This window comes from Tamandua tetradactyla, chromosome 11 (genome assembly GCF_023851605.1).
Source record: "Tamandua tetradactyla isolate mTamTet1 chromosome 11, mTamTet1.pri, whole genome shotgun sequence".
NCBI lineage: Eukaryota > Metazoa > Chordata > Mammalia > Pilosa > Myrmecophagidae > Tamandua > Tamandua tetradactyla.
This window is the reverse complement of record NC_135337.1, coordinates 41,466,039-41,538,127: the sequence shown is the minus strand read 5'-3', so window position 1 is coordinate 41,538,127 and position 72,089 is coordinate 41,466,039. Positions and strand designations below refer to the sequence as shown.

Sequence of the window (72,089 nt, the reverse complement as noted above, 5' to 3'; positions counted from 1 at the left end):
CTAGTTGTAATTGGAGAAATTCATGTGTACATTTGGAGAGAGAAAGATAAGTATAGGATTCAAGGAAGAAGGGCGGGCTGGGACTGAGAAGTCTTTTGGATTTGAGAGGACAAACAAAAGCAGATTCTTTTTTAGTGTTCCCTTTGGTGCTTTTTCTTCTTCTTCTTGCTGGTCATTCAGTGTAAAAGCTGTGAGGGAAAGAGAGCCATATTCCAATTATATTTATCATCTTGCAGCCCTGCTTCAGCCTTGTCAATCTTCCCATCCCTTGCCCACTCTCTTTGCCCCCTGCCTTGTTACCCTGACATTCTACAAATGGTTTATTTTCATATTAAGAAACATTTCCAAATGTTTCTGTTGGTTTGCTTTCCATCTTAGTGTTGAATATACATTTTTGTTCAATCATTCCTATCAATTGTACTTGTGTGGGTTCAACCAGGGAACACTGAGAAAATAGATCATTATTCTTATCTAATGATGTGTTTTCTCTTTCTTGGATTTAGGAGAATTAGCTTTTCCCTACTTATCCCACCTCCCTTTCCACATGGCTGATCTCTGAATGATAATGTCTCTACCATCTACCCAAACACCCAATTGGAAACCAAAGTTATCTTCACCTTCTCCTTCTTCCTCCCTCTGCCCCAGCCACCCCAAACCCATGGCCAGCCAATTCTGCCTACCAGCGGACCCTCAAATTTTTCACCCACTATGAACTCCCTGTGTCAAGCCCTTATTATTTTCCCTCCTAACCAATCTGTCTGCCTTTAGTCTCTCTCTTTACAATTTACCTTACCATGCCACCAAAATATTCTTTCTAAAGTTCAAAGAAATCACACCCAGGCCTGCTCAATATCATTGAGTAGACTTCCATTTTCTAAAGGATTAGATACGCACTTGTAAAACAGCTGACCAAGGTGGTTAAAGCGAGGGCCCAGGATCAAAGTGTATTGGTTCAAATCCCAGCTGTTCCACTTAGTATCTGGGTGTCTGAAGGTGTTATCACCTAAGCCCTTTGCTTCTATGGAGAAGCTCTGTGGCTTCTCCACCTGTAACATGGGGTAATAACAATACCTTCCTCATAGGGTTATTGTGAGCTTCTGGAAAATGGCATAAAATGGTGCATTACATGTAATGAGAATTATAAAACCATTAGTTACATAAATAAATATAATCCCCAAGTATGGCACGGAGGCCCTTCACATTCTTCATATCCTCCACTGCTTCAGGCCACTCTGTTCCTGCACATGCTATTCCTTCTACCCCAAATACTCTTCTCATTGATACCTCCACATAGAGCAATTCTACTCAACCACTCATTTTTGGCCCATTACTTTACAATAGTCTGAGCCCATTGTGATATAATAGGGTTCAACTGCAGGCAGGGAAGTGATGTGGAAAGGAAGCCCAGGCCTGCAGTGCATCCTCACACTCCAGATTCCCTTGCTGCTACAGGTCTGGGTATGTGTGCATGCCCTGCAATTGGTAGCCTTTCTCTACCTGCCCCCACCTCCCTTTCCTAGGCTTTCTCTTTAGCCATGTTCACCTAGTCAGTGTGGTTGCCAAGGAAGTGTGGATCCTATAACCTTGAATTTCAAGGTCTGTCTTGGATTCACATCTATTAACCCCAGTTCTTAATGGCATTCATTAAGTATTAAAGGTACAACTGACATTGGAAAGAGAGAAGGAAGGAAGCAAGCAGAGAAGGAAGAAAAGAGGAAAATAAGTCACTAAAAATTGTGGCTTTCTCTATGCCAGGTGCTAAGTAGTTTACATGGATTAATTCAGTCCTAATAGCCCTAGGAGATGGGTACTGTTATTATCCCCATTTTACAGATAAGGAAAAAATAACTGAGGAACAGGGGTTAAGTGACTTTTCCACCATCAACCTGACCCTAGAGTCTGTACATTTCACTAGTCCCTTCCACTGGTCCCAAGCACAGTTCTCCCTCTCCCAATGGCCAGAAAATGCAGACTCAGGAAAGATTTATTACAGAGGCTTAGGTAGCAGGGAAGTAGGACAGGAAGTGTACAGGCTGCGTTTGAATGCTATCTCTAAGTCCTACTAGTGAAATTCCATTGCACAAATTACTTAACATATCAGATGCTCATTTTCCTTAACTGTAAAATAAGCATAAGAATGCCCACCTCCCACCTTCTAGAGTTATTGAATGGGAAAGGAGAAGTCCATAGCTACAGTTGCCGTGCTTTGCACACAGTAGGACCTCAATATAAAGTTATGATTATGACTAGCCTCTTGGCTTGGAAAAGAAGGTTAATTATTCAAATTTCCATTCTTGGCCATTTTAAGGCACAGTCTTAACACTCTTGTAATACATCAGTTTGGTTTGGCTAAGAACCTTATTTAAAAGAAAATGTTTTATGTGTGTTTGAACCAAAAGTGCTCAAGAATATTAGGGGAGGGGAGACAGGAATCTCTTGCAAGTGTGAGGAGCAAAGAAAATATAATCCAACATTCAGGGAAAAGCAAAATACTTTCATTCATATTGCAAAAACTAACAAAACTTCCACAGTCAAAGCACTAACAATTTTGTGTTATGGGTTTCAGTTTAGAATTTGAGAGAAGGCAACTTGAATCAAGTCCAACAATTCTCTCATATGCATAGGTGTGGAAAACCAAAAGGAACTGCTGAAACACAGCTGGAGTATTGGAAGAGTTTCATATTAATCTTAATTTGATTTTAAATACCTGATCATATTTGCAACTAAAGAAGCCACAAACAAATGAAAAATTAAATATTCTAAAATTAAACCTTTGTTGATAGGATTTAACCTTGTCTGTTTTTCTTGTGGTATTTAAACATTTTTGAATGATCAAAGACCAGTCCAAGTTTCCACACACACACACAAATTTAGAAGCAGTTACAAGAAGTAACTTAATTTATGGCAGTAAAGACCAAGTACATTTTTCACATGGCATAAATAAAAGTAGGTCAATGAGGGAAAGGAACTAGAGACAGTAAGGCTGTCTAAACATTACAGCGATAAATGACAAATCCTCCTTCAAACAATTTTTCCACCATTTCTCTTTTTATTTAGCAATATCCTCCATTTTTGCATTTAAAGACTATTCAGTTTCCAAGATACCAGGTTTTTCAGCCATGTTCATCTGCCCATTTTTATAGATAGAGCTAAAATAATCCCTGGTGATAAACTGTTTTCCACAGTCAAAGGACAAACTTCTTTCTCTTCTTTACTGTAGTCCTCTAGAGCATACTCTGCATTTATTCTCTGGGCAGAGTTCCAACTGATAACCAAGGGAGGCCTGCTGGCGGAATTCATGTACAGAAAACTTCATGCCACTAATCAGAGAGGAAAATTCAGTCCAGGCTCAGCTGGACATTCCAGAAAGAGGAAAAGAAATAAAAAGAATATCAACAATTGGAGGAAATGCTATGACTCTGCAAGCTTAGGCTTTTCAGGAATTGTATAAGATATTCTGCGATGGGCTGCATGGTGGATGAAGCAACACAAAGTAATAATAAAGGGGATGAGGTCTAAGGAAAAAAGAAAAATAAGTCAAGGGACTCATATCAACATCCAATTTTGTTCCAGAAAGCCATTCTGATGAATCTTATGGGGCATTCAGATGAATGTGTTGTGTACTTAGCTGAGGCTGGCCTCCCTACATGGGGAGAAGGACTAACTAACTGTGTAAACTCTAGCAAGTGTCTGGCAGCCTGGTAGGTTTTCCTCCTTGACCTTCCCACACCCACCCCTTCCTTTACTGCAATTCCAAACTTCTGGCTTTTCCTAATCTCCTCTTAGCTCCTCTCTGGAGTGTTGTATGACATTCATGTTGAGTGTGTGACTGCTTGGCAATAACATTCAGGCCTCACCATAATTGACCATCTTCCCGTCAACACTTCTGCTCATTGGCAAAGCTTGTCCTGAGGTGTGGACCTAAGCCCTGTCAAAAGGAGTGTAATTGCTAACTCCTATCAGATAGATGTACTCTCAACAAACCAAATCCTCTAGCAGACCATTTATCAATTCTGACCATTTCTAGAGCCAACAAGTAAAGGAAGACATTTGTAAGTGAATGGTGCAGTCGTCCATGTCTTTCAACACATTATGATTTTGAATAGTCTGCTTTGATGTGGCATTTGATAGCCTTAAAACCACAGACACCTAAAGTACCTTTCTTGGAAATAATTTAGGTATTTCTCCCTTGCAGGCTGCAGAAAATGTAATTATAAAACATGCCTAAGGGATAGATCCTTCTAAGCATATAAAAATAACTATTTCTCCACAAAATTATCTTTTCAACATATCCCATCCAACCTTGGGAAACAATGCTTCTGGCTGTCATCTTAGGGTCTGAGGGCTCTAATGTTCCTTACTTGTTTCCTCACTCCTAGAATTCCCCCTAATACTCTAATTGAATTCCTTTGCCTTGCTTAAAACATTTGCTTGAGCTCTTAGGGTCAAGCCCACATCCCTGAACGTGACCTGAGGAGTCTGTGTGATCTGGCCTTTGTTTAGATCTCCCTTTGCCAGCTAGGTTCTACCACTCTGGCCTCAATCCAGGACCTCAAACTAGTCATTGCCTCTCCTCCTCTCCTGACAGGCTGTCACCATGCCTGGATGACCTTCCCTAATCCCAACCACCACCATCACTGAATCTACACTTGAAGCTTTAAAAAATCACTTCTGCAGCCTTTCCTGGTTCCTAAAATGTCAAACTCTTCCCCTGAAGAGTTTCCGCAGGCCACTGCATTTCTGCTCGTAACATTTATAACACTTTGCCTTCTTCCACTGGAAGGAAATCTCATGAGGACTGGAACTGTGCATGTTGTGCCCAACGCTGTATCTTTGGCACTTAGCTAGAATCCTAGCACCTGTGTCCTTAGCACCTAGCCTAGTCATGAAATGTAATAGGCCCTCAATATGTATTTGTTGAATGAAGGGGAAAATGAATGAATGATTTATTGTTCCATGTTTTTTTTTTTCTTATTGTAGAGATTGACAACTCATAAAGCCATGATTCATGTATTTCTTTTTCCACAGCACCTACCACAGTATCTGGCATGGAGCATATAGTCAATACATCATGGCTGGATTGAGTTTGGGTTCAACCTTCAAGGCCAAGTTGGCCTGTGAGAATAGAGGTGTGTGTGTGTGCGTGTGTGAGTGTGTGTGTGTGTACATGTATGTTTTCATTACAAATAAAACTGTAACTTAACAACTTTCTTATGAATACTTCTAAGCAGAAAGCTAGCAAGTAAGCTCCAACTTAAAAATGAATTAAAGAACAGAAGCAAATGAACTGCTTACAAATCCTGTGTTGCCTAATTCCTTCCCTACTTATAATGGCAGTGCTTTCTCTGTGAAGTAATTTTCTTTTGGTAAAAGAAGACCAGCTTCCCTGACCCTAGAAAGAAAAGAATTAGTGATTTCTCTGCCTGTGAGTTGACAAACAGCACTTACGTCTCGCTCCTCTGATCTCCAGCAGTGAAACAAATAGACTCTGAAAATAATCTTTTTTTTTTTTTAAAGAGGTCAGGGAACCAGAGAATTCCTGTACAGTCAGACTTCTGGATAATTCTTCATTTTGTTTTTCTTCCAGGGGACACATCGGTACCCTGCTGTCCATACAAACCTCCCACCCATAAGCTTAAACAAAGTCTTTGCTCAGCCGGCAACACCAGACTCAGCAGCAGAGTGAGCATCTCCTCTCCAGAGGCTGACTCACTGTGCTTCTCTTCTCTGTCGCTTGCCATTGTCATGAACAATCACAGTAATCTCCAGTAAGAGTATCATTCAAATCTGCCACCTCTATTACCTGGTAGTTAGGTGTCGTGGCAAGATGTTTCTCTTTACTTGATCTGAATGCACCCTTGATATACAAGAGGGAAGTGAAGTGAGGAACACACTCATGTGATTCTATCACATCAACTGAATCCAAAAGGTCCGTTAGATTCTGTCCTCCCTCCTGCCCAACTTCATTCAACAGGTTCTTTATTATTTCTTATGGATGGCATCAAGCAAAACTTTTAGTGTGGATGGTGTCAGTCTCAGAACTTTTGGATTTTCAAGGTGGATGCTTATGTAGATTTGTCCTTGCTTAGCTTATCATTTATTTTTATCAAAAAGACATGGGTTAAAGAATACCGACTGGCATGTATTTGCAGAATGTCTCACAAATTGAATTTTAAAAATTAATTATGATAGAGAGTGTAGTAATAACAATAGTAATAACTAACATTTATTAACTCATAAAAAGTTTAAGAATCCATTTTTATCCACTTCCTACGACCACGACCGTGTAGAAGATATGCAGCGGTCTGCGATACACATAATGTACATTACTTGTTGACAAGAATAGCAAAATATAGGTTAGCTTTTGGGATTTTCAAAAATTTATGGAAGACGTTTCAACCTGCATATACAAAATGCCTGAAATAATAACCTTATTGGAAAACCTAGTGCATGATACCAGTAGACTATTATGTTGTACTTCCCACCCTCTCAGTCTCAGCTCTGAGTCCCACTGTGGCTATGGCAGAGTTCCATGAGGACGTCTATGGCAAACATGCTGTTTCAAGTGCATTCTGGGTGACTTTAGCTTTCTATCTCTGGACTTTTCCAACTGTAAAGATTTTCCGGCATTACTCTGTAAGACACTGGTACAGCCCAAATGTCTTCTTGCCATGCACCCATGTGTAGGGTCCCATCAGATAATCCTCAGTCATTGGGTACCAAAAGCGAGTGAAGAAATGACTTTCCCTATCACTCCTCAGGTGGGTAATTCTGAGAGACATTCTCTATACTCCTTAGAAGATCCTAGCAGCATCAAACTCCAGGGCCCCACAGACATGATCAGTTGACGATATATCCTTATTTTGGTTTTCTTCCTTTCCTGTTGCAGACTCAGCCTCACTCCTGTTCCAAGGTGTGTATTCTGACTCTACTACCTATAAGACAAGTGACCTTGGTCAAGTTACTTCAATTCTCTATACTTCATCTGTAAAATAAAGATAATTCTTGTGTCTTAGTTTGCCAGGGCTGCTATAACAAATACCACAGATAGGTTGGCTTAAACAACAAGAATTTATTTCTCAGAGTTTTGGAAGCTAGAAGTCTAAAATTACATTGTTGGCAGGATCATGCTTTCTCTGAGGTCTGTAATGCTTTGGCGGTGGCTTGACCACAATCTATATCTCAGTCTCTACGCCATCGCACTGCCACCTGTCTCCTTTTGACTCCTACCCATTGTGTCCAAATTTCTTCTGCTTATAAGAATTCCAGTCATGTTGTATTAAGGCCACTCTGATTCAGTTTGGCCTCACCTTAACTAATAATATCTTCAAAGGTCATATTTAAAGTGAGTACACATCCCCAAGTCTGGGGTTAGGACTTGAACATGTCCTTGTGGGGAAAATGATTCTATCCATGATACATACAGAGCATTTATAATTGCCAGGTACATAAGTGCTCAACAAATAGTAACTAAAGTAAATTATATTTAAGAGAAAGCAATAAACTCTGAGAGACCACAGCATGTGGGAGCTTGTGAGTAACATTCTATGACTAAGTGGGGACTAAGTGGGGGATTACACTTAATCTAAATGGGGGATCTAGAGGAAGTGAGGTTGGCAATATAGTCAGAGGCTCAATCAGGGAGGACATGCTTAAGAATTCTTGCTTTCACCTGAAGGTGATATGAAGCTATTGAAAGTTTTAAGCAGAAAAGTAACCTGATCAGATTTCTGTTTTCAGAAGATCATTCTGGAAGCCATGAAGAGATGACTAGGAGCTAGGTAGATCATATTATGGTGAATATAATAAAGCTGAATTGTACTCATGCAATTGGTGAATCAGCAGGGCTATTTAAAGTGCAGTCCTTTCTCATCAGCTCTATTCACCCCACAGTAAGGAAATGATCTCAAAAGGAGAAGGCTCATAAGTTTCTTTTTCATTCAAGCATCTGTGAACAAAGGATGCAATGATAGTCTTGAGATGTATGTTAGTTTCCTATTTCTGTTGTAACAAATTGCCGTGAATGGTACTTAAAACACCACACATTTATCATCTTATAGTTCTGGAGGTCAGAAGTCCAAAGTGGATATCACAAGAACAAAGTCAAATTATTTTGCAGATGGAAAAAATAATTCTGTGAGAACTCAAGGAACTCACCCGAGGTCATAGCACTTCCATTGCTGTGCAGGAAAATTAATCATGCCCATCAGTGGCCCCATTTGTAACATCCCCATAAGCATATTTGTTTCTAACAATGGCTTAGCTCTTAAATGTTTGAATTTATCTAGACCCTGTAGTGATGGACTCATAATACAATCATACATCAGGAAAAAACATACAAGTTTTACTTTAATTAAAATAAGCTTATAGTAAAGACTATAATGTTCTCCCTGGAATTTATGAGTGATTTAATAAAATTTTGATAGACTCTGAAAAGTCTTACACCTTGCTTCAGGCCTCTCTCTCCCCCAGTTCATCATTTCATGGCTGGGAAAGATCTTGAAACAGATCATTATAGTTGAATATCTGGGGGGTTAAAAAACACTTCTGCATATTGGTATTGTTGCCAGAATATATATAAAATATGAGTTTTCTGAAACATCAGATGGAAACAGCATGTCCCTTCACTTTTTTTTTATTTCCTTAAGCTATTTTTTTTTTCCATTGCTCTTATTCTAGCAAGAAGCAACATGAAGTTTTCCTAATAAACTAGGGAAGCTTCTGGATCAATGTTCCCCATGTTGTGGCATCCCCAGATACATGTTAATAAACCCAGGCATACCCCATTTCTTCTGCCTCTTCTTTGCTATCTGAGTAGAGGTTTTGCTGTGTAGCAAAATGTCTCAGTGTGAATTCCCCCCTAAGATGAAGCCAGTATTTTGAAGAATAAAAGGGACTATAGATGGTGCCATTCTGTACATTTTGAGAGAAATAATATCAATGCTACATCAATTAGGCACTTGTTTCTGTAATGTAGAGAATGAAGAGGAAGAGCATGTCTCCAGCTTTCTAGAGTGTGTTATTCTCTTCTCAGACTGAGACGAATGTTCAAAGGTTTACTCTTTTGCTTTTCAGTTTGTTATAATGTATGTACAACTGGAAGTTGAGATATAAGGACTCAGCTGAGTATAAACAAATAAAATGTCCTTTGTGGTCCTCTCCACGTTCTCAGTGGGGAGGTGGGACAGCGTCAAGGTGATCAAATGTACATGGTGCTGGAGGAAATCACACTCAAGGCTAAAAGGATCCTGTTGACAAAAGAGAAAAACACATCAACCATTTTTTCTTTATAAAAATGAAGAGATAATTGATGTCTTTCCCATGTCCCTCAGGAACCCCAGAGAAACAGGACAAAAAATATCATGTTAGGGGAAAGAAAAAAAATTAGTTGAGTTGCTGGAGGTCACAGTCTGAGCATTATTCTTCCTGGAACCCTAAGTGCTTAGAATGTGACCAATGACCAGTAAATTGTTAACTTAATGGAAGTGAAATCAATAGTACTGAATTATAGAGCTTGGAACAAGAGACCTTTTCACATGGAAACGGTATTATTGAGATAGAACTTGTCTGGGGATAGTCTTCTATGTCAGGCCCATGTTGAACTCCAATGTTAAACTCCACGAGAGCCACGGATCCTAAGGACCATGGACATCACCCAGAGCATCCAGAGAGCCATCACTGGGTCCTAGAGACAAGATGGACTACAGCAGCACTACCATAGGACTCCTCATGCTTCTCCTGCCTGCACCATGACACTTCACCTCCACAAGCCTTCATGGTTCTTTCAAATGCATATTTTTTAAATGCTTGTTTTAGTTTGCTAGGCTGCTAAAAACGAATAACATGAAATGGATTGGCTTTTAACAATGGGAATTTATTAGCTTATAAACTTACAGAGTTGAGGCTGTGCAAATATCCAAATTAAGATACCATCAAGATGATACTTTCTTCTGGTTGCCAGTGATCCTGGACTCCTCTGTCACACAGCAAGGTACATGGCAGCATCTGCTGGTCTTTCCCTACTCCTCTGGCTTTTATTGCTTTCAGCGTCTTGATTCCATGGCTTTCTCTTGCTCCCTCTATATTCATTCCATTTATAAAGGATGCCAGTAGGAGAATTAAGATCCACTTTGAGCCATACCTTACCTAAAGTAACCTAATCAAAAGGTAACACTTACAATAACTTTATACTCACAGGAATGGATTAACTTTAAGAACAAGATTTTGCGGGTATATACAGTTTCAAACCACCACAATGATTCAGAGCTTTTAAAAAGATCTTAGAGACAGAGAGCAACACACACACACACACACACACACACCACCACCACCACTACCACCACAACCACCACCACCACACCATGCAAAAGTTAGAAGATCTCCAAATTATTTTGTTTTTTTCCCAAAATGAAATTTTATCTGGCCACATGGCATCCCTCAGGCAAAACTTTTCCTTGAGCCAAATGCACTTGGGCAAGTAGAATCAGATAATATCAATCATTGCTTTTAGTCAGAACATCAGACAATGGCAAGCTCACTAGGAAGATGACCAAGATTTTCTGAGTGCTTATTATATGGGAGTGCCATGCTCTGCACTGTTGGTATTTTATAAAAGAGTTGGAAGAGAACTTCTTTACATGGAGCATTGCACGGTAGACTGAGCATTGGATATGGAGCTAGAACACCTGGGTTAGCCTTTGTGCTTTTCAGACAGATCATTTGAAATTCATAGATTTTGTTTAAACTTTCTTCTTCTCAACTAAAATAATATTTTGAATGTGTGAAAATATCAGATTACACATGAAATGAAATGTGAAAGTGTGTTGCAAGCTGTAAAGTAAATATGAATGTTGGTGCTTAACATTTTTAAAACCCAAGTGGGGAGAAACAGCCTAAATGTATCAGACTGAACACTTGGAGAGCAGGGATTGTGTCATATTCCCTTATTGAGCCTCTAGTGCACAACCCAGTTTCTCGTACTTATAGACATCTACAGCTATCTGATGAATAAACAGAAGAATAAATGATTTTGTGAATGAATGATGTAAGAATGGTTACAAATAAAAATATTGACAAGTGAAAAATAATAGTATAAATGGTGAATTTGTATCAGTAGTCAGGAAGACAAATGTTTGAAGAATGTTCCTCAATGAGAAAAAAAAATAAGAAATAAAAAAAAGAAACTGATGGGCTAAGAAAGAAGGAGGGAGCAAGAAGACAAGTGCTGACGGGAAAATAAAGCCAAATTAGTTTGGAAGTCATAAAATGTATGCTGGAAATGGAAAGTGCACAGTTGACTGGAGCAAAGGGCAGATGGAAAAGTACTAAGCAATAAAGTTTTCAAGATCCTGTGAATGAGAAAAAGGACAGTGGGAGGACAGTGGATGGAGAGCCATAAATGCCTGTGTGAAATGTTCTCCATTGTTTTGGGGACTGGGTGTGTGTGGAGACCAGTAGTGAGTAATGAGAACTTCACAGGCCTCATAGCAGAAGCAATTGCACAACTGACTTCAGAAGGAAGTCCATACAAGCTCTAGAATAAGAAATAAAAGCTATGGGCCACAGAGGATTCAATTGATGTAAATTTAATAGCAAACTGGTAGACTTTCAGGAGGTAACTCCTGAGCAGGAGTTTGAAGCATGATTAGGATTTCACAGGTGGAGGTTGGCACACAGTATAAATAATATGGAGTTAGGGAAGACATGCTGAATTTGATTTTAAAAAGAAATAGGATTGTAAGCAGGACAATTGTCTAACAACTTCTACTTGATCATCCAAGCTCCTACAAATTTGGCCCACATCGAACGCTTCTTTTGGGCTTTCACACTGCATGATAATACATTTAACTGGACCTTGTCTGCCTTCTTTCACTGCTTGTTTGAATTTGTTTTAGTCTTATCTTATGCAAGCAGAAGGTAATACTTAAACAATCCTTCCCTTGCACTTCTCGGGTCCTGTCAGCCACAAACCTGTGCTTTTAAGTCAGCATGAAACACCCATACAGAATTCCCCCAGTAACCCATTCATGGAGCCACTTACTCCCATCTGTGTTTGCAGCCACTCCCCCTGGTCCCTTCACTCTCATTCTTAACCTGCTGCCACTTTGAGCCATCCCTGTTTGGTCCCAACTCTTAGCTCTGTCTTGCCTCTCCATCGCTTTTTATCCCTGCGTAGTTCAAAGTTGCATGTGGACCCACTGACCTTTAGCTTCTGCTCCAGGGCTCTGATTTAGATCCCCCCACCTGCTACCCTGATGATGGCTATCCTGGGTAATGTAGCCATTGTATCTTCCAATCCATATGCACCATCTCCTAGCCCTGATCTGTTCATTTTCTAAGCCCAGAGGAAAAGAAAATCAGCCACTACCTCTAATATAGCACTAGAAACAGAGTAGGCTCTTAGTACACATTTTACATACTTAAAATGAATTAATCGGGCGGGCCGCGGTGGCTCAGCGGGCAAAGTGCTTGCCTGCTATGCCGGAGGACCTCGGTTCGATTCCCGGCCCCAGCCCATGTAACAAATACGGAGAAACAGAATACAAGAAAATGTTTAAAGATGTTTCCCTTTCTTCCTTCCTTCCTTCCTTCTATCCTTCCTTCCTTCTCTCTGTCTTTCCTTTAAAAAAAAAAAAAAAAAAAAAAAAATGAATTAATCACAAAGATCTTTGGCAACTTTTTTCTTCTGGCAGCTATGTAAAGTTCCTGGGGGATACAACGTATATCTACCAGCAGTCTTGGGCATGCATCACACCCCCCTTACTGAAACCCACCCCCCAAATTCAAAGAATAAATCCTGTGACCTCTGTGGAGGCAGCCTACTTTGAGGGGCCTGCGCCCCAAGGACAGCACTAGCGGCACGCGAACTGCATCTTAAGCATAGCACATGGTGAGAACTCTGTATAACTTCCCTGTAAGTTAGACAAGTACTTATAATGAAAGGTTTGTGAGTTCAGAAAGCCCCGGGGTATTTGAAAAGACAGTTCAGCTTCCTGTCTGGGAAGAAAGTGACAGTTCTCCTCTCTGGGATTAAGCTTCAGATATTCAAGAGGAAGAAAAGAAAACTTCTGAGAAACGCGTCGGACCCACTGCAGAAAATGTGGTGCCTCGTGAGCATTACTCCTGTGGAATCACACGCCTAATACATTGACAGGGCTCAGGGGGGTTGGACATCATTTCAAGAAAGGACGATGCCTTTTTCGTTCCAAATACCACCGCACAAGCAGCACCTACACCCACTCATGGATGGATAACAGCATGGCCAATATGCTCACCTTCCACAACAAACACATTTCCTAAAGATTTTTCAAACTTTCACCTCCATCCAAGTCTCAGTCATCCTCACACCTCACTTGAACAGCTGCAGCCACTTACAGACGGCTTTCCCTGCCCGGGAACTCGCTCCCCTCCAGTGTGTTCTCACACTCTGGAAAGTGATCTAAACCTCAAATCTGACTATCCCGTTCTCTGCTAAAAATCTTTAAATGGTTCCCTGTCACCTGTAGGATAATGACCAAGCTAATTATCACAGCATAGGAAGTTTTCTACGAGCTGGTTTCTGCCCCCCACCCCATACCCCAGACCCTCACCTTCCCACCTGTCCCCACCCCTGTTTTGCCTTTTCCTCTTCACTCCTTGAAACACGTTTCCACTCTTTCTTCACTTGGATAATTCCATTTTCTTCCTTCAAGATTTAGTTCAGCTATTAGATACTCCAGAAAAAAAAGTCCACTACTCATGGGCTTAAATGCCAGCTGTCTGTGCCACCCTACCACCTTCAACTGCCCCTATTTGAGCACTTCCTGGTCTCCCTGCTTGTTTTCACAAGTTTACAGGTAATATCTATCCCATATTCTGACCCATGGCAGAGGACTTAAGGCAGAGCAGATCCTCATAAATGTAGGTAGCTCTAAATAAGATCTTCTAAAAGTCGAATCATTTCCAATGTCTTTAGCACAATGGTGACCCCTAAATAAACATCTCGTGAATAAATAAATGTGAGTATATTAACCAAGCATTTGCAGACAATGAATAAAAATGATGTCGAGGCTCAGGTAAGGTGGGGTTAATGGATGACATAATCAGGAAAACAAAGGCAGCTTGGATTCTAAAGTAAAATGAACTAAGAGCAAAACTGAGTCAAAACTTTGAAAGTGAGGATTTGATGCTTTCAAATGCTAATGAGCTACAAATCAAAAATTTTGAAAAAGTAGTATGAGCTTTACATTTCTGAAAGATATAAGCATCTTCTCCAATCCTCCGGAATATTGATTTATTGTATTGGTGACTGATAAAAGAAAGACTGACCCTGGGAATGATTTAATTAGAGAGAGTCTTTAAGAAGTAACAAAAGTATCACTTACCTGTCCATGAAAATAGTGGTTTGAAAGAGAAAGAGATGGAACATATAAATTTATGTAGTCTTTTGGTGCTTTTGATGGTATGCCTTACAAAAGTCTAATGTAAGGTAAGAAGAGAACAGAGAAGCGTTTTTTTTGTTTGTTTTTTTTTTCACATCAGCAGACTCCAGGAATCGAACCCAGGTCTTCAGCTTTGCAGGCGAGAATTCCTGCCACTGAGCCACTGTTGCACTGCCCCCAGAGAAGGTTTTTGATTAAATAACAAAGTTGGATTAATATTTAAGGGGCAGTACATTTATGCGTGTGAGCACTAGAGAGGAGAGACATGACTATGAGAAAAAATGAAAGGTTCAGCATTAACAGTGATTTAGTTCCATTTGTTCTGTAAGGTCAGTGGTAAGAAATGTATGATAAGGCATAGAAGGTCAGCCTCTCCCTCTCAGTACTTAAGACATTCCTAAGTTGTAAATTATCACTTCTGAGATCCTCATTAATTATTCCCATAGACCCACTTACTTCCACTGACCCTTTTACTCTAGTGAATAGTACCATAATGAATTGAATGGCAGATGCATAGATAATTAATTTACAGTTTAGAAAGAGCTTTGTCATCAAAAGAAATCAGTTTAGTGAACCAGATAGACGAGGCAGATAGAAGAATGTGCTGGAAGCATTCAGGACTAGTGTTAGGTCAAGTATGAGAGGAGATGAAGCTGGCCTCACTCTCTCTTTGCACTTGATCTACAGTGCACCCTTCCAGACCACCCCAGCAAAACACAAAGTGGAGGCCAACTTGAGCAGAAAGCCACTTTCCAGTATATGTTGTTATTTCAAATCCATGCTTAAAGCGATCCAATGGAAGAAATTTTCCAGACAATGACCAGCTTGTCTGCCCAGAAGCATTTATGAAAGGTGAAAAGATTATTCCATGATAAAAGAGCTGGCTTTGTTCATGATTAAATGGCCAATGTAAAGAGTTAAAGCTATATAATAGAGCTTTATAATTTTAATATATAATTATATATTGTAATTAAATATAATATTTAATAAATGAGAGTAGATTTTTATCAGTCTTGTTCAAAGTTGCTACAGAGTACTTAGAAGTTTGTGTCTACATGTGCTTTTCATTCAGAAAAATCCATTTCCAACTCAGTAACTTGGGAACAGGGCTACTTGGTCTGGGCTCATCATGGAGCTTTAGCATCTGGGTTAGTTCCTTCTGGGAGTGAACACAAAAGAAGATATGGAAAGGATTCTAGGGCATGGGTCACACCAGCACAGCTGTAGACACTTAATGTAAGTTTATAGGTCCCTAAGGTCATTTAACAGTGTGCATCTTTACTTTCAACCTCAGATTTTTCATCAGTAAAACTAGTGCTGAGAATTGCTGTCACATTGTTCCTCCCTATATATCCCCATAGGATAGTCCCAGATATCCTATCAGTGTGTTAGAAGCTCCACAAGAAGGAAAGTGAAAAGTAGACAACTGAATCCAAATATCCTTTATACTTTTTGGATGCAAACAGACTGAGCATATATCCTAAGTGTGGAATCAAATACTAGTCAGTGAACAAAATTTGGGTGTCACCATATGAGTTTCACATCCTTGGGCCCTATGAGATTTCTCACTGGGCCACTTTTTATCCTTTTGCAAATAGAGGTGGTTAGACCAGAACCAAGAATCTCAAATGCAAATGTCTTTAGGAGACAAGCATGTAGCATAAATGAATGAAGCACTATAGATGTAAGACAATACTGAGCAGTGGGAACTTTGCAGAACTGGTAAGCAAATAGTCTTCCAAATAGGTTCAATCTTGATTTTTCTTAAAAAGTGCTTTAAGTGCCAAATCAAATAAATTTAGTTCCTGAGTCAGCTCATGGGCCTGTGTTAGGAGATGGTTTGACCTCTTTTAGGAGATGGTGTCCCTCTTCATGGATTTACACCAATGTTGCAGAGCAGTAGGATCTAAAATGTTCCAAGGCTCTGGACAACACACATCTTTTTTTATCAATGTCATCAAAGGGGTAAAAGGGTACTTGATCTTGAACAATAAATGCAAAACAAATTCAACAACAAATGTGGAAAATCTGAAGTAGAAAATCTATCAGCATGCAACCCTTGCTGTGATGATACTCAACTTGATCAGCCAAGAGATATGCTTCTGTGTGTATATGCCAAACAACGTAGCTTCAGAGGGAACTACAGAGAAACAAGAGAAGTTCCAGAGATTGAGCCACTTTTTGGAAGAAATGCGTCAGGCAAATTTCAACACAAAGCAACATGATTGAAAATGTGAACTCATGCCTTCATTTAAGGAAGACATTATAATTATCTACTGGGTAGTGTGTACAAGATGTTCTGAGATCTTAAATGAAGAAAGAGCAACTATTTGTGAGGAAATCTAGGAAAGCTTCCCAAAGGAATTGATACTTTTTTTTTAATTCCCAAAAGAATGAATCTTGAAGCATGAATAGATGTTTGATGGGCAGACAAGCAGGGCAGTACATCCCAGGGAGAGTGAACAACATCATACAAAGGCAAAGAAGCTGGGAAAAGCTAAATATATTTGGGAAGCAAAGTTCAATCTGGCTGGGCAGGACCAACAGTGTAACTTGGAGAAAATAAACAGATGTTGTGGAACCAAGGACCAGCTAAGTGACTCCAGGCAATTTATTTTATCTCTCTGAGAAATACTTTTCAATAAAAATGATAACATAATACCTACCTCACGGGGTTACTGTGTGAGTTAAAAGAACTATGGTATCTGGAAGAGTACAGCTCAGAATCAGTCCTCAATAAGTTTATTGTTTTAAAATGTTTAATGCAAAATAAGCTGACAATTCCAAAGCAAAATGAAACTGCACTGCTGTTACTGATTCAGCTAGATTTTAATCTTGCCCTGCATTATTGTCTTAGTAAGGGTGCTGTAGTACACAGCCCCTCTCTCCATTCCCCCAGCTGCCAGAGGTGCTGGCTATGGATGGTTAGCTGCTGCACCCAATCTAAAATTTGCTCCCATATCCAAGGTTACACTTTCTCCCTAGGAGCAACCCACAGTGAGTGACCAATCAAAGAAACATTCCCAACCATCTTGCCTCTGTTTAGCACAACTCTATAAGGACATACCAGTTCTAGAACTCCCCATGGGATTGACTAAAGCCTCTGTTACAACTGTACAGTAGCTCAACTTTTCCTTCTGTCTCATCCTGCTTTCCTCAGTCCCTAATGGGTGACATTCCTGAGAGTATTCACCACTAAACTTTCTGTACGTGAATCTCCATCTCAGTGTCTGTTTCCAAGGAATCCAATCCAAAGCTGTCACTCTGTTAATTTGCTGCAGCACTGAACCTGAGTTCAGATTCATGACACTGATACATCCATAATATCACTTTGAAAGTTAACTAGGTCTTAAAGCACATCAGCCTTGCCCTGGGCTGAATTTCACCATAAAGTTGAATTCAGTGACTTCAGAGTACTCTTAGTGGTATTTATTCTATAGAACCACTAGGTTATAAGCTTTAGAGACTCAAGTAAGAAACAATATGAGACCATTCTGTGCCCTCCAGATCCATTAGAAGCGACCAAACAAAGAAAAAAGATTTCAAAACACACAAGACTATGCATTCTCTAACCCTTCAGCTTTGTAGGAAAGATTTCTTGTCCTAAACCATTTCTGGGTTAATGTAAATGCACACCTGAGCTTAACAGCAGAAAATCTAACTAAATGCTCTTATGTCAATTATAGGGAAATGTTCTTTCACAGGGAATTAGGAGGCCGCATTTGAAACATTTGATCCTCTAAAGAAAATGTATTTGAGGAATGGGAAGTGAAAAAGCCTAGAGATGCATTTGTTTCCTTTCAGGTGAGAGACAGGACAAAGTCTTGCATAAGACAGCTACTAGAAATACAGGCTGGCCTCTTCAGAGCTCTTGTGATAGAATCTGCTCAGGTCTTTCCTTCCAGGAGTGGCGGAAGGCACTTCTGAAAGCAGCCTGAATTTGCCCCAACCCAACCACTAAACAAAATGAAGAAAGGCTGTTTGCTCACAATACCAAAGAGGATTTGTGTTTATAAAGTACCCAAAGTTGTATTTAGAAATACAACTTGTTTCTTGATTCAGTAAACAGATAGAAATTCACAGGGGTGAGACTAGCTCTCTCACATACTTTACCATACTTTACACTTTGTGGGGAAGTCAGCAAAGAACTTCACACTTCATTGAAAATCCATTAAAACAATTACCAGGTCATTAGCACGAACTTTTAAGCACTAGCTTTCAAACTGGCTTACTAAAGTAAGTGCTTTGATAGAGACCCTCAGCTCCCTAAGAAAGCACAGTCCTGTGGAGCTTTGGTAGACATCCAAAGCAGACAAAAACACAATTTTAAAAAAAGGAGACCCAAAAAAGTGACTTCTCATGGGGAAGATAAAGGAAGCATCATACACAAATCATTTACAGAACAGTGTAAGTTACATATTATAGTAAGAATATAGTATTTGCATCATTGTTCCCCCAATTTTATCTAGCAAAGTGTAGTAGATGGTCAGTAAATGTTGGCTGATTCAGAATGTGGCTCCCAAAGCAATCATAAATATCCACTGAGTGACTACTGAGGCTTTCAATACTATTTAAATGCCAATGATTCCCATGTTTATCTCTAGCATAAACCTCTCCCTTTAACTCCACTCTTGTATTTTCAGCTGCGCATTTTATATCTCACTTGGATGTATAATAAACCTCTTAAATATAACATGTCCAAGACTGAAATTTGTTCTTCCCTCAAACTTACCCTAACCTCAGGCATCCCCATATCAGTTAATGGCAACTCCATTGCTCTAAGAGCTTAAACCAGAGTTCCTTCTCTTTTTTTGTTTTTTTTTTAATTATAGTATAAGTGATGTATGATAAACTGCACAAATTTAAAGTGTACCATTTGACAAATTTTCACATATGCATACACACCTGAAACCATTATCCACATTTCTTCAAGTCCCTTTGTAATACCTCCCTCCTGTCCCTCACACTTTCCCTCCATCCCTTGCCAAGTAACTACTGATCTGCTTTCTGTCCCAATAGATTTGTTTGCATTTTCTAGGTCATTATATAAATGCAATTATATACTAGATACTCTTTAGTCTCTGGCTTCCTTACATCAGCACAATTAATTTGACATTTATCCATGTCTTTGCACTTATCAATACTTCCTTACATCTTATTGCTGAGTACTCTTCCAATGAATGGGTATATGCAAATGTGTTTATCCATTCATTATTAATGTGAACATTTTAATTGTTTCCTATCTTTTGCTGTTACAAGCAAAGTTGTTATGAAAATTCATGTACAAGTGTTTCTATGGACATATTCTTTTGTTTCCCTTGGCTAAATATTTAGGTGTGGAATTGGCTGGGTCATGCAATAAGTGTGCGTTTAAATTTCTAAGGGTGCCAAATAGTTTTCCAAAGTGGTTGTACCTTTTGACATTCCCAACAGCAGTATATGAGAGTTTCCAGTTCCTACACATCCTTGCCAAGACTTGATGTGATCAGTCATTTTAATTTTAATAGGTGTGCAGTGGTATCTCATTGTGTATTTAATTTGCATTTTCCTAATGAATAATGATGTGGAGTATCTTTTCACATGTTTATTTGCCAACCATACATCTTTTTTGGTAGGTATTTGTTCAAATCTTTTGCCTATTTTTAATTGAATTTTTTTATATTGAGTTATGAGATTTCCTCATATATCTTGGATACAAGTCTTCTATCAAACATATGACTTACAAGTATTTTCTCCCAGTATGTGGCTTCCCTTTTCATTTTCTTAACAAGCGTTTTGAAGAGCAGTTTTTAATTTTGATGAAGTTCAGTTTGTTCTTTTATGGATCATGCTCTCAGTGCTTTATATAAGAAACCTTTGCCTAACTCAAGATGAGAAAGATTTCCTCTGAAGTTTTGTGTTTTACACTTAGATCCATGACTCAAGTCAAATTAATATCTGTATATGGTACAAGGCTTGGATCCAAGTTCTTTTTTTTTTATATGGATATCCAATTGTTCCTTCACCATTTGTTGAAAAGACTTTTGTCTTTTTGCCTTTGCACCTTCGTCAAAAATCAATTACCCATATATGAATCTATTTCTGGGCTCTCTATTCTGATTTGTATCTTGCCATTTATACTGATACTACATTGTTTTGATTACTATAGCTTTATCATTAGTCTTTAAATCATGTAGTATTGGTACTCCAACTTTGTTCTTGTTTACAACTTTATTCTTGTTTTGGCTATTCTAGGTTCTCTGCATTTCCATGCGAATTTTTAAATCATTTTGTCAATTTCTATAAAATAGCTTGCTGGGGTTTTATTGGAATTGCATTGAGTTTAGAGATAAATTTTGGGAGAATTGACATTTTCACAATATTATGTTTTTCTGACACGTTATCAAGGCAAATATTTCCAATTATTTAGGTCTTCTTTTATTCTCTCAGCAATGGTTTATAATTTACAGTGCACAGATTTTGTATATTTTTGTTAGATTTATCCCTAAGGATTTCATTTTTTGATACTATCATAAATGGTATTTTTAAAAAATTTTCATTTCTGATTATTTGTTGCTAGCACATAGAAGAATTAATTTTGTATACAGATCATGTATCTTGCAAACTTGTTAAACTTAGTTTTAAATTCTAGTAGTTTTTTTTCTAGATTCTATCTGGTTTTCTACCTAAATGATCAGGTTATCAGTAAATAAATTAATTTTTCTTCTCTTTCAAGGTGGTGATGCTTTCTCTTTCTTAAAGGACTGGCTAGAATGTCTGCCATGATGTTGAATAGAAGGATCAATTCAGCCATTCTTATCCTTACTCCTTGTCTAAAGCAAACACATGCAGTATTTCAAAATTAAGTATGATGTAACCCATAGGATTTTGGTAAATGCCCTTTATTAGGTTGTAGAAGTTCCTTTCTATTCCTAGTTTGCAATTTTTATCAGAAATTGATGTCAAATGTTCATTCTGTATCTATTGAGATGATTATACAGTATTTCCTTTTCTAGTTTACTTTTTTTCTAAATGTTAATTCAATGTTACATCTCAGAAAAATCATACATAGTCATGATGTATTATCCTTTTTGTATAATGTTGGACCTGATTTGCTAAAATTTTGTTCAGAATTTCAGCATGTATGTTCATGAGGAATATTGGTCTGTAGTTTTTCTTTTTATAAGGTATTTGGTTTTGGCACAAGGAAAATGCTGGCCTCATAGAATTAATTGAGAAGTGGTATCAATTTAAATTTCTCTGAAAGGATTTAAATAGTTTGCATTATTTCCTCCTTAATTCAGATAGTTATTTGATAATTATTTTTTTCTTCAGCTAACTTTGAGTTTAACTTTTTTTTTCTTTTTCTCATTTTTAAGATAGGAGTTGAAATAATTGATTTGAGACTAATCTTATTTTCTAATATAGGTATTTAGTGCTACATATTTCCTTCCAAGTACTCATTTAGTATCATCTCATAAATGCTGATATGTTGTGCTTTCATTTTCATTTACTTCAAATATTTTCTAATTTCCCTTTTGATTTCTTCTTTAATCATGAATTATTTAGAAGTGTTAGTTTCCAAATATTTGTGGATTTTTCAGAGGTGTTTTTGTTATTAGTTTCTAATTTTATTCCATTATGATCAAACAAAATATTTTGCTTGATATGAAACTTTTTAAATTTACGGAACCTTATTTTATGGCCTAAAATCTAATCTGTCTTGCTAAAGTTTCTGTGTGCACTTGAAAAGAATGTGTATCCTGCTATTGTTGGGTGAAGGGGGGTAGGAGCATTCTATCAATGCCAATTGGGTCAAATTGGTTGATTGGATTGTTCAAATCTTCCACATTATTATAGATTTTATGTATATTTATCCTATTATTTCTTAAGAGAACAGTGTTGAAATTTCTTGATATAATTGTGAACTTGTCTATTTCTTCTTGAAGTTCTATCAGGTTTTGCTTCATGTGTTTTGAAGCTTTGTTATTAAGAGCACAAATGTTTAGGATTGTTATGTCTTCTTGATGGATTTACATCTTTATCATTAAGAAATGTACTTTTTTAATCTCTGGTAATATTTTTTGGTCTGATATCTTTGTTGTTGGATATTGAAATAGCCCTGGCTTTTTTTTTTTTTCATGGGCTGGCACCAGGAATCGAACCTGGGTTTCCAGCATGATAGGCAAGAATTCTGCCACTGAGCCACTGTTGCACCACCCCCTGCAGCCTTCTTTTGATTAATGCCATTATGGTACATTATTTTCCATCCTTTTACATTAAATTAATTTGTTCCTTTCTCCTTAAAGTGCCTACTTATAGATGGTACATGGTTAGGTCTTTCTTTTTCATCCAATCTGAAATTCTCTGCCATTTAATTAAGGGGTTTAGACCATTTACATATAATGTGATGATCAATATGGTTAGATTCAAGTCTATCATTTTGCTATTGGCTTTCTAGCTTGCTTCTGTTCCTTAATTCTGTAGGGTAGACTAAAGACTGGCAACTCTGATAAAGGCTGTGTTCATTTGAAACTGTTATGTACCCCAGAAAAGCCATGTTATTTTAATCCTAATCCAATCTTTAGTGGGCAGATTTATTATGAGTATGATCTTTTGATTAAGTTGTTTCCATAGATACATGGACCTGCCCGTTCAATGTGGGTCTTAATTAGCTTACTGGATTCCTTTAAGAGGAAACTTTTTGGGGAAAGCTCAGACATAGACATTTGCAGATGCTTGGAGAGCCAACACAGAGAGCAGAAAGATGAAACCAAGTGTCAGACATTTGGATATGCTTACAGAGCAACTGAAGCTCAGAGAGGAGGCCACTGGAACCGCGAGTTGAAAGCAACAAAACTAGGGAGCAAAGGGCCAGTATATGTCTCCATGTGCCTTCCCATGTGACAAAGAAATCCAGGAAACAATTGACCTTTCTTTAGTAAAGGTATCCTCTTGTTGATGCCTTTATTCCCCAGAAGCTAGATGACTGAATTCAAAGCAGATATTATTCTTTCTGTTTTCTGAAAATTTCAGTTATGGCTTTTAAGGATGAATTAGGTGAGGAGACTCCCCTCATTGCTGAGGTCTATCTTCTTTGTTTATTGTAGATTCAGTTAGCTACAGATGCAATCAACTGGTTATAGGTGTAAACCCCCCTATTAAATATGCTCACAGTAACAAATCAGGCCAGTACCTGATTGACAAAAAAATGGAACACCATGACTTAGTCAAGTTGACACATGAAATTAGTCTACCTTTATGTGACATTATACCACTGTACACACAGTTTGAAACTTACAGTAGTATGCTTTCATTTCCATCCTCATTGCCTTTATACTAAAGTGGTCATACACTTTACTTACTCATATAAATAAATGTTGACTGTTTAAACAACAATAATAGCATTCAATTGCATTTAAAGCTATTTATATAATGATAAAATACATTCGGAATTTACCCATGTAGTTACCATCTCTGGTGCTGTTTGTTTCTTTGTGTTAACCATATTTCCATCTGGTTACATTTTCCTTTTGCTTGAAGGAGTTTCTTTAACATTTCTTATAGTCCATGTCTATGGCAAATAATTCCTTCAGCTTTTGTATATCAGAGAAAAATCTTTATTTTTGCCTTCATTTTTTAAAAGATATTTCTGTTGGGTATATTAACTTAAGTTCAGAAGTTGTTTTCTTTCAATGCTATTAAAATGGTGCACCACTGTCTTATTTGTATTGTTTCCAGTGAAATCAATGTTGCATATTTATCTTTTTTCTTCTGTACTTAATGTGTGGTTTATTTGGTTTTCACTCTGGCTACTTTAAAGATCTGTTTATTTCTTTGTGTAGTAAAGAACTTAACTTACCCAAAAAGAGTTTTGGCCTTTGCCTTCATGTATAGGAAGTAATCTCTGAGCCTTTGGAACATTATGCTTGATAGGAGTGTCTTTGTTTGCCTGAGGGCCTTAAGTCACCCTGGATAGGCTAACAGTATGATTTATAGTGGAAGCAGATCACTAGAAAGACCAATAATGTGCTCTAGAGTCAGACCTTTGGATCACATGGCATTAGTTGGTCTGGAGAATGGGATAAACTGTGTGAGTAATAAATTAATCAACTACGCCTACATAATGGGGCCCCAGTAAAAATTCTAAACATCAAAACTTAGATGAGTTTCCCTGGATTGCAACATTGTGCAAATTGTCACACATTGATACTGGGAAAGTGATGCATACTGACTCTACAAGTGAGGACAGCAGAGATACCACATTTGGTACTTCTTTGGACTCTGTTCTATGAGCTACGTTTCTTAACTCATTTAAATCTGTATCTTTTCTTTGTGATAAACCAGGAGTATAATAACTTCCAATGAGTTCTGTGAGTCCTTCTATTACATTTTCAAACCTGAGGGTGGTTTAGATAACCTACTGATCTACCAATTGATGTCAGAAGTAAAGGTAGTCTTATGGAGGGCTGTTCTCCCTCAAAATCTTTCCAGTTTCTAATTTTCACACTTTTGTTTTGAGTAATTTGATTATGATAGCCCTTGGTATAGTTTTCTTCATGTTGCTGGTACTTGGGGTTTAATAAGCTTTGGAATCTATGGTTTTACAATTTTCATTAAATTTGGAAAATTTTCACTCATTACTTCTTTGGCTATTTTTGTCTCTCCCTTTATCCCTCAAGACCTTTGGGAACTCCAATTATATGTCTATTATGCCACTTGAATGTGTCCCACAACTCATTGATGCACATTTCATTTTTAAAAAATTCTTTCTTCTCTGTATGTTCCATTTGGATCATTTCTATTACTAGATCTTTAGCTTTTTAACTGTGATGTCTAATACATGCATTGTCAATGGAGGAAATATTATGCCCAAGGGAGCAAAAATTGGTTCTTAGGAAGCAAAAAGTTATATACAGTATATGTGTGACATTAAATTTCTTGAGTGGAGTGGTAGAGGAAAATATCCAGAAAGGGTCCTTAAGGATCATAACTTTCAACTGTTGAAAAACTGTTATAATCTTCTGCTTATCGTATGCAGGGTATTTTTAATCTCTTGGTCAGACATTCTTATCTTGGAAGTTAGATTTGGGACAATTTCCTCATATTCTCCATGTTTCTATTTAACTTTTGGAACAAGTGCAATGCAACTATGATAGCTTTTAGTATCTTTATCTACAATTCTAACATCTGTATCAGTTCTAGGGTGGTTTTGTCTGATTGAGTTTTCTCCTTACTAAGCATCATAATTTACTGCTTTTTTTCATGACTGATAATCTTTGATTAGATGCTAGACACTGTGATTTTTATCTTGTTTGCTATTGGATTCTTTTGTATTCCTATAAATATCCTTAAGCTTTTTTCTCCAATGCAGCTAATTTACTTAAAACAGTTTAATCCTTACAGATTTTGCTTTAAAGATTTCTTAGATGGGAACAGAGGAACATGTAGCCATGGGATAAGTTTTGCAGTTATATTTAGAAATATGAAGTTTTTCATTCTGGGTGTTCCTAGACTTTTTTTCCCCCCCACATGGGAAGGCACCGGGAAGCAAATCCGGGTCTCCAGCAAGGCAGGCGAGAACTCTGCCACTGAGCCACCATGGCCCACCCTGTTCCTAGACTTTTGTGGGCACCAGGTACTGTTCTTGCTAAACCTTCCTGAAGATTTTTTTTATCTAGCCTCAGGTGCCTGTGACAATCAATGCTCTGCTGAATAATCAAAGGGAATCCTCTGCAGTTTTCCAGAATCCTTTCCCTGTATAATTTTCTCCACTCAGAACTCTATATTCAAAATCTTCCAGTGTTTACCTATTCCTGCTAAAGTCAAACTCCTTCAAATGGCCTACCAGACTCTAAGTAATATACCCCAATTATCTCTCAGAACTCAACTTCTACCATTTTTTCTTTTAATTCCATCCACGTTGGCCTCTTCTGTTCCTTGAATATGTTGAATGTACACATATCTATGAGTCTTTGCTATTCCCTCTTCCCAGAGCAGTCTTTCCTCAGGTAGACATATGAATGAATACCATGCAACAAACACTGTACTCAAACTCAAGGTAAAATACTTTCATTTATTCATCCACTTATTCATTAAATAAATATTATTTATTATAATAGTGAATAAAATGCATATAATACCTGCCCTCTTACATTCTATGGACTGAATAGTAAAAGAGACAGTGAAGCATTCATTCATCAATTAAATCAACAAACGTATTAAGCATCCTAATATATGCCAAGCATTATTCTAGATTGTGGGAATACAAAAGTGAAGAAAATGTAAAATATCTGTCTTCATGGAGTTTACATCTTAGTGAAGGGAGAGAGGGAATAAACAGATAAACAAGTAAATATATATCATGTGGAGATATGTGCTTTGGAGAATGATAAAGCATAGTAGGAGAATAGGTAGTATCAGAGGGGGGATGGGAGTAGACATAATTAGTTTTTTTAATTGGTCTGTATCCATCAAAGTTCTCCAGAGAAATAGAACCAACAAGATAGATGTGTGTGTTTGTGGATGCATATATGTATATGTGTGTATGTATGTATGTAAAGAGATTTATTATAACAAATTCGCTCACAAGACTGAAAGGGGTGGCAAGTTTGCAATCTGTAGGTTAAGCTGCAGGCTGGAAATTCCAGGGAAGCTGATGTTGAAGTCCTAAATCTGAATTCCTCCAGTGGAAGCTGGCATACTGGAAATTCCAGCAAGAGTCAAAATTTAAGTCTTGAAGCAGAAATTCTTCTGACCTCAGGAACTCTCAGTACTTGCTGTTAAAACCTTTAACTGATTGGATAAGTTTCACTCACATTATGAAGGTCAATCTTCTTTACTTATGGCCAAATAATTGTAGATGATACTTCCATATAAAAAATATCTCCACAGTAATAACTAGGCCAGTATTTGATGCTAGGCTAAGTTTACAGGTAAAATTAACCACCTCTAGAGTCACTGGGGAATGCCTCACAGTGCAATGGTATTTAGCAGAAATCTTAAGAATATATGAATGTAAGCCATGTGGGTAACTGAGCAAAGTCAATTTCAGGCAGAGAAATTAGAAAGTGCAAATGTTCCAAAGTGAAAGTAGGCTTTGAGTACTTGAGAAAGAGTAAGGAGTCTGGTATGATCAATTATAACTGAGAGAGTTGGAAAAAATAATTCAAAGGAGAGATGATTATTTAGTTAAGTCCATCAGAAGGATGAGGAATGAAGGCACCATCTGCACAAAGGATCAATGATATGAAAAATGTTGCCATGTTTGCAGAACTAGAAGCAATTCAGTAAGGCTAGAGCTTAAACTGTGAGGAATCCAACTAGACATAAGTATGACAAAGTTAGCAATGTCTAGATTATTAGAAGTTTGCATCATAAACTCATGGCAATATAAAAGTATTAACATGTTTTAATGAGAGACCATGATGTCTGGATCTGAATGAACAGATATTGCTGAGACATGACATGATACTCCAGGAAAGGGGCCAGGTTAGTTAGGTCTAATTATTAGTCAGGCTCTAGGTTGTCTTGGAGAAGAACCAGGAACCCTAGAAAAGAGAGCCAAGAAAGTACGTTGTGGGAAGTCCTAGAACGGAGTTATGGAGAGAGAGATTTAAACAAGACTTTTTAGGATGTTTTCTTTGTAATGTACAGTAGAATAGCCTTCAATCTTTCTAAGAAATCTTTAGCAAAAATCTAGTTTATTCTTTAATATATTTGGCATTGGATTTATGGTTTTTCCTGAAATTTCACAGTTTGCTAAGATAAGCACTTAGGCAAGAACAAGGGGCTCAAGAAGTCCAGTTACACTAAAAAAAAAACACTAGTATTGTCTGATCCTAGTGTGTGTTGGGTAGGTGGGTACTGACTATCAGCAAATTACCCTCAATCATGCTGTTATTACATATTCTTGTGTTCTGTATTGTTGTTCTCTTCTTTGGAATGAATATTGGAAACACTTCATAGTGTCTGTTTCATCCATCTAAAGATATTTCAGTGCCTATTATGAGCCCAGCAATGTAGGGCTACCTCCATAAACCTTACTTTCTATGGGGAAGAGGTAAACAATAAACAAAAGAATTAAATAAAAAATGATAATATGCTGTGGCAATAAATGTTATGAAAAAAAATAAATCAAGCAAAAGAGATAGAATTATGGGGAAGATTGCAATTTTAATTAGGGTGATCATAAAAAATTTCACTAAGTGAGGCGACGTTTGTGTAAAGAAACAATGGAGATGAGACAGATTCTTTAAAGAAAGTGCTCAGATAGAAGAAACCACCAGAACTAAGATGTTCCTAAAATGCTTACTAAGCAGCAAGGAGTCAGTTTGAATGACAAACTGATAGAAAACAGGAGAGAACAAGGTGGGAATGGGGAGCAAGCAGATCACGTAGGACTTGAAAGTCATGAGTTTTTAGCTTTTACTTTGAATGGTATGGGAAACCCTTGGAAGGTTTTGAGCAAGGAATACTGTGTCTCCTTTGTATTTTGACAAGATAAATGTGAGTTGAGAAGAGACTGAAGGGGTCAGAGCTGCAATCAGGGAGACCAACTAGGAAGTGATCAGACCAGAATGAGAGCAGGCAGGTAGAAGTGGTCTAATTCTGAATTTATTCTGAGGGTCAAGCTGGCGGTATTTGCTGATGGATTTGTTGCCCGTGATTTGCATGTTGCCTAGTATTTCACCTTGAGAGACATTAAAATCCATTCTTAATATAAACTGCATGGCTGTGCTTAACATGAAAAGTTATGTGTGAGTTCTAAGCTTAGAAATACTTTTATCCAGAAAAAAAAAATGAAAAATTTAAATCACTTTTTTAAAAAAATGGGTTAAATATTCTATTCTAGTAGCTAAAGAGATAAGAGAGCCTGAGGTTTAACATTATCAGTACTTACAGGCTTCCTTTAAAATAATTCAAATTTAATTTTAGTAATAAGGTATCACTTCACCTAAAGGATAATATGATAATTGAAATGCTGGATACAAATGTCTTTAGTTTGGGTTGGGGGAGTAATAGTGAAAAAAAAAAAAAAAGAACCCAATACTGGCTTACACAAACATACTTATTCCTTCATTCTTTTTAGCATTGTGAGCACAAATCTTCAATTTTAAGGAATCCTTGCTCCTTTTGCTGAAGGGTGTTTTGGCTTAAAATCATGTTAATCGTGTGGGGGGTCCACATTCCACAAAGCAGCCCTCCCTGGGTCTTGGAGATGAAGGGGTAGTGCAAATCTTTCACTCCAAAGCCAGCTCACTCTGAATTTCTTTCAGCTGCTCCATTTGCAAGCAGTTTGGAAGCCAAATATGCTTCTGAAAGGAGTGGGGAATCTGAGAGTCCTGCTTTTTTCCTTTCTGAAACATGTACCTTATCTTTGTCTCAGTTTTTAGAAAAATCAAATATCATTAGGTTTCCAAAAATATTTATCTTGGAGCTTTGGGAGAATTCCTAGCTGGTGAGAAAGTGCTATTTCAAAGAAGGCAGGGAATAAATCTCCTGATGATGTAGATGTCCCAAGTAATTGCATTGCTCCCATTGCCAAAGGCAGACCCAGACCTTCCGTGGCCTCCCTGTTTAGTTGGGGGCCTTTGGGAGAAGCTCTTACTTGACAGTATTCCAAGAGGAAGCTGATTAAAGCCTAGTGGGAGCTGCAATGCCCTAATTTCATTCACCAATCAAATCAGCACTCAGTGGCCATGCCAGAAGGACCAGAGAAGCAGTCAATGGATATTTAGTCCCATAAAATATATCAAGATGTCCTCACACTTAAATGGACATTTAAAAGCTGGTGATCAATAGACAAATATGAGAACCCAAATTTTTAGTTTAACTCCCTCAGCCCTCTTCCTTGCCTGTGGCCACCCACAAAAGTAATTATCAGGTAGTTGGGACTGGAAACACAAAAATTCCAGGAATCCATCTCCCAGTCTGAAAATATCAAATGGGGTGTCTCAGGCCTAGACATATATTAAGGTATTTTTCTTTTTACTTCTTCTTTGTCTGTTTATGCTGCAGTGGACTTCTTACCTTAGTCTGCTGTTATAAGAAATTTAATGGCCTTCCAACAAACGACAGATTTTGGAAGCAAAATCCACAGGCCATCTGTAATGCCAACTAAGTTGTTACAACCTGAACCTGAGTGATATGAAGAGTAAGTATTGGAGCGCCAAGTGATTAGTTATGGTTAATTTATAACTAAACACACTAGTATTTAGTGGAACAAAAAAGGTCATTAGTATCTTACTAGGAAGCAATTAAATTAACAGCTCAAAGCCATTCATCAAATCACAAAACAGATGCTAAACTTTTCTGTAGGAAATCAGATTCTGTAATGCAGGAAAATAACTAAATTCAAAACACAGCAAAAATCCACTCACCTCCCTCAGCTTCTCTCCAAACAAAATCCACCTCTTTCATCTGCAGCCAAAGTCCCAGAGCTCTTCACATTTCAGAGAGTGGCCAGAAAAGAAAAAAAAAAAAAAAAAAACTAAAGTCAACCAGAAAAACTCCCTATACTTACTCTTGAAGTTATGCTCCTCTTTGTCCTACCACACACCAACAGCATCCTTTCATCAATATATGTGATTTTTTGGCAGTCGAATGAGAGCAGTAAGATTATCATCATATAATAAAACAACATGCTCACAGTATGTGACGTAAGATGCAGTATTAACTGGTATTTACACCTCCCTAAAAGTAAAAGTAACCTTCAAAAGTGTAAGTTAATATTTGATGGAAATTTCTAAAATATTTATTAGATATCTATGTATTTGGAATATAATGGGGCTAGATAACAAAGATTAAAACATGGTCCTGCCTTGGAGAAGTATGATGGAAGGAATGTGATAGATATGAGCAGGCATACTGGAACGACCATTCTCTTTTGAGCCAGAATAACTTGATTCTAGTCTTTAGAATTGTCATTTGTGAGTCAATTGACCTCAGAAAATTAATTTAACTTGCCTAAGCCTCAGTTGCTTGTGTGCTTAATGAAAATAACACTTAAATAAATCATGGAGTCATTGTAAGGATCAGATGGCAAAATGATGTATTAGCAAGAATTAGAGAGCATGTTCAGAGTGGGATCATTTAAGTCGGGTTGTATAAAGGGACTCTTTATATATAAAAAGGTATGACAAGGCCTAAGGGAGACTGAGGTATAAGGGATAGCGCGGTGCCTCATGGCTAGTACAGATAGGCCTCAGTCTTCTACCTAAGCCTCATGTGGTAATGGGTTAGAAGAGGGGAAGGAGGTGGAGAAGGAAAGGTAGAAGGGAGCAGTTACTTAGTTACCAAATTACATAGAGGGAAGTGTGGAGAGGGCAGCCTGAAAGAAGTAGGCTGTCAGTGGACTTCATCATGAACTCAGAGTGATCGCTCCTCTCTTTCTCCATCTCGGCCAGGGCTCTTCCTTGTACTAAACTTGAAGTTGCCCATTGAGATGGCACATATGGGTCATTCTTCGAGTGTACAGAGAAGGGTGGGATGAGCTGAAGAAAGATTCTGGTAGGGTCAACAGATGATATCCAGCCCAAATGATTAATGAAATTTAGAGTTTATAGTAATATTAATAATTCTAATACCTGTGAGTACTTGCTATATATACAGTGTGTTAAGTGCTGTTTATACATTTTATCATTGAATCTCAGAATCGTATAAGGAAAATTCAATTGTTATCTTCAGACTATATATGAAGGAACTGAGTCATTGGGATGTTAACTAACTTGACAAAGCGAAGTAGCATAGCAATTCAAACCCAAACCTATCTAACTCCAGAGTTAGATGTACCGTCTTACACTAAATAGATAAGTACTGATTAATTGATGCCATTAAAATTCCTCACAGCATTTAATCTGTACTCTTATCCTAATGAAGCCAGTGGCTTTTCTTGCAGTATGCTCCAAGTACATCACCTCTGGTCTTGGTAACCCCTCACCCTTCTGGACAAGTACTTAAAGAGGCAATTAGCACAAACCACTCGTACTGTGAATACTCTTTTAAAAAAACAGTATAAGAAGTGTTTCAAGTTATTGCTACAGGTATACTATTACATGAAGACTGTCAGATTCTCCACTCTGCTGTTCGCTCAGTATGAATGAAGTTATTCAGCTCTTCCGTTTATTTCCTCACCAGTAAATTGGCATAGCTGGGGAAGGAGGGCAGATTGGGTGAGATGAACTCTAAGGTCCCAACTCTGAGATTCTATATAATTTGTTATTTCTTTCAAGGTATGAAATATGCATAATGTTTCTATGTTAATTAGATGATTTGTTATAATGACCCTTCTTTGTCAATGTGTTCCAGAGTTTGACATTGATTACGTTATAATAGATTTTTTTTCTGATGCGCCCCTTCACCAAGTCAAGCCTATTCCAATATCCATGACATACATGACCAGAAACAAAGCAGTAACCTTATATATAACCCAAAGATAATATGTGGAGTCCGAATATAGAGTTAGCTTTTTTTGAGAATTTATTATATGCCAGAAATCAAACTAAGTGCTGTATAGGTTTTATGTAATTTTGTGAAACAATAATTATATTAAGAATTATGACATGACACCTAAAATTTTTGCTAACTGGCCAATGTTTGGAGACAGCGCTCCATGAATATCTTGCATTTATTCACGTCTTATGAGCAGTGGCAGTGCTTGTCTTTATCTTTGCAAGTATGCTATACAGCAATGGAAGATAAAAACAATGACTCTTCTGGAGGAGAGGTCAGAAGTTTGCTTATTGCCCATTATAAAAGATTTGGATTCTTTAAGCTCAGCTGTAACACAAAGCCACTCTGTATGTGTGCGTGTTCATAATAGCCACCTGGGCAACCTAACATCATTTCCCTGGAGCTTTTGGGGGGAAGATGGGGTAAAGGGAAATTGATGCCAGTAGGATCCTCATGCTGTTTGCTGTGCCATGAGAATAAAGTCCTTTGTTTCTGACCCAGAAATCTCATGTCTTCAATCAGTATCCATGAAACTGAGATAAAATCTCAGACCCTGCATGATTTTCCACAGCCATGTAACCCTGAACAAATAATTTTACTCTCTTGTCTTAATTTTCATTATCTATAAAATGGCTTCTTAGATCCTATGCTTCCTTTGTTTTATGTCTTTGAATTTTTGAAGAATTTCTGATGGACTTTCCTTAATTCCAAAGAGTCTGTGTATAAGCACTTAACAAGAAGTAAACAAACTGTGTGTGAACATAACTGGAGTGTGAAATGGGGGTTCAGCAAGAACAGTGAACATTTATGGGGCACTGGCTCTGAACTGAGCCATGTTCTAGGTGGGGGAGAACATAACTGGAGCGTGAAATGGGGGTTCAGCAAGAACAGTGAACATTTTATGGGGCACCCGCTCTGAACCGAGCCGTGTTCTAGGTGGGGGAACAGATAATAAATTAACAATTAACAAATGAATATATCCTATCAAATCAGGTAGTAATAAGTGTCAAGAAGAAAAAAATAACCAGAGACAGGGGTAGAGTGGCAGGGGTAGCTACTTTTAACAGACGGCAAAAAATAACTTTTGGAGGAGATAGCATTTAGCAGCAATCTAAATGGGGCTAAGTGGTTCTCTGAGACAAGTTCATGCCAGGCCAGGGGAGGAGAGTAAGTGTTAATGTCCTGAAAGGGCAACAAACTTAGTTCCGATGTAGTGTTTTCATCTGGAGCATTCATCAATGATCATTGACAGGGCAGGCAGCTAGCTCTCCTGAAACTCCAAAATATTGTCTTCTGCTCCCCATCCATATATCTTATACCTCTTAATACTTTAGCTTTTATTTCCCTGTGCCTGCGATAATAATCAGAGTAAGAATTAGATACACAACTCCCTTGATTCAAACATCAGGTTTAAGTTTTGGCAATTCCATCTATGGCAGAAATCTAATTATAAACAATACTCTTCCTTCCATTTTTCTTTAGAAATCATCCCAAAGGCAGTTCTCTACAAAGTGATAGAAAATGAAATACTGAAGGAAAGGTTCTTGCTCTGAGTGCACTATTAGCACCTTAGAAATTGTTTTTTGTCCCAAGTTCCAGAAATCTAAGTAAGAATGTGTTTTTTACTGCTCAATCAGGTTGGCAGAGCTAACGATGTAGTTCTGATAAGTTGAGAACCTATTTAAAACTCATAGAGCTACACATATTTATTCTTGGAGAAAAAAAGTAGTAGAAGCCTTTATGTGCAATAAAAAAATTTTAGCAAACCCGAACAGCCAACATGGCCATTTGGAAATAAAATATCTATTTTATTTGGAAATAAAATATTAAAATTTGCCAATTTTAATATTAGCAAAATAAAATATGTGCCAATTGATATTCCTTCAATAAAAGCATGCGGGACATAAAATGAAGGGATGGAAGTCCTGGTAAAGCAACAAAACATATTTAGAAAAATCTCTGGAGACATTTGGCTCAAACCAAAAGTGGTTGGGTTCATCCTTGCATGTGCAATGTTAGGGTTCTTATTAATGCAATAAATAAGATTTCTTTCAGTATTTAACTCAAAATAGCAAACTTAATAATACCTGTAACTAAAGTACCACTTGTATAGGTTAGATCAGAACCTAAGCAAAGAAAGCTCAGCATTTAAGGAATGAAAAACAGCCTTGTTTAAAGAAAAACATCATTCTGTTAAATATTTGGCTCAAAATAACCCAAATGGTCATCACTTAGGTTTTATTTCCTATTAAATTGTACATATTGAGACTTCTTGACTGCCCCTTTCTGCAGGAAGGAAGAAAACAATCTTTGTCAAGTACCAGCCACAGCTTCATAGTAACTTGGAAAAGAAGAAACCTCGTAAAGCAGACACTTTCCAAACTGAGAAGTTTGCCGAAAACTTAGCCATTGGAATGTCACCTAAACATATGGCCACTGAACCCATGCAAACAGTTTTGGAAAAAGTGTTGACAACATCTAAGATTTTTGCCACTTCCTGAAACTCTCAGAGAGACATTCCATATTTTCCGGTCTGAGAAACCAATCTTATCAAAAGTATTAAAACTCAGTGTTAAAAATCCCAGCATTAAAGGTTGTGGTTTCAATCAATGTTTCTGTCCATTTGCAAATTTGAGAGGCCACATATTATGGTGACGAGGAGAGACTGTGGAGCCAGGTAGAGGGTCCAACTGGTGTTGTTTTGTTTGTTTGCTTGCTTTTGATTTGCCTTTGGGGACATGGCCAGGAATCAAACCCTTGTCTCCTGCATGGCAGGCAAGCATTCTACCACTAAATCACCAAAAGGCAGGGGGTTCAGATCCTGGCTCTACAATTTGGACAAGTTGCTGTCTTAGCTTTTATTTACTTTAGTCTTGTAATCTGAAAAGTGGGGATCAATGGTTGTTTTGAGAATGAAATGAGTGAATATATATAAAGGCTTGGATAAATGTCTTGTGTGTAAGTAAGCCCTATTGGCCTAGCTCTTCACTTCTCCCTAAATCCATGATCTTTGCCAAGCAATTTTGCATTTTTTCCCACTGGAGGCAGGCGGCTTTGCATTTTCTCCCACTAGAGGCAGAGTATACTTTCCCATTTCATTGGTTGACTAGTTTTGCCACTGAAATGTGGGCAGAAGTTACTGTGCCAGTTCCAAAGCTAAGACTTCAGAAGTATCCCATGTTTCTACCTTCCTCCTTTCCTCTTCTTCTGTAAATCTGAGAAGGACATCTCAGTTATCCCACTAGAGGCAGAAATACATAAGAACACACAACATATGTGAAGAACCAAGAGCCAAGCTTAGACAAGTCCAGACCCACATAAGCAAAAAAAAAAAAAAAAACAAAATAAGACGTTATTTTTCAAATGTTTGTTATATATAGCAATGACTGATTAGTGCAGTTATTTTTGTAATATTGATGTGTTATTTTAAAAACATCAAATTAGTGGAGTTTTGTTAACATCCACCATTTGCTTAGACAGCTTGATGGGTTACAGTAGGGTTGTATTGCTCAACTAAAAATTGTATGCATATTCTAAAACCTTCCATTTCAGAAAAGCAAAGGAGAATGAATAAAAGTAAATCTGACGCCATTACTTGAAAAGTGATGCAAATGGTTTGGCAACACTGGACAAAACTGTGTAGGAGACTTGGCGTGGGTTCTTGGTACTCTGGTTGCCTCCTTTACTAAGTGTCCTTGTGCTAGTTTCTAAGATAAAAACACAAAGAAGTTTCATGAGAAAGAGGACTGATGAGATTAGCATGCATGGCAATGAAAAAAAAATAATATAGAGTTGAAATTAGTGGTCATGGGAAGGAGTGATGCTCTGAGGAAGAAGATGATTTCAGTTTTGAGCCCAGGCAAGCAAATTATAACCCCCTCCTCTCTCACAGCTTCCTTTCTGTTCCTTTTCCTACTATCACAATTTAACTATCTTATGTCTTCCTCCTTTAGACCTTGCTTTCTGTTAAGCAGCAGCTACCACACCTGAAAGGCCACGAGCAGTAAGTGTGTATGGCTTTTAACAAAGGCCCTTTATTGCCGTGATTGTAATGTGATCATTATTGAGAATCTGATGGAAGCAAGAGGTACCATCCCAGAACAACTTCCATACAGACACACTCACAGCATCATTTTTTCTAGACAAAAATGCCTCACCCAAGTCTTTTAAAGCAATGATCCAGTTCTGCAGTCCTTCATTCAATATCTATTTGTTAGAAAGTTCTATCATCTCGTCCTTAAAAATAATGCATAGATTCTCAGAGTCAGAACGGATCTTAAAAGCTCCCCTGTCCAACTTCCTATCTCATTGTTGGATCCCTTCCACAGCAGCACCTCCTTAAATGGCTTTACCCAGCATTGCCTTAAATGACATTAGTGACAAGAAACTCACTATCTCAAATGTGGGTTAACTCTTTTCTTAGCCAATTAGGCTTTAAAATTAGGATGCCTTCCTATAACACCATCCCTTTTCTAGTTCTACCCTTGGTATTCAACAGAACGAGTTGAATCACTCTTTTTCAGTGACCATCATTGCAATATTTATCATGCCAAACCCTCCAGCTTAAATATCTTCAGTTTTAAAGTTTCCATTTATTTCACACACATATTTTCTCTTCTCAATAACAACTCCTATACTTAAAGGTACCTGATAACCAATGCCTATCCTGAATCAAGGATTAAATTTTCTGTTCATTATTTACATGCTGAATGATTAGGACACTAGAACAAGTCAGAAAATGGAGCTGAGGAGCAAATTTGGTGGGGTGGGGTAAGGGTGTAGAGGGGCTGAAGGCAAATAAATCTTAGTGTCACTTTGCAGATACAACGTGTGCAACTCCTGCAGATATTTGGTGTTTTCTCAATTACATGTAGACGAACTACAGAACGAGATGTACAACTATTCTAAGACACTAAAAATCTTCCAAAACTTCACTTACCAGTCAAATGACTAAAACTAAAATAATGCTGCTTCAGAAAATCAATTTTTGTCTTCCTTTTTTCCTCACACTTGCAGAGACATATTCTTATTTGACCTGAATTATGTAAAGGTGAAAAGGAAAATTACCCAGAAAGCCATCCCTCTAGGATGTTCATACAAGTTGAAGTAAAACAATCCCATAATAACATAATACATAAAGCCATAATCCCTTAAAGGTAGAATTCTATTTTATTCCTCTCTGATTTTTCCAGAATATGGCAGCAGATCACTTTTAAAAGAACACAGAAATACAGGTAATAAATACCTGCTGTTGTTTCTTTTTCAAATCAAACTCCAAATATATTAAGACTCATGTTCCTTAATACATAGTGAGACCTGAATTGACTGCAGTCTCCCTAATCTGGACATGCAATTGACTGGGATACTTTTAAACTCCTCTTTCTTAAGAAGGAGCAATGAGAGAATAGTTAAACATACTCTGATATTTCCATATGATGGACTTATCCAATCATTAAATGCAATGTATATGGATACTGGCTCAAAATGGTACCAACCTCTTTCATTCCTACAGTAAAATACCTAAAATATTCAGGAAAAGCAGAAGCTCTATTGCCAAAGTATGGAATAAATTTCTCTAAGTGTGGAAAAGATGGAACTTAGCTCTGATGCCAGTTAACTTTCTTACCTGAAAGTAAGTGAAAAGATCCTTTATCTCCATTTCCATAAACACACCACACACTTTTGGTTGAATAAATAATTGAATGACGCACATTTGCTGGGAATGATGCCATATATGATTTCAGATAAGTTGAGAGTGATATGCTAAGACAATGTCCAAGTTAAGATGTTCAATAGTAATTGCATATATTGAGATCCTTCCAGTCTGGAGATAGAGACCTGAAATTTTTCAGCATATGAAAGGTAATTAAAATAATTGGAAAGGATGAATTTTCCCAGGGAAATGCTAGAGAAAGGTACTCTCAAATGTGACTGAGAAAGTATGGCCAGAGAGGCAGAAAAAAGCTCAGTACTAGAAGCCAAGGAAAGAGAATGTCTTAAGAAGGAGAAAATTATTGGCAGGCCAACTTTTCTGAGAGGTCAAGTGAGATACAGTTGGGTTTTGATGAGAAGAGGGTCATCAGTAACTTTAGACAGGCATTTTTTAACTGATTTATGGGGAATGAGCCAAATAATTCTGGTTTAAGAAGTAGGTGTGAGTGGAGACATAGAGATTTGAGTAAGGACAACTCTTTCTGGAAATCATAATGAATAATGCAATGATTAATTCTTATACATCAATCTCATTCACAGTTTAAAATGTCAATAAAATACATTCTTAGAACTTCTGGGTCAAAGGACAGAAGTATTTTTAAAACTCTTGATAGAGAATGCCTAATAGTCCTCTCTGCTGTTAACTTTTAAAATAATTTCCAAGTTTACCCTGCAATCATTCATTTAACCAAATCGTTTCCATTCTTTTTATCTATATCAAAACCTCACATCTGTACAATGTTCAGTAAGGATGAGTGTCAAGAATTGCAAGAGTATAAATCATTGAAAAAAATGAATTATTTAATTCATTCCTTCAGCAAATATTTATTGAGAACCTAATAGGTACCAAAGGGAGAAGATACAGTGGTTAACACAAGTGGGTAAGAAACATATTTAATTTCTAATTACACATATAACAATAATATTACAATTGTACTAAATGTATAAAATACTATAATAATTAAAATACTAATCTTATCTGGAGGTTAGGAAACAATCATTGTAAACGAAGGATGTGTAGGAGTTGGCCAGGGTGCTATGTTGTCTTTGTCAACTCAACATAATCCCCCCCTCTTCAGTCTCTTCTGCATATCAGAGGAACTGGGAACTAGGTTTTCCAGGATTGACTTCCTCTATTGGTTCCAACTTAGAGTCTGACCATGAGCAGAAGGCAGAAGAGAAGAAGGTTGTGACTCCCCAGGGGCAGTTGCACGCAGATTTGTAGTACAACAGCAGAGAGGAGATTTGCAGCAGATTTGGGGTAAACTGCAAATCAGTTGCTTCAGTGCTGAAGGTAGCTGAGATGGTTAATGGCAACTTCCCAAAAGTTAGTGCTACAGACTGAGCAGATGAGATTTGTCCCTAACCCTCACAGCTGCTGTCTTCCCTATTTTAGAGGGAAGAAAATGTTTCAGGCAGAAAGAACATCATGTTAGAAGGCCCGAGGTGGGAAGCTGCTTGGCCATTCTTGGATGAGCCACTATAAAGGGAGGAGAATATGTGAGGAAGGAGGGTGGAAGAGGAGACAGCAGCTGAGACGATCACCCAGGGAACAATGGAAGACCTCAGCACTTTTATAGGCTTGGGAGCAAACTGAACACCTACAACTTTAAAAGATTTGTGATAAAGAGTGTAGGATGCTTTTCTTTAACCAGAAAATGTGATCAACCAGAAGAACCCATTATCCAAACACTGGGTTTGTAAATCGATGTTTTACTACCTAATTCATAGTTGTTTTTGGCATTTAATAATTTTAATACTTTGAAGATCACTTTAAAGGATTCTAAAGACAGTTAATAACTCCTTGAAGATATTTTACTACTTCCTTCAGTTCATGCTCAGCCTTCCTATTTCTAATCAATCCATTAACAAACACTTATTGAACAGTTTCTTTGCAAAAATGAAAGCTAGATACTGGGATTACACCTCATATAGAATGGAGGCAAAAGTCATTTAACAGTTGAAGACCATCATAACAAGATGTTCAGTTCACATCTCCAGTTTAAAGAATGCCTCCTTCAATAATTTATGTTCATTAAATTTGTATTAATAAGTGTGAACAAGTGTAACATGATTGCTACCTGTAAGGCCTCAGCCTGAAATGCTCCCCTCCTTCTCTTTGTTTGTAGAACTCCTAAACATTCTTCAGAATGCAAAACAATTGTTGCTGCTGAAAACCTGTGGTATCTCTGTCCTCTATATTCACCAAATTGTTTTTATGTCCTTCACTTACAGTAAAAACCTACTGCTTTTTATATCCACATATTTACTGTAAGTTTTTATCAAATAAGAGCAGAATAAAATTGTATCTTCAATGGCAATGTTGCCTAACAGATGCTTAATAAATGTTTTCATTAATTAATTAATTTGGTAAACAAATTCAAGACACTTGGCAAAAATACAGTGCCCTACAAAAATAATGTATCTTATTGGGGGACCATGGACTTTCCAGAAAGATTTATCTGATTTCTTTTCTCTTGAGGGTTTTGGCATTTCCTCTTTCAGCCAGATCTCCTGAATTATTTTCTGTCTTCATGGGAGCTCAGTCCTTTTGCTTATTGACTGCCATCTTGTATTTCTGGCCAATGATTGACAGAGCAACTGGAATCTTCGAGCAGAAAATCAATAATGCCAGACCTTGAGACAGTCCACATATGCTCTTGAAGAAACTTGATTCCCCGGTCTCGGTGGCAGTCACTGATCAGAAAATGTAAAACTAGCGAGCCATGAATAGAAACAATGTAAAGTCAGCCCCACTGTTTCTTTGCATGAGGGAGTTTTTATATTGGTTTCCTGTGTTTAAATTCTGTGATGTTTCTCCAACCCTGGAGGGGGATGAGAAACTGGTGGATGGAAAAGAAAGGGAGAGGGAAGGGGAGCAGCGAGTGAAAATTGTGAAGTATGCAGATTTGTATTCATTTGTTTTCTCATTGCCACACTAACCTTCACCAGTCCTTAAGCTTTAGGGATCCTAAATGTAAATTTGTTCTTTAACATAACATTTTCCTTGTTCAAGTATAAGTGACACTCGAGTAGACATGAAAGATTCGAGACTTATTACTTGCAAGTTAGCATTTTACTGCTAATGTAGTCTGCCACCCTTTACCTCCTAGTTTTATGGCTGTCTAATTACAGCCTGGGGGCGTGGTGGCCCTCCGCTAAGCTACTTCAACTGGAGTGTAGCTCCCAGAGAATTCTCCCCATTAGGACCTCCCACTGAGTTATTGATTATTAAGGTAATGTGCTTTTAGTGTCCTATCTTTAACATGGAACTGTAAAAATGAATGGCTTGCAATTGAGAATAAAAAAATAAATAAAAAAGAAAGGAACTTCCCTAAAGGAGACCCTTCTATGCTATTTAGGTTACTGTTAATTTAAAACATTGTAAGACAAAGCAGTTTACCTGTCAAAGAATTATATGAATGGTATTTTATTACTATATTCTTAAATCTCTAAATAAATGCAATTTGACCCAGAGACAGTGGATGATTTATATGAAAGAAAAAGAAGGAAGGAAAGAAGGTGGGGAGGGAGGGAGGGAGGGAAGAGAGAAAGAAAGAGAGAGAGAGAGAAATAAAAACATTTGTCAAATTCAGAGGACTTTATTTTTTAAGTAAAGAAAGTACAAAGAGGCAAAAAAAAAAAAAACACATAACAATCCTATTAATAACACATGGAAACAAAAGAGAAAGGGAACTGAAGCCTCTTTATTATTTAGATGGAAAAATATGACTCTGGGTTAGAACAGAACAATCTTTCGTGACAATCCTTCAAGAGAGCCCACACACAAGATAAATACCAGCAAATGGCATGCAGGAAATGGAGTTTGTTAGATAAATTGTCGTAGGTGAGGCTTCAGGGAGAGCGGTTCCTCTTTCCCCTGCACACGGAAGACACTTCCATTTGCAGGGCCGCTCTTCAGCGCCGATGCTCACCATTAAAGCTACTGGAGCAGCCACAGCGGGAAAGGACTGGTAAGTGAGTAATAAGGAAATAAGGATGAACTGGGCGGGTATCCTCTGAATCTGAGCTTGAGTGCTCAGACCAGGCACCTTATTTTTAAAGGTAGATGCAGGAATCAGAGGCTGATAAATGCACTTGACTCTCAGAGAGGAAACGGAATCATTGATCACTTTTAAACCACAAAATCTATTGAAAATAGACCCAACAGTCAGTTTCAGAGGTTCCCATGATTAGTTTTTGAGGATTCAGGAATCCTGCTGTCTTCGTCTGTCTGAGAGAGATTAAATGTTGTTTGCTTGCAAGTTACATAATGCATTATCTGAAAACATGCTGGAAGATGCAAAAGGCCATCAAAACGTTAGAGTGTAGTTCCATTGTTATATTTTCTTTTTTAATGAAAGTAGTGCAAATCTGCAACTTTAAGAGCAAAAGCTAAATCTAACCCACAGAGGCTGGTTGCCATTCACATAATGATTTGGGTGGAGGCATATGAATCTTAAATGGTCCAAAGAGGGCCAATTATCATTTGATGAGTATCATAATCATTAATATTATTCATCAGCCAAGTTCATCTGCCGATCTTAAAGCCCTTTGCCAAACAAGTACCATTAACCAGGCCCCTCTGGATTGGATCTCAGGAGATCTCCCGGTTTAGAGAGGTTAAGAGACTGAGGTTCATGTGTAGAATAAGCTGGAGTCAGGGTTGTGCATCAAACAAAGTCACTGACCTACCCACCAGACGCTTTGTCTCAGAACGCTGGTACCCAAGAGAGCCTTGAAAGCAAAAAAATGTGCTAGCAGTCATTAATTAACTTAAGGGTGGGCTCTAGTTTAATGGGAAGGTGCTGACTTTTTTATGAGCAGAAGGAATGTATTTTAATTGGATTTGATAATAACACTCCCTTGGCCATATGAACACCAGAACAGTTCTTAAACTATAAATTTAAAACTCCAGACTTGAGTTGCCAAGGAGAAAGGGCAATAATAATGCTCTTTTCCCTAAAGGGAAAGGCTAAAATACAAGGGAACCCAGGGAGCCCAGGAGGAGGCAGGAGCAGAGTAAAGACATGGACCTGGGGGAGAATTTGCTTGCAAGCAGTTGGGAAAGCCAGCAGCTTACCCCCCTCAACACACACACACACACACACACACACACACACACACACCCTAAGGGTCAGACTCACACTCCTTCTGATGAGTTGCAAATGTTTTTAAAGCTTTTTTTTTTCTTCTAGGATGTTTCCTGTCTCATTAAAAAAATTAAAAAAAAAAAAAAATCCCACAAACTTTTAGATCTCTTTTAAGCAAACTGCTCTCTATATGCTGTAATTAAGTTTCATTTTTTTGCATTGACGCCGCCGGATGGAGGATGCCATAAATCATATGAACAAATGTTCAAGCTAAAAACCCTCTCTGTGAACACCATAATTTAAGTGAATTCATTCTCAGTTCATCTCTTGGAGACATGATCTCATAGCATCTGTTCCGGACAAAGATAGCTGTCCTCATTACCTGGGAAAACAGCGGTGAGTGAATTTACGCCACATAATTTGGGTAGCCCCTTTTCTAGTTCATTCATTCGTTCAAACATTTACCATCTCTAAGTTGGCAAAAGCATGTAAGCATGTACACACACATTCATATATACATACGCACACACATTTGTGAGGACATGAAAAACAACAACAACAAAAAACAGGGTGGGTCAGTTTTGGTTTCCCTGAGAAATCACCCCTCTGTGCATGTGTCTGGAAGTTCATCTAGTTGGCGATGCATCAGGAAACCGCTCCGCACCTTCTCTGGGCTGCATTTACCACCCAGTCATGTAGGATTGGGTCTTGGCTATGGCCAAACAATGGGGGTCCCTCCTAGTGGCCTGCTTGCTCTTGCCGGGCAGAATGCCACGAGGCAGCAGCAGCATGTGTCCTTGTATGGGCGAGTACTCGCTAGATGCTCTTGTCGTGTCCTGTTTTGATCAGCTCATATCTTGAGCGGTATCTTAAGATGAAACACGTGATTGAACACTGCTGCAGCTTGAGTTGTCAAAGGCAGACTTAGTTCACACACTACACAGTATGCACCGCTGCAGCACGACTCTCCCTCATGGTGTGGCACGACTCTACTGCCCACCACTCGCCAAGGCTGACCTTGTGTTCTTTGGTCAGCATGCTGCTGCTGTTGTCATTTTAAATGAGTAGAAATGGAAGCCCCTTTGCATACTCTAGTTCATCACAGACTCCAGCAGCCCCTAGGATCCTCCCTCTGCACCCCTTAGGTATTGAGTTTTCAGCTCATAATCCAGACTATGGTAGATCTCCTTTGGTTAAAATGTAAGTCTGAGATGGCAGCATTTTTACAAGTACAAAAGAGTTATGGAGAAAGCATTCACATCTGACAGGACTAATGAATAGACTGAAAGATTGAGTCAGCATCGTCAAAGACTTTGAGAGGCTGGAATGTTGGGCTGACTAACAAGATGGCTATTTTAACAGGAATAAATGTGAAGTCCTTCACTTACATTCAACAGAACACGGAGGTCTAGTTTAATAGTCATGCACGTGCTTTAAAAGACGTCGGCTTTTTCATTGACAGCAAGCTTAAAATGAGTCAGTCACATAAATTGTGGCTGCAAAATAATTTGAAATTTTTAGCAGTTTGAGGCAACAACTGTAGAAGTGTGATATCCAGATCAAGGGAAAGATGTGTCTGCACGCTGCACTGTTTAGACTTGAAGAAAGACATTAACCAACTGCATCTCATCTGAGAAGTGATCTGAATGGTGACAGAATGTTAAACCATTTCCTGTGGGTAACAGCTGAAGAAACATGAAATATTTAGCCTGATGAAGAAGAGAAGGCTTCAAGGATCTATCATTGCTTTTTTCAAATATTTAAAAGTTTCTGCAATAGAACTATTTTGCTCTCTACAGACAAAGAAAGAGAAGCATATTCAGTCTACAGTATCCCTGAAAAAGTTCATGCCTATTTTTTAAACTTGTTTTAAAAAGAAAGAAAAACAGCAATATTTTCAAAGCACACTTCAACAAGTCATTTCTGAACAGATTTCAGAGTTTGTCATGGGCTACCATTCCATCACCTCAGATTTTTCCTTCTAGCTGCTCCTAAATACCAGAAAGCTAGAAGGAATATTAATGTAGTGATTCAGCAGTCATATTCGTTTGCCATATCCTATTCTCTCTGTTATACCTCTTCCTTCCCCTTTGAACATTCTCCCAATCTATAAGGATCTTTGGGCAATGCCCATTTTGAATTTTTCATGTTGAGAAGTGGTGTCAACATTAATAGATAAGCAAATATAATTAATTGGTAATCTTGGAAAGCCTGGTCCCTCTGAGTTTCAAGATTTTTCTGACCTAGAAACCCTCGGGGAATTATAGGTTCCAGGAAGGCAAACCTAGTGCATGAAAACTTTATAGAGTTTCAGCCCTAGGTATTCTTAAGAGAAAACAGGAGTGATATGGTTTGGGGTTTAGCAAACTATGGCAATTAGCACTATCTAATTGAAGCTTGCTTAAGAGTACCCTCCAAAAATAGCCACTTGACAGCATTTGATCTCTCTTGGCCACTTTTTTTCTCTTTTTCTCTCTCTTTTTTTTTGAGTCTGCATTGGCTCCTTTATTGAAAGGCTTATGCCTGTCAGCTGTTTCTGACCCAGCCCTGCCCCTCAACCAAAGTAATTCCATGTGAAGTGAGGCCTCCAATTAACATGGGTGTGTCGGCTCCCTGCTACAGCCCAGCCAAGAGGTCTAGGGTCTGCAGCTTACTCCTGGGCCACAGGACTGGAGGGCAAGGAAGGAGGTCAGAAAGTCCAGTTAAAATGGGCAAGGTGCTGGTGAGAAGAGGCTGGGCCTGCTATTATTCAGGGTCATCTGGAAGCTGGTTCCAGAGAAACCCAGACCCCAAAGCCAGCAAGGGCCAGGGACTGGAAGAAAGGCAAGTCAAAGCCTTTCAGAACTTACTGGGGGCAGTTCAACCCCTCGGGACAGCAAGCCTTGAGTTCCACCTGGGTCCACAGCACACACACACTTTTTTTTTAAATTACATTTCTTATGCCTTATTTTATTATTCTCACACACACACACCCCACCACCACCTTTTAGTCTGGAAGGCATTGCCAACCCCATGGTGCTAAGGGCCAGACTCATTCCCGGAAGCCACACCCCACATTGTCCGGGAGATTTTCATCCCTGCATGGCTTCTTCCACGTAGGGGAGAAGATAATGATTTTCCTTGCAGAGCTGGGCTGACAGAGAGAGAAATGGCAAATCTAGACAACAAAGAGACTTCCTGGAAGCAATTCTTAGGCTTCATTATGGATAGTCTTAGCTTCTCCCCTATAGAAGTAAGTTTTATAAGGACAAGCCTCAAAATCCAGAGCTTGGCCAATTTTCCTGGAGTCCTCAATGGTTGAGAGGGTGCCCAGGGTTTCCCAGATGGGAAAGATTAACATATATATCCCCCACCCCATTCCAGATCCTCAAGGGACTCTACCAATATGTTTAATTATCAACCCACCATAGTCTGAGATGTATGCTGATATTTTATTAAGCTATACAGAAGTACAAGGCCTCATTCCCATTGTGGACTTCAGGAGTTTGGGTTGTTTAAATGAGCTATCCAGACAGGTTGATTTAGATTATATGTTATAGAAATTAGTTTCTATAATAAACCTCTCTGCCTTTGGTCTCATCCAGCAGCTGAATGTCTAGAGTACATACACTATCATCTTTTACCCTGCATTCTAATTTACCTTAGACTCAACCACAATGGCTTTGTTTTAAACTCTGAGGCCTCATCTCTTTTTCAGTTACTTTAGCTGTTATTATATATAGCTATGCTACTTTCAGGGCTGCAGCACTCCATTTCTGGGTCTTACATGTCATAGTTACTGAAAGTTTCAGGGAAATACTAGCTGTATTAGCTAGGGTTCTCTAGAGAAACAGAATCAGTAGGAGATACTGTGAGTATAAAATTTATAAAATTGTCTCATATAACCATGGGGATATTGAGTCCAAGGTCTGTAGAGTAGGCTGTGAGCTTGCAGTTCCAATGAAGGTCCTCAAAAAACTCTAGGAGAAATTGGCTGGGCAACCATGGGGATGGAAGAATACAAGATCTGTAGGGCAGGACAAGAGCTGGCAGCTCCAATGAAAGTCCACATGAATCCTCAGGAGAGACTGGCTGGCTGAAGCAGTAAGAGTGATTGTCTCCTGAATCCTCTTAAAAGCGTTCCAGTGATTAGATTCAGCATCACTCATTGCAGAAAGATATTCCCCTTTGCTGATTGCAAATGCACTCAGTCCATTGCAAATGGACAAATTAGTCCATTGCAAATGCAATCAGCTGTGGTTGCAGCCAACATGGTCATGATTTAAGTCCATGAAATGTCCTCATAGCGATAGATTGGCCAACACTTGCCTGACCAGACAACCAGGCCATGACACCAGGTGATACACATATAGCTCAATGTCTCAGAATCTGGAAATACATTTACAATTTCAGACTAAGTGTGGCTGCTATAAGGGCTTACAATCTAGGCGCCCTTTTTTTTTTCCTAGCATTTATTTACCACTTGTGTGAAACCTGGGTTGGCCATCACCACGAATAAAGGACGAGACAATTGAAAAAAAAAGAAAGAAAGAGATGAAGAAGAAACGACAGTACAAGCAGCTCAGGAGGAAAAACACAAAGAGAGTTGTAGACATCCCAGTCTGGTAAAGAAAAGAAGCAAAGCAGGAGAGCAAGGAAAAGTCAAGTCTGTCAGTTCACACCGCAATTGAGAAGGGGGTGCACCGTTCCTGGAAGTACTGCAATACCAGGTCGATGCTTGGAGTGGACGAAACAAGCTCCTATTCTATCTCCCTGCTCCAAAAATCCATTTAATATATTGTCCTCAGATAGAGGATGTATCAGATATTAAACTGATGAACAGATACTACACTTGATCTTAGCCAATAGGCCGAGAAACGATAGGCCCCCATTTTTTGTAAGTATTTTCAGAGAGAGACCTCTTTTGTTTCTGGTTTATTTTGTACAACACATTGTCCCCAAGGTTTATTCAGTTCATTTTGTGCCTCTTGACATCCTTCCTTTTTGTAACCACACCATATTCCATCATATAATTGTCTCACAGTTCACCATGCTGTTTCTCAGTCATTGCATCCTTCGGCTCTCTCCATCTATTGGGAATCATGGATAATGTCCAAAATAAATGAACCATGTCTTACAGTGTCCTCACTTGGTTGTACAATCAGCAGCACCTTCAATTTTAGACAGTTTTCACTGGTTCATAATGATGAAGAACTGGCAAACACAACATTATTTACTCTCAAATCAAAACTACCCCTTGGGGGTGTAGGGGTAAGTCAGTGGTAGAATCCTCGCCTGCTATGTGGAAGACCCAGGTTTGATTCCTGGTCCATGCTCTTCCCCAAAAAAAACCAACAGAAAAACAAACAAATTCAACAAATAGTGCTGCAATAATGGGATACTCACATGGAAAAATAATGAAATGTGACCCTGCCATACAGCATAAAAACAAAACAAAACAAAAAACTACCCCTTAACATTTGTCCCTCCCAACCAATTAGTTGCCCCTGGTAGTGCTGTGGTACTGTTGATGTCTTCCTCTTAACTATTGACCATACCTTGCATTTTTTGTTTCCCCCTATATCCTTCTAATATTGACTCTTTGTCCACTATCGAAACTTTGAAGTAGTCCATGTAAGAACTTATTTATAATTGTAGATTTAATGAATGTGATGCATGGCACTATGCAGCTCCTTTCAATCATATTCACCTTCAATATGGCAATGTTACTCATAACCCCCCTAGTTACCATCACTTCTATCCATTCCCTTGCATTTAGGTTCAACCTCTTTGGGTAACCTTTCCTCCATCTCTAGCTTTTGTGTACTTCTAGGTCTGCTATATTCTACAATGTAACCTCTGAGGTTACCTTTATCCAGAGTCATAATAACAAAATCATACAGTATCTGTCTTTTTATTTCTGACTTATTTCATTCAGCATTATGTCCTCAAAATTTATCCATGTTGTCGTATGCTTCAGGACCTCATTTCTCCTTACTGCTGCATAAAATTACATCTTGGGTATATGCCAAATTTTGTTTATCCACTCGTCTGTTGATAGGCACTTGGGTTGTTTCCATCTTTTGACAATTGTGAATAGTGCTGCTATGAACATCGGTGTGCAAATGTCTGCTCATGTCACTGCTGTCAGCTCTTCTGGGTATATACTAAGTATTGGTATTGCCAGATCATAGGACAACTCAATATTTAGTTTTCCGAGGAACTGCCAAACTGTCTTCCATAGCAACTGCACCATTATGCATTCTCACCAACATTGAATAAGTGTTCCAATTTCTCCACATCCTCTCCAACATTTGTAGTTTTCTGTTTGTTTAATAGCAGCCATTCTTATAAGTGTGAGGTGATACCTCATTGTCATCTTAATCTGCATTTCCCTTGTAGCTGATGAAAGTGAGCATCTCTTCATATACTTTTTAGCCATCTGTATTTGCTCTTCAGAAAAGTTTCTATTCATAGCCTCTGCCCATGGTTATATTTGTAATTTACTTAAGAAACAAGTCATTAGTGGAAATCCATGATAATTTGTTTCATTTAAAGGTGTACTCTACACTTCCAGGCAGACTCATCAAGTATGCAGGCTAGGTATTCCTCAGCAAAGTATTATGGCTAGGTCTTCACAGCCCCCAAATCTACTTAATTTGATTAATAATTCTTGGGCATGGATTGAAATATCTGCTGCCAACTCATTGTCTGGGTGCTGAGTAGCCATAGAAAGAGACAACAGAGTTGAAGCTAATGCTATTTCCAAATCTCTGACTGTCCTTTGACCTTGGACATGCATATAAAACATACTTGCTTAGTGCATTTTCTCCCTGCATTAAAGGTGAGAACAATCCATGTGTCCACCACCATTTCTCAACAAAAGTATGAAACAGTATAGATGACAGGTGAATGGAGGCATGGGGGCCCTTTTGCTCTTTTATGCTTTCCCAGCTTGATAAATGAGGAAGGCCTTTTATTCATCCATGGTTCTTAATAAACATGTGCTGTGCTTCACCCTAAAGCTGCTCTGGGTGGTGGTGGTGGTGAAAATTTAAGACATTTATAGCCGATACTTACACAACATAGGTTATTATGACTACAATTGATACTACTTTTATGATTCCTGATCCTATGGTGATCCAGGGGGTAGTTAATAACTCCCTTGGTGAAAACTGTTTACCCATAAACACTTTCATGAAGGCTGAGTAGCAATTAAGGTAATGCTTCTGGTGTAGGCAAAGGTAAATGACCTCGTTAAAACCCCAGCCTAAATGATACCCTAGTGACCTGAGAATGATAGTAAGCAGCAGTTTACTCACATTGAGTATTTTACTCACCACATCTCAAGCCCTCTATCATTAATTTTGTTTGCTTCCCATCCTTCACAGTGTGGCATGGGAATGCTGGGTTACACTTGGGATAGCATGTGCATGTGCATGTGCATGTGTGCCCAAAGAATTTGAACTGCTGACTGGCAGCCTGCACTTCTCAAACTGCAAGTTCAGTTACTTGGGTGACAGTCATCTCCTTTGTCCTCAGGAATTAGTGGCATTAATCTTGGCTTAACCACACTCAGATCCTGTAATCACTCATCTACTGATTTGTTTCAGCCAGTGTCATAAATCCATCTAAATCCTTTACCTATGGAGAGAGAGTGCAAATCCTGAAAAGAATTACTCACTTGACTAGCCTACTGGTGCTGCCATAAATGTCACTTAATTGTTACTAACACTGCAACATTTAATGGATCCCCATTATGGGATTTCTAAACCTTTGCTCTCGGCGTGTGGCCGGCTCTTTGAAGGAAACATGGCCGTCTTCTAAAATGCCTGTGGTTATTATCATTTAGTGCCAGGAAACTGACCTCAACCTCATGTGGTCCAAGCCACCCAACACTGGTCAGAGGCAACTCTGAGTCAGGATTTTCTTAATGGCATGCACAGTCAATCTATTTGTTCCTTTAAAGGGCTGACTCTGTAACCCCATAGCCTTTCACCAATCAAGAAACAGGGAGATTGAGAAGAATGAAGAACCACCATGTTTTCCCTGTAGTCAGTTCCATAAAAGTTAAAGGGCTGGGATGTTCACTGAGCAAGCTGCCTCTGTCAAATGCACCTGATCCTTTCTTTCCTGTTTCTTTTCCCATTTCCAATGTACTATTTTCAATAGTATAGCCTATACTTTTCATTTTCATTTCCTTCTGATTGAAAACTAATTTTCTAGTTCAGAAATGAAATGAAGGAAAATTATTTTTCCTCTTTTGGGCTGGAATCTTAAACAATGGAATATAGGCCTATTAGAAGTTAGTAATTTAAAAAACAACCATAGCTGATGTGATAGTAAAGCCTTCATATACATCTGTTCAAGCCACTGAGTATAAACCATGGTAGGTTGGTAATGCTGCTTCTGCCACAGTGTAGGTTATAATTCTTACTATTCCAAACAGGGTACAGTTAACTCTGGCAGAGGGTCAGTGAGAAGGACTTCTGGGATGATCTCATCTGGTTAGAGGAGGGAAGTGATTCTGTCTATGGGTTCCAACAGCATTGACTGGATTTCAGTGTACGTGTGTGTGTGTGTGTGTGTGTGTGTGTGTGTGTGTGTGTGTGTGTGTAGATGTCTGCTCCCACATTCCATCAATCTGCCCAGGGTGAAGGTGAGTGCTCTATTATGGGGCTAGCTGAGCTTGGTACATACATGCATGAGCAGCTACCAATTCTTTCAGTGACACTCTTACAGTTCAAACATAACATTTCCTCCTAAAGTCAAACTACAGTACCGTAACAAATTGTTTCATCTGCCTTATGACCTAGGACTTAAAGTCTTCAACTAATTTAAGAAGCAATCTAGTGACTAAAGAGAATTTTCTCAGAGACCCCACAGCAAAATTGTTCAATGCCATACTTCTTCAAAGAGCCCACAAACTTAAACAAGAACAGCACATGTTTGGAATTATGATTCAGATTTTGTGTAATGTCACTATTTATGCATCAGAATAAGAATTCCTGACCCAGACCATCTCAAAAACTATAAGAGAGAGGAGAGAAGCAACACAAATTCCAGAAGCTGCTGCATCTGGTCCAGATGGTGTACTCTGAGTCTAAAAATTCATTAACGGATCTGCAGTGTTGTTTTTTGTTTTATTTCATTTTTAATACTCCACACAGGTGGCTTGATTTGTCTATACACAAAGGAATTGCAACCACTGAGTCAGGAAAGGATTTAGGCTTCAAGGCAACTCCCCGTGCCACCTGCCTGGCAGCTTTCTAGAACTAGAGAGGGGCAGGGCATAAGTTCAGAGAAACCTGAGATTTGCAGGGGCCAGATCAAGAAGGAAGCAAGGCTCCCAAAGGCTGCCAGCCAGATTAGACACTCCCAACACTGAGGAGGTCCAGCTGGCCTTTCCTATTTTTTATGACTCTGTTGTTTGCTTAATCCTCCCTTCAGTCTACCTAATCCTCACTGAGCCACAAATTAAGAACATTGCTCCCACTTTAAACGCAGAGGAAACCAAGGCACAGAGCATGTGACACGATTCTCAACCAGCAACTAATCTAAGGTGAACAAGGTCTCTGTTATAGCAGAAAAGCCCGCATATAGAAAAAGACGGTGGAATAAACTAGCATGTAAATTTATGTAAATGTATTTTCTTTGAAAAACCTCACATTAGGAAGCAGGAAGGCAATGTTACTGCAGAAGACAAGAAGAAAAACTGCTCCGCAGTGCAGCTTGGACAGTATGAATTGTGCTATTGAGGAAAAGTGTTAGTCGAGGCATTTCCTGAGTGGCTCACTTCACAGGACCCGGACACACTCAGGTTACAGCTGATGCCCCGACATCAAACTCCAGAGCCAGAACATGGCAGGAAGCAGATGGTGTCATATTTTCTGGGTCTCACTGTCCAGTTGAGTTCAGCGCCTGCCAAGTACAAAAAGAAATGTCTCTCCTTTCACAGAGCACTGCACACACAGCAAGCTGCGGTGGTGGCCGAGGTGGCAATGGCAAGTTACGGGAGAAAGCAGAAGCATCTGAGGCAGCAGGTGCGTTCCGAGTGAAGACAGGAGGGTACAGGGTAGAACTGGCAGCAGGAGGTCACTCTCTCTTTCCAGCCATTTAACAGACAGAGCAGGGTGTTTTGCAAGTCAGATGCTGAAAGGAGCGGTGGAAATTCAGTCACAGCATAAAAAGATAAACAGCAGGGCGAGCTCTTGAGTGACCAGATGGACAGTCAGGTCAGAGGTCATCAAATCAGTCACACAGTGCCACATAAAGCAGCAGGCTGGCACTAACAGAGAGGACCCACCTGGCAGGCTGGCAGACAAGCATGCAGGGCACAGCAAAGGTACTTCAGAAAAGGTTGAGAGAGAAGAGTAAAACGGGACTCCCCTCCGAACCCTATTGCCCATGTTAATTTTCACTGTCTGCAAAGTCAAAATATGTAAACCCTCCCAACTTACACCATGAACATTTACCTAGTAGCAGTTATTTACATATATATATAAGTAAAATATATGTAAATATACAACAGTTCACACAAAATTCAGATGTATGCAGATATGGATATTTACATATGTATAGATAGACATACATGGATATTTACATATATGCATATATGTTGGGTGTGGGTGTGTCTTACTCATTAGCATGTTACACACTAGAGATTTTAGCCATCTCCAGCCAGAAATAAGGTACTAGGGCCTCTTCTGAGACCCATATATATTGATGGGTGGAGAGAAAGGGAAAGGAATAAAGCTTGCAGAGCTGCAAGCAGGAAAGTGAAGTAGGGGAAAGGAAGCTCAGGCCTGCAGTGCATCCTCACACTCTAGACTCCCTTGCTGCTACAGGTCTGCATAGTGTGCATGCCCTGCAAGTGGCAGCCTTTCTCTACCTGCCCCAACCTCCCATTCCTAGACTTTCTCCTTAGCCATGTTCATCCAGTTAATGTGACGCAGATCCTGCAACCTTGCCCCAGATTTGTGCCATTTGGCTAAATCTCCATCAACTTGTCAGTCCCATCCTAGGACCATGCTTCAGAGAAACTGTGCTGTTGATCACTGGTACACCAGGCATGATGCTGCAACTTTCCTTTCCAGGGCACAGGATCACTAGTTTAACTAGATTTCTGCTTCTTTTGTTCTTTTTCCCCTACATGCTGTCTTTTCCTTCTCTGCCCAAAGATTCTTACATGCTGAAAATCCATACTATGATCATTTTCCCCTCTTTCTGTCCCATGCTTCTTTTGCTAAGTCCTCACTCTCTCCTTCTGGTTTCCCACAATATAGTCATCATGTCTATAGTCACCCACAGCCTCATGTGCCAAATATCTACAGCTTTGGAAGTTTTAGCACCAAAGACATCTGGGGCTTAACCTTTTCAGTGGGAGTATGCAGTATAATGAAAATCTTGTTTGGTCTTTGTACTCAGTTTGGGGGAAGTAATGCATGAATTTTGGAATTTCCTATGATAAGAGTGCATTTTGTTCCTTTCTTTGGACCCATGAACACACCTGATAGTTAATATGCTAGTGAGATGACAGGGAGTAGTCAGCCACTCTCTGCAGTCTCGGGATGGGGGCTAGCCCCATCAGAGACCAACCATGTGATTAGGAGGTGAGGCTTCCAGCTATGTCATATCAACTTCACCTCCCTGACCTGTGGGAAGAGAGGGGGCTGCACATTGAGTTCAACTACACAGGCATAGATTCTATCAATTGTGACTACACAATAAAACCCCATATAAACTTGAAGGTATGATGAGCTTCCATGATTGAAAAAAAACACATTGCTGCTATGCTGGGAAGGTGATGTGTTCTGCCTCCCATGAAGAGGGCATGGAACCTTGTATTTGAGGCACTCCAAGACCTTGCCCTGTTCTTCTCTTCTTTTAGTTTCTTCTTATTTGTAAACTTTTACTATAATAAAGCTATAATCATAAATATAGTTCCTTCAGTGAATTCTGTGAGTCATTTTAGTGAATTTAAAACCATAGGGTATAGGGGGAACCCCTGAAATTGTAGCAAGTTGATGAGAAATGTGAGCGGCCTGGGCTGCTGAACTTGTAACTGGTGCCTAAAGGACAATCTTGTAGAGAATTGCCCAAAACCTGTGGAGTCTGGCCTACCTCTGGGTAGAGTGAAAATTGAATTAGGGTGACTGAGTTACTACAGTGTTTGCAGTTTGTGTCAAAGGATGTCCAGTTGAATTGATAAAAGTTTTCTGATAGTCTTTACAGAGCACAAAGCAGCCATGTTGTTTGTGTGCCAAAGCTCATCTGCTCAAAACTTTAAAAATATTTGAGGAAACATTGGCCCCAGACTTTAAAAGCTCTCCTCCTCCATAACCATCGAGGGTGATCAAGGAGACACCAATGCACTATTTAGGGCCATAGAGAAAAAGTGGGTGAGGACCGGATAACTTTTTCAAACTCCAGTTTCTATTTTTCTCCCTCTTATTCTTGCACTAGATGGACCAGAGGCATAAAAGGAATTAATGCTTAACAAGTTGAATAACTAATTGCCTGATAATGAGTCCCCCCTTAGGCTCTTAGTGAAGTGGGTGTCATCTGTAAATGCAGTGTTTTGTGGAGGCTTGGAGGCCTTTCCTGACACATCATAAATATTCTTGGAGAAATTAAGATTAGCAGTGCTGATCTCTTTTTGGTTTCTTGAAGACTCTTCAATCTCTAGGTTCCTAAGGTTTGAAAGGTCTTCCTGAATAATAGTGAGACCTAAGAAGTGCTCAGGAGGTGAGCACCCACTTCATCTTTAGTCCCTGAGATCACAAGTGAAGGGAGAACCCATAGGATGTAATTGAAAAAAAAAACATAGATTGTGAGAGAAAACACCCAAGTCTGAATTTCTACTCTGTCGCCAATACTTATCAAGTCACACACCATCCTTGAAGCACAGATTTCTCATCTATATAATTAGGAAGCTGGACCAAATAATGACCTCAGTGAGCTAATTTTGCAATTGTGGAAATGTACAAGAGTACCATCATTCCAGTGCAATAGAGGTTGTATTAGCTAGGGTTCTCTAGAGAAACAGAATCAGCAGGAGATATCTATAGATATAAAATTTATAAAAGTGTCTCACATAACCATGGGAATGTAGAATCCAAGGTCTGTAGGGCAGGCCTCAAGCTGAACAACTCCAATGAAGTTCCTCAGTGGACTCTCAGGAGAAGCTAGCTGGACAACCATGGGGATGAAAGAGTACAAAATCTGTAGGGCAGGCTGTGAAGCTTGCAGCTCCGATGAAGGGTCTGGAAGAACTCCATAGGAAAGGCTTGCTGGTTGAAGCAGGAATAGTGACTGCCTTTTCTAAATCCTTCTAAAAGCCTTCTGGTGATTAGATTAAGCATCACTCATTGAAGGAGACACTCCCCTTAGCTGATGACAAATTAGCTGTGGATGCAGCCAACATGATCATGATGTCCTGATAGTAACAGACAGGCCAGCACTTGCCCAACCACACAATTGGGCATAACCACACATGAACCTGACTATGACAGAGGTTTACATAAGGTGCTGTGACAACCCAAAATGTGGCAAATAACTAGAATAACTATAAAATGCTGCTTCAAAGGACCATATCTCCTTTATTCCATATGCAACCTAGAATATAGCATATGCCTAAAAATACAAATTGAATGGATGGATAGATGGATGCACAGAGAGATGAAGAGACTAAAAAGTACGTAAGGGAATAAATGAATATGTGGATAGATAGGTAGGATGATGAATGTTTGGGTAAGTGAATGCTGAGGAAATAAGGGCCAAGGAAAGATATTCAGATAACTGAGTACAATGAAATGATATGATAGAGAGAAACTGAAGTTAAGAACTGCCTTGTCTCAAGGATCATGTGTAACCTATGTTAAGTCTTCTGAAGTTTCTGCAGAAGTCAATGGGAGATGCTATATGCATAAAAACAAAATTTTGCCCATGATAAATTGGGTGGTATGACAAACTTTACAATGAAAGGCTTCGTATGAATATTTCCCTATTAAGACTAGGGACAGATTTATGCGTATTTCTTCTGCCCAGTGTCACAGTCCTCTCTAAGCTTTCCATGAGTACAAAGTCATCCTGTCAAACACAATGTGACTTTGAATGGAGTTCATTTAAATAGCTCTCTCTATAAAATTAAAATTTTAATATAGGCCAATTCAGCAGATAGTCTATGAAATAATCATTGGGTTTTGAGTCAAAGTACACAAACCATACCTCCTTCATTCTGTCACTAACCTATTAATTCCTTCAACAAATCAGAATCGAGCCCGCACTGTGCCCGAGATACTATTTTGGAGACTGTGGGGAGGGGGAGTTCAGTGATGGGCAAGACACACTCAGCTCCTACCCCCTGGTTTTTCCTCTACTGTCAATTCTCAGTGCACTTTTATCGCTTGATCTCTCCTACTCCTGTCTCTTCCCAGAGTGATAGAAAGTAGAGAGAAATGTGATTAGCCACCTCAATTCTCTTTCCTTACTTCTGAATTGTATTTCACTCAATGTGCTTTTTAAAGACAATAACACACACACACAGAGCTAGAATTTTTCAGGCCAGAACCCATTACCTCTACTAAAGGAAGAGAGTCCCATAGTCAGAAGAGTCCATGTACCTTAATTATGTAGCCCCCTTGGCTGTTACTATCTCAGCACCACACCAAGTGAGTTACCATTTCTGGGCATTCTTATCCTCCCACTTCTTGCTCAATGACTTTTCTTCCTGATGGGTTGAAAGAATTGCCTGAAATCACACACCAGAACCAGTCTTCATCATGTCATCCTGTAGTGAGAGTAGTAACTAGCTCGAAACACAAGTTTTATGGATCCCAGGTCTAATGATGAGCCAGGCTGTACGATTCTTCAGAACCTCACAGAGACTCTGCTGTAACAAAAATAAAGCCAAAGTTAAAAATATCTTAATATCCAAAAGCAAAGAGGATTTCTTCCAAAGCTGTGCTGTTTACCCGCTTAATACCGCTGGCAATTCAAAATCAATGTAATACAAGCATTCGCCAGAAACATACCAAATGCCCAACAGGATATAAGCTGGGTCTGTGACACCTTAACTAATAAGGGATGACAGTGAACAAGCAATAAAACAGGCTTCAGGATTTTTAGACAAGCTTGTGCCTAATGTGCATGGTATTGCCTGCTTGGAGATGGTGCCGCATTATTAGCATGGGAAAATCAAAGAACAATAAAGATCATTCCAAGGCATTCTTCCAGATGAGTAACCTAGAATAACTCTGCTCAGCTGAGAATTAAATGGGGACTTGGCAAGTTCTTCCAGGGATGTTTCACCCAGGATTTTAATCACTGATATCTGCTGACAAGATTAGCCTTAGAAATAAGGGAAAGCTGTCAACCTCTGTGTGAGATCCAAAATATCTACTCATTTGCTTATAACCCTCTCTGACCATCTTCTTCTCTTTGAATTAGCAAGAGGAAAGTTTTCAGAACCAAACACCTCTGGACCAGGTGGGCCTTTACACTTGACATTCCCTCAGCCCGGATGGCTTTTCCCTTGGAAATCTCATGGCTGGCTCCATCTCTGCTCAAATCTTACTTCTTTTTGGTGGTCTTCCCTGGCCACCCTCTAAGAAAGCAGATTCTGTCAACCTTCCCCTGTCCTACTTTCTTCTAGTACTTATCCTACTTTCAGCTAGGTGTTTATTATCTGCCTCCCAAATAGAAGGTAAACTGCAAGAGGGTAGGGACTTTTTTTCTATATTGCTCACTACTTCATTCCCAGAGACTAGAACAGTATCTGGTATATAATAGGTGTTCAATAAAATATTTGTCAAATGAATGAATAGGTGCTTCAGTATGGATTTGCTCATCTGTTCATTTCCCTCTGTGAAAGAATACCAAAACAGGAGAAGAGGAAAATAATACCAACTCTGCCATTAACTAGCTGTGAGATTCTGCAAAGCAAGTGAAATTATCTTGGACTCAGTTTGACCTTCTGCAAAGCAAAAATCAATGATAGGGGAGAAATACATCTTCTCTACTCAGCAAGCTTCCACAGGAGGGATTTTCCCTTCAATGCTTCTGATAATCTGCACACCTTTTATGATGGTGTAGTGACTTGTATGGCTCATGAGATAGGAAGGAAAACTAGGCACACACAGCCCAGTGCCTTCCTCCCTCACTACTTACAGGTAACAGCCTGCCTGTTGAAGGCACATTTTTGGCCTGCTCTAGGCCTTCACTAAACTTTTTGGTAAAGCATGAGAGGTACAGGGAGTTAGTGGCACAGTGTTGCCTTTGGCTGAAGGGTGAGCCAGTTTGATTCTTGGGTGCAGTGTTAATAAACCCATTGTGCCTCACACTTACACTGCATTCTCCATCCCCTGTTTTATCAGAAATAAAACAATATTCTGATTTCTATCTGCTTATTTCTTGCTGTTTAATTGCAACTGATTCAGAATGGTATCATGTATATACCCACGATGAAAAAGAAAATGACTAAAATCCTTTCCATGGCACTAGGTTCAAGATAAATTCATGCATTCTGTTTTTTCCTTGAAATATAAATCTCTATATAAAGTATGGCCATATGTCAAGCTGGGAGTATATATGAGTGCTCTGTTTCTTCCAAGAAATATAAAATATGTACACACACACGCAAACAGAGGAAGAGGGTATTATGCATTGCATGTGTGCATTTCTCTCTTTGTAAGTAAGAAGGATGGGTACAAAATTTGGGAGTAAGTTCTTAGAAAAGTAGAAATTGTACCTACAAAAGGGAAGAATGGTCAGCCTGGGTGGTCACACAAAATAACCAGGTATAAAGAGCATGTTTCAAGACGTGGCTCAGTTAAAGGTTTCAGGGGAACTCAATATGCAAACTCCACCCTTGCTCCTATTATCACCATGCAGTCAAGACCATGGATGATCCTACTAATTATAGTGAAATGGTTATGAAGCATAGCAAGGAGAATACTAAATTAAGATGCACATCAGAGGAACTGTATTGCTGAGCACGATGGGGGCCCTTCTGGGAAGGAGATGGAGGTGAGGAAGAGATGAGTGAAGAGGGTTGAGCTGCATCAATGTATCGGATAAAAGCCAAACATACTCTCATCATTAGTTGTTGACCTCCATCTTGACATTGCTTACAAAGGGTCAAAAGAAAAGCTAGCATATATTTCTTTCATTCTGAGCTGAACATTTTTTCACACTTTAACATTTCTGAAATTGGGAGGTTGCTTACCGTTGATGGTGGATCCGCATTTAATTTTCTTTTTCAGCAGTACATAAAATAATGGTGCATCTCCTAATTTATGGATAGATTGGATAGGACACAGTTGTTCTTGCTCTGTTTCTTACAACTCATTATATAGAAACCAGCCTGAAATGTGGTTTGGAGTAAGATATGCCAGGGATCAGATATGATTTCAACAAGGGCTGGTAGAAACATGTACTCTGGTACACCACTGGTTGAACATATGTAGGGACAATTTTTCTTTAAAGTAATCTGGGAATATGTGCCAGGATTTTCATAAAGTTGAATTCTTCTTTGCAGAAAGCCCCATTTTATAGAATATCAAAAATAATAATAATAATAGCAACAAGAAATGCAAACAAAACTTTGCATTTAGAAATCTGTTTGGGGACTTCATTTATATGAAATCAAAAACATCCCTCACTTTTTGTAAAATAAGATTTTAGCTGCACAAATTATGGAACATGCATGGAGTGGAGTCATCAAAAATTGAATTTTAGTCAATATTTAATAACATTGAATATGTTAGTAAGGTAATGTTTACTAGGAAATAGGGAATAAACTGTATTTTTTGTATTTTCCAAATTTTATAAAATATTCTATATATATTCAAAAATAGTTTTTAAAATGTAGCAAAGTGCTAACTATTATCTCTCCTGTTTGTGTATCATTCAAATGATTTTTTTTTTTTAAACAATGAGAGGCCCTGGATGGAATCCTGGACCAGGGTGGGATAAAAGAAACTTTATTGGACAACTGGTAAAATTTGAATATGGACTGTAGATTAAACAATAGTCTCTATCAGATAATTTCTAGTTTTGATAAATATCACATGGTTATGAAAAATAAAGTTCTTGTTCTTAGAAAATACGTCCTGAAGAATTTATGGATAAAGGGACATTACATATGCAAACTACTTTAAATTTACTTTAAAAAAAAATAGAAGAAAGTGCATAAACACAAATTAATTACCAAAGTAGTTAATCTAAATCAAATCATAAAATCATATGAAAACCAATGTATGGTCCATTTAGTGAAGTGATTCCTTCAGATCATTGGCTATTCAGTCCTTTTAATTTTTGAAAACGTGGCTTCAGTCTTTACCATTAGTTCTAGTAGATGGCACCGGAAGTCTGATCTAACAGAAGTAAATTAAACATCATAACAGAATAGTGGTTAACTGTGAGGAGGCAAGGGAAGAGGGAGTTTTTACTACATCAATATTTTATTTCTTTAAAAAAGTAAACAAAGTAAGTATGGCAAAATGTTAGGCTCTGATGGAGTTGGGTAGTGGATACAAGGTTATTCTTGTTACTCTCAGTACTTCTCTGTTTATGTGAAATATCCCATAATATATTTCATTCATTCTAATGCACATAGTTTTCACATTTTAAAAGGACTCTGAAATCAGGATGCATTTTAAGAATTGAAGGCATGTCAAAGTTCAATAGGCAGCATCTTTTGCTTTGCACATAAAATAATGATGCACCTTACAACTGATGAGTTCTTAGGTGCAATGAAATATGGCAATTTTTGTTAGGAGTAAATTATTGCATACAACTTTTCCCCATTCCCACCTTCATTCTACTCCAAAAAAGAAAAGTACAAAGAAAAAGATAAAATATTTTATAATAAACTGACACAGCATTACTCTTTTCGAAGACCACATGTGCCAGTAATTTTAAAGGACTACAATGCACTCCAGATTTTGCTGCCAAGTATTTCTGGATTGCTTTGTCAGTCTTTCCCCTGTTTGTGGGTCCTGAATTGAATATTTTCTTCTGTTGTATGGTGCTGGGTTCTGGGTACCACTTAGGTGGTACTCATAAGTCACTGATTTTACGTAGATCATCCTTATATTCCAATACAGGAAATATCTGTTTTGCATGTCTCAAGAAAAATGGAAATAAATCATCCACCTGAGTGCAATGAAGCAAACATTCAGAACAATGTGAATGTCCACATCCCGGGAATGAGACTGCATTATATAATTCCTAACACTTAAGAAAGTTTGGTGGAAGGGACCAGCATCAAGGCCATAATCAGCACCCAGTTCCTAAATGTCTTTCCTCTTCTAAAACTTGTCTAAGATCTTCACGTCATCCGGGTCAGCTCAGCACCAACATCACCAGCACACTAGGGCCTTGAGGTCTCACAGGCAGAGGCACCAAAACAGACACATCTGGGACTTTGGAGCCACCAGAGACAGAGGAGGTGGCAGTGGCATGGGCAGAAATGCACCCAGAACCTCTGGACAGGGCTCCATATGGGCATGAGAGGCAGAGCAGCTGTCAGGTGCACCACCTGACACCCTCCCCAAGCCAACTGACCACAGAGCCCAGCAGAATATTCAAGTGATTTTTATTTCTATCTACCATCCTTCAGCTGCCAAATTCTTTACCATATGCATGGATTGCTTTTATGGTAGAAGCAACTCTGCTACCTTCCAAACATACTTTGCTTCTTCTACTCATTTCCTTTTGCTCCTAATAGGCTAAAAACTAGTCTGTTTTTACCCACAAACTAGCTATTCCTGAAAGTTACCACCATCCTCTCTGAATGGTGAACAGAGGGGCATAAAGACTGCACCCTACCCCTAAATCCTGGATGACAAATTATGTTGGTCAAAGAGGGTCTATCAGATCTCCTGGCATCCATCAGGTCTCCTGGAATCTAAGCCTTGAAATAAACTGCTGGCCACTCACTTTCTGAGAGTCTGTATCCCTAAGGAGATGCTGCCCTTTTCAGAGAATGGGCCCACAGATTTCTTGTAACAGAAGATAATGTCCGGTGCTAGAAGTGAGACTTACCAAATTCTCATTTATTATTGCTAGAGTTGACTTTGGTCCATCCCTGGACCAAGAGGAAAGTTTGTGTTCTCCATCCTCATGCCACAAAGGGGAGAAGAGGGCAGGGTGCAAAAAAGGGAGAAGGTGGAGGGTGCCTAAAGGTGTAAATATAGGTTCACAAAAGCATCTTGAAGGGCAAAGCTCCTGTCAGTGAACAAGGCTATCCAGAGATTTTGAGTAGAAATAGATCATAGGTAATATGAAATTGGGAAATAATTTATGCAGAACAAGTGGATAATATGGAGTTTCTTGAATTCATCTAGGGAAATTAATTATATAGAAGAAATGAATACTTTTCTCAATGAAGATGTGAAAATTGAAACTGGAAAAGGCAAAGCAATGCTAAAATATTGGGATCATACATAAGCAACCAGATTTAATTCATATATCATGTTTCTGATAAGGTGATTTAGAAAATTAAGGTAGAATGAATTGTTAACTTCAGTTTAATCAAACTTTCAGCCATTTTCCAATTCTGGCTTCTTTCATAAACAGTTTGCTAAATGTGTCTCTTACTCCTTTTCTGTTATAATCACCAGTAATTAAGCCCCAACCAGAACAGGGAAATCAGGATGCCTAGATGTGTGTGCCGCACATTTCTATTTCTTTAAAGCACAGATGATTCTAATACACTGCGAGGATTGAAGGCCACTGACCTAGATTATCTAACATTAAGGGAAAAAAGCAGAGCAAGAATCAAACACTTAACATTAAGGAAAGATAAACATAATTCTACCATTCAAACACAGGTTTAGTATTGCTTAAAGAAAGAAAGAAAAACTAGAATGTGAATACCAAATTATGTGTTACATTTACATATATCTTTCCATTTAAAGCTCAACATAACCTGTGAGCTAAAAAGATTAAGTTTTGCATATAAATGTATAACTCTTCCTATTTTAATGCCTGCAGACTCAGAGCTGCTAGAATGCTTGCCACAGGTCACAAAGCTAGAAAACCTGGGACTGATCTCTAGACACTGAAACCTATGCTTCCCCAAGCCATGGATAGTCCATAGAAAATACTCTTTTTATAGCCCAGTTCACTGTCTTACTGAAGTCCAGCGCCTCTTCAATTATTAGCCATCTTTCTATGAGTCTCTCTATAACCAAGACTGGTTGACATTTTTTAGCATTCACAGTTAGGTCACATTACAAATGAGCAATGATATGCTGAGAAAGTGAAAATCGATGCCACTAATTAAGAAACTATCCTCTAATTTGCTTGCTTGACACTCAGCTTTAAAAGATGCATGAAGGAAAAAAACCTGTGACTGGACTGATCACTTCTGAAGGAAGTATGGGCATTTCTTTGAAGCTGTCAAGATAAAAATAATGCTAATATTTATTACACTTTTTGTGTGCTAAGCATCTGAACTTAGTTAATCCTCACAGCAATCTGTATGAGATAGGTACTGTTCTTATACCCATCTCACAGGTAAGTAAATTACCACATAGAGAACTTAGGTGACATGTCCAGGGTCATATCAATAAGTAATACTTTTCATTGACTCAAGGAGAGAGCCAGTCAACTATGCTAGCGTCATCACTCCCTGCAAACGTATCATAAAACAGTGCTTATAGAACCTCTCTAACCTCTTGGCAAAAGGAAGTGCTCTTTCCTATCAGAAATCAAAGGTATTTTTTTCATAACTTTGAAAATTGGTGAAAGTCATGCCTCTTGCCACCCCCTAACTCCCACCATGTTTGCCAACCATGCTGGGTGACAGCCTCCTCTGAGCTCATGCAAGCCTTTGATGACCACCCACATGGCTTTTGTGGCTTTGGAGTGTCTTTAACAGCTCCGTTCCTGCACTGTGACTCTACCTCCTGTCTAACAATCACCCGCTGTTCTGTAATTGTTGGCTTATCTCTCCCTCACTAATCTATAAACTTAAGGGCAGGGGTCATGCCTTTTCATCTTTTTACTCTAATGCCTCTTTCTGTGCTGTGGTGCCTTGGAGCTAAATACCTCAGAAAAACACATTCTTAAACTTAATCCATTCCTGTGGGTGTGAACTCTTGTGAATAGGAACCATTCATGAGGTTCCTTCAGTTAGGTGTGGCTCAACTGATTCTGGAAGGGTCTTAATCCTATACTGGAGTCCTCTATTCTAGAGTGAAATTCAAACACAGAGAGAAAAAGCCATAGGAAGATGCTGAAAGTCCTCAAAACCCAGAGAAACCAGGAGAGGCCACCACATGCACTGCTAGATGACAACAAAAGCCAACAACCAAGGACTGCAGGCGGTCACCTTCAGAATGTCACAGACTTCTGGGAGAAGGCATCACCTAGATGACACCTCAATTTTGATTACTCTTAGCCTAAAATTTATAAGCCAATACATTTCCATTGTTTAAGCCAAATCTATTGCAAACCATATATTGCACGGCCTTTGTTTTTTTTTGTTTGTTTTTTAAAAATGGCATTTGTTTTAATACCCAGGAAACCAAATAGTGCTCTTACAAAGACAGGGAAGAATTAAATTCCCAATCAATGGACACAGAACCCAGATGACAGTGTACTAAGTCGGAGATTCTGAAACTAATTCTCTAACTAAACTCTTTTCATGATAAGACAGTACAGTGTAATAAAAATGTGTCTGTGCAGTTATTAAATAAATTTGGTTTGGGGACCTTTTATAATTAATCAGGGACAACTGATATGCAGGAAAAAAAGTAAGGGACCTATGAAATAATTCTACTAATAATTTCAGGGTCTTGGTAATTATCTGGAGAGGAAACAAAGAATGTCAACTTCTTAAGTATTTCCTTCCAATGTTAATTTGAGTTTAGTTTTTTTCTCCTGCTTTTACTTTTAAAAAAACAAACATTTGATTCCCGGTGCCTGCCCATGCAAAAAAAAAAAAGACAGTATGGGAATGTGTAAAAATTGCAGTTACTTTTTACATTAAGAACCAAATATATACCTTTATAGTCCATAAGCCAAATAAAATAACATGTATAAGGGGAGAGGAAGAAGAGAGAAAAGACCAGGAAAGGGTAAAAAAAAAAAAAAAAGAAAAAGAAACACACACACACACACACAAAGGAATTGAATAGGAACTAGAAAATAGGAAAACTATTTAAAGGGGTTCTGGAGAAGTCAGTGGCAGAGCAAGGGAATGGATCAGGAAATAAAGTAACACATTTCTTAACTCCTTAAGAATTCCCACTCTCAGTAACTCCCTCCATAAAACTCCAAATTCAGAGCCATATAAAATTTCTTGTGCTATTTGACTTGATGGGTGAACATTTCCTTTCTCCTCAGTTCAGCTCTTCATATATCCTATTCTTTCCAGTTTTCTGAGCTTTTCAGCCCCCAACACCAGGAGTCTACCTAGAATTTACCTCTAACTATCTGCAGGCAACCATTTCTCTCTCTTCTGCAGAGGCTACCTGCTTAATAGAGCATTTCCTTGTAAAACAAAGAGCCTAACCTGAGTTGAACTGTAAGAACTTTCTTTAAGATATCTGCACAACGCTCTTTCCTTTTAAGAAAGAAGATCTGGCCAAAAAGTCCCTGCATTTTAGAGAACTTTTTGAGCCTCAGATAAAATTTAGTCAATAGCTAGGACAGGTTTACTGGTTAGAACAGGAATATGGGCCTCCGTGTGTGATGCATTGAGTTTAGTTGGAGCGCCGAGACCAGCTACTTAATTTGGGGGGCGGGGGGCTCAAGGCAAAATGAAAATGTAGGGCCTCTTGTTAAAAAATAACTAAGAATTTCAAATAGTGGCAGCAACATGTTAAAACGGGTGTAAAGCCTTTCTAATTGCAGTGCGTTGTGCAACTCATAAGTCACACACCCATGAAGCCAGCCTGTGGATAGCTAGTGGGGACAGCTAGGATTGATGTTGGAAGAAAAATGCAGCGGTGGCTAGTGTGGCCTGGTGATATGAGACTGGCTCGAAGTATAGACAAGTCACAGGTTGCCAGTGAGTGACTGGACTGGAAGCATTGGTTAGAGATAGAGAGTAGAGACGTGAAAGATGAAGGGAAGAGAGAGAAATGAACAATGCGGCTTTACACTCTGTCAGCCAATATTTAGACAGGAGACATGCCCAGAGGCCGCAAAGTGCCAATTCTTATTTATTAACATCTTTTTCTGCTAATCAAAACTGATGCTAGCCACGGTTACACACGACAAGATTTTCTCCAAGTACCGCTGGGGGATGCTGAGTGAATGATAGGCTACTATGAAGAACCTTAAAGATTTGAAGGCAGAATAAAATATTGTGGTCATCACAAGGTTTCTTTGACTTTCAGTTGAACTTGTTTCTCTTCTAGTTTAGCCTATTAATTGATTTAGGGAAGAAAACAAATTCCTTACAATGCCTACCTGGTCTATCTCACGGGTCCTCGTGAGCATCACTTAGCAATAAGGCATGCAACAGGAACTGACAACCTGGAACCTCTGCCACAAGAAGAGGAAGTGCTGTTCAGTGGACAAAATTCTGGGGCAGGAATTCAAAGACATACATATGTAACCAATGTCATAACTTACTACACCTGTGACCTTGAAGCAAATTTGATCCCTCTGAGCCTCTGTTTCTTCTCCTGTAAAATAGAGGTAACAGGGGTAGGTCATGGTGGCACAGTGGCAGAGTTCTCACTTACCATGATGTGAGACCAGGTTCGGTTCCTGGTGCCTGCCCATGCCAAACAAAAAATAGAGGTAACACCTCTCCTGTTTAGTTCGAGGTAGAATGATGTGTATTAAGATTTTTTTTAACTGTAAAGTGTTGTATGCATTTCAGGCATTATCATAAGGAGAACTTGGCACTATCAGAGTTACCTCCAAATCTAAAGCATTAAACTCAGAAGGCAGGGAATTCCATTTCTTGAGATTAACAACAGAAAATGAACTTGTGTTTCAGCCCTACGTAGGAACGGTTGATGCCACTGGTTGCAGAAATGAATGGAAGTGTAAAAAATAAAACATTTCTCTGAGCATTTGTTTATCCCCCTGTGTTTGATCCACATGGTCATTTACACTCTATCAGCAGTGGTACATACAAAAGGAAAAGTAAACCGTACATGTGAAAGACAATCAACCATTGTTTTCTTCTAAAATGCCTCAGGTAGGCTGGGGTTTGTCAAGCTTAAACAAATTTCTTCCTACTCCCCGGAAAATATTTACAATCAAGGAAATCTTAAAGCTTTGTTCTACACCCCCAGCTTCTTCCCACCCACCAACAACCCATCTTTTATCAACCTTCCTTCAAAACCCTCATTCTGCCATTAGTAAGGAGCAGCTAGGATATGGGTGACATGACAACAGAGTAGACCGCTACTAACGGTCTGGAAATTTCATGGGAGATATTAAAAGCTGAAAATCAATAAGAGTGATATGCCAAAATATGTATGGAACTGCTTCCTGCTTTTTATGAAGGACCCAGAATAAAGGAAGGATTGAGTTAGCTCTTCATCTCTGATTTCAGGCTTAGATGAGAAAGTCAAAGAATACTCAACAGTCAGCCGATTCACCAAGTAAGGAGCTAGGCCAGGATTTGGTGGTGAAGGCTTTGCTCTAAAGCTAATGTGTGCATTTTTTCCAAAATGGCATCTAAATATGTATTTCTTAAGGACATGGCTGAATTTGTGAATTTAAATCCTGGCTATCATCTTTTTAGGGAAAAAGATGAACTGTCACTGCCAGGATACTAGTTACAGCCAAAAAAAAAAAATCATTTCAAATATGTTTTATATAAGTAATGAAATGATAACAACTTCCAGATATGTGCCTGTTGCTTTTGAAATTCCAGGTACGCAGACATTTCTGGTTTACTACAAAGAAGGTAGAGCTAATATTTTAGAGTCCCTGAAAAGGCAGCCCTAAAATTCCTTTAACAATGGACAAAGCCTTTCATTCCACAGCCACAGAGAAAATGCCCTCTTACATTGGAAATATCTATTATCAGTAGGAAAGACCTGGTGTGGCAACAATCAAATCCCTGCTTTGTATTACTTCTGCTGTGACCTCAGACAGAGCTAATCACTATTACCTCTACTTATACACCGGGCTGTCACTGCAGGTTCACACTCTATTGTAATTATTTGTTTACATGACTATCTCTATTATGGGTTCTTCAAGGACAAGGGCTGAGTCTTGTCCATTATTGTATCGCCAGTGCCATATCTGCCTGATGCATAGTAGTTCTCAAAAAATTTAATTGAAAGAAAGCTGGGGTGTCTATTAGACTGCTCTAAGGGCAGTGCAAATATCAAATCAAAAGACATGCAGCCTGTCAGTGTCAGTTAGAGAAGAACAGTGTCATGTTCAGCCTTGGATTCCATTATTTTATAGCACTGGGAAATTCAAATGTTATCTGATGGTAATCAAGATGGGAGGTTTGGGAAGAAAAATGCTTGGCAGAATCTGGAAACCATGTCAAATAAAGAACAAATGAAAGAACTGGGAATGATTAACTTGACTATAGAAGGAGAAGGAAAGACATGTTTCCTCTCTTCAAATATTTGAAAAGCTGTCAAGTGGAAAAGGTAGTTAAATTTGTTCTGTACTGCCGCAGAGGACAAATTAAGGTCAATGATTAAAAAGAAGAGAGAGGCAGATTTCAGCTCATCACAGAAAGAGCAGTCGACAAAACCAGGACTCTTCAACAACAGAATGGGCACCAGGAGAGGAGTGAGCTGTCTGAAGTTACTCAAGCACAGTTTCATGGTCAGCCTACTAGGAACCCATCCAACTTCAAGTTTCTGATTGTCTACATGGTAAATGCAAACACCCCTGGAAACACCTAGGGAATCCCACCAAGGAATAAGTGATATCAGCTTCTTTCCAAGGACCAGCCTTAAATGGGTAGGAAAACAGAGAGGACAACACCAAGCTCCTAAAAGGGAGGATCTTAAAACTGTGCTCCATCTCCCCAGTTTCTTCCTGGGGGAGAAAAGCCACTGAAAGACAAGAGGAGAGTGGTAGCCCTGAAGATGCATTTTCATGGTACATGACTCCTGCCTGTTCTAGTCACAGAAAAATTAGGTAACTGGAGTAAGGAGTGCAATTTTAAAATGAGCAAGATTATTTGGAATTTGGGGAAAAGGCACACCTTTGTGAAAGTGGATGCGTTAAAAAGCTGCAATCACACATCTGTTTTCTTCTTTGGTTTACAATTGAGAGAACGGGAACAGAGGACTCCATGAAATTAAATGACACATCACATTGATAAACATTTCTGAGACAATACGGTAGCAATTTGAAGAACATGTAATATTCTCAAGCTATGTAAAGAAAGAGCAAAGAATATGTCCTTTAATGCTGAATTTTAATAATAATCTTACTATTTAAAAATATGGCATTTCACAATGAAAGCCTAACTGTTTCAGTCTGGTAATATGATAAGATACAGCTTGTAAAAACAAGAATTGAGTTTAAATATGTTCTTGTGTTTCATTTTTGATTTATCATGCCATTTGCTTCTAAATAAGATTGTCTTACTTTATTAATTTGCATAGCATGTGACTCCAAATAACAGACTCCTGATACTATCATTTTAAGATTACTGTGACATTATTTTGAAAGTGATAAAAAATTTGGTTAAAAGTAAAACTACATAAGCTAATTTTGTTGTCTTTGAGTCTTAAAAATACAAAAACATCATTTGGTTAGAACAATGAATTTCTGTGCTCAAATGCTAAAACCTGCTTGAAAATCGAAGGACAACTGGTAAATACAATAACGTTTTCAGGTAACAATGTCTGGTTTTGATAGAATTGGAGCCATGCGTTTTGTTTGTTTGTTTGTTTTCAGTTGACTCAAGATGCTTGATGAAAGACAAGGAACATCTTCAATGAAAATATAAAAATATACGTTCAAATTCATTCAGAATTTTCTAATAGCACCCTATCAGATTAGCTTGACAGTCTCTGGTCCAAGTTAGAAAATCCTGGGATGCCTTGCTTGAGTTCAGACCTTCAGCAAGTACAGATATTTCACTCAGTTCAATCTTTTTTTGTTGTTTTGTTTGTTTGTTTGTTTACATGGGCAGGCACCAGAAATCGAACCCAGGTCTCTGGCATGGCAGATAAGAACTTTGCCACTGTACCACCCTCGCCCACCCAGCTTAATCTTTCTCAATGTGGGAGAAATCGAAAATGTGGATATGGATAAAAAGCTGCAGGCCATTATATAGTTATCAGACATTGTTTAAAGAGCTAAGTAGTAAATGCTCCACTTTGGAATAGAGGTTGCTAAAATACAAGGCTCATTGACAAAACAAATCCTATGGTCTGTCCTGGGCAAGGTGATAAATAGGGCCACTGACTGATTAAGTGTCTTTCCTAACATCACTGAGACGACAGAAGAACAATAGCAGAGACAAAAACTCCACCTCTTTTTCCTGCTT

General features: G+C 38.6%; 1 non-coding gene across 1 annotated transcript; it reads right to left on the bottom strand.

Moving 5' to 3' along the window:
- Positions 1-48,329: 48,329 nt before the first annotated feature.
- Positions 48,330-48,518, bottom strand: LOC143651131 (U2 spliceosomal RNA). The gene has a single exon (XR_013159868.1). It is a non-coding gene; the product is annotated as a U2 spliceosomal RNA (small nuclear RNA).
- Between the last annotated feature and the right edge of the window lie 23,571 nt (positions 48,519-72,089).